Consider the following 72,089-nt stretch of genomic DNA (forward strand, 5'->3'; position numbering starts at 1 on the left):
TGCTAAGATGAATTCCCTAACCATGGTATAACTAGTTGTTTTGTATGAAATACTTTGCCATGGCCAACTCGTTGTTAATTATCGTTGTTAATTAGGAATTGACCATTCTCTTTAAGAATGCTACCTTACATCTAAGTAGGTGTAATTTGTGTATTAGTTCGCTAAATGTCCTCTCATTATGGGTTAATGTCTATCATGATTTAATGTCAATTTGTGTTCACTACATAACTCGTGAGATCAAAGTTATGTAAAGTTAATACGAGCTTTGAAAGTTTCTATGATTAAAGTTATGTTATTTGAAAGTTATTATGATTAAACTTATGTTAAAGTGAAAGTTTTTGAAAAAAGACTTTGCAAACAAAAGGTTAGCTAATGTTCAAAGAAAGTTGACTTAGGTGCAACTACAAAAACCATATTTTACTGTCCCTCGTCATTGTCTGGTAAACTTTACGAAATAAACATAAAAAGAAACTTCTTTTTTTCAGAAATGTCATTTTAAATTTATTCTTTTCCCAGATATTTTATTGAGTTTTGACCTCAAAACATTTTTTCCACCTTGTTCATATACTCATTAACATTCATATACTCATTTAGCATTAACGATGTATGCTACATACTAATTTTGTTTCCACCTTGTATTTTATACTATTTAACCAGCATGCTACTATTTCCACCGTGTTTTATATACTCATTTTTCATTTCACCAAGGCGTAACGTATGCTACACATGCATTTTATTTCCACCTTGTTTTATATACGCATTTAATCATGGCACAGCTTAATGGAGGTACGCCCACTCGGCCTAATATATAGTGTAAATTTACCCGATAAGGTTTCTACTGATTTGCTCATATAGATTAAAAATCTTTGTATAAGTTTTGTTTATTTTATTCATCAAAATAGAACTCAAAGAGGATATTTTATTCAAATAAAGGAAAAAAAAAATATCAACATAAAAAAAAACTAAAACCAGTACACAGTACTCCCCATTTAAACGGGCAACAACTAGTAGTGGGAAAAAGGTTAAAAAGCTGACTTAGGTGCTTAAATTGTAATTTGCGAAAAGACTTGATTTGACACACACGGGTCTCTCTATCGCTGTCCACGCCCAACTCAGCTCATTTGCCGAGTTGACTCACTCGATCCCACGAGGTTGCCACGCCGATGTCGCAATCAACGGCCTGGTGTGCCATCCCAGCATCAAGCACCCGTCGTTTTCTTCGACCCTGTACCCATCACCACCCGCAAACAGAGCCAGCAGCATGCTCGCTTGCTTAAACGCGTTTGATCCTATATGCACCGGGTCAAACCCGGCCGAGTTGAACCGAGTTCGCCACTGAGTCAGTGTCTCGTGCCGCTCAACTCGGTCAGTACCTTCACATGCCACCACGTTGCATATCTGCCGCCCTAAGTACACCTCGGACATAACCAAATCTTGACTACTGGGTTGACTCATTGCTGAGCTTTCCAACGAGTCAAACATGGTGGAATAATAATGTAACGCCTCGTTGAACCGGTCTAGAAAAACGGCTCCGTTATGATTCGATTCCTGTTCCACCACCGTCACTATCTTCGGTTTCATTTCTTTGATCGAATTCAATACTTTTTCGATCGCACCTGGCCGAGCGAGGAGGCGGTGGAGTTCGAACACCGAGTTCACCGCCATCACCTCCTCCTCGGCCGAGCGGATATCAAGCATCCCAGAATCGATATCCGCTAACGAATTAGCAACAAATCCCCGAAATTCGAATTCGACCCCGATCGTCTCCGCCAATTGAGCTAATTTCCATCCAACTTGCTGCAACGCATCCGTGTTATCTGGTTGAGGCGGTCCAATACCCGTTAATCGAAAAGCAGGCGGACCACCGTTGCGTAATGCTAGTGCTTGCATAAGTGCCGGCCATTGCATCCCTTGATTCAAACTGAAATCCACCACATGGACACGCGTAGCACCCCCGAACGCCTCGAGAATCGCTTGATTTGCCGTAAAGTGAGCGAATTTGAGGTACGGACAGCTCTCGTAAAAATGCATCTGCAAAATCTCCCAAGACGTTTCTAAACCGTCTTGCGGGTAGATGTTGTAAATCCTTTGAGCCAGAGCTCCAGCGAAGTACGTGGCGACTTTCGCCATCGCACCCGTTTGGGATGCCACGAGCATCCCAACGTGCTTCAGTAGCGCGTCAGCGAGTTTCATCTCATTTTGCTGTACGGCCTCCGCACACGCCATCAGCGTGTGCACCAGTCGAATCCCAGCCTCCTGGGAATCGACTAGCACCACGGGGCGCGTCGGAGAATCAGGCGGCGCGTCAGGTCCACTCGATACTGATTTCATTCTCTTAATCTTAATCCCGTTTCTACTTTGATTGGCATCAAAAAAATCATCGGCTCCGTAAATAGCCTCACCGGCTATTGCCCGTAAATCATACGGATCACCGTGTCCACCGATATCGGTATTGTTAGAGAAATCAATCATGATGGTGGAGGAATCGAAATTGGTTGAAGCCGGAACATCAGAAATAGTAGTAGTGTTATTATTGAGTTCAGAAAGCATGCTTTGAACCCATCCGGAAAGATCTGAAGGATTGTAATGAACAGTATCCGAAAGATGTAAGTTACCATCTTCGCTCATGACCATTTCAAGCTGCTCAAGCTTCTGGGCAACGTCCGCCATGTCCGTTGACTTGACCTTGTAGCCCAACACCTCCAGCAGCTCGTCCATCCCACCGGAGTCCGGCACGTCTTTGGTCATTGAAGATGAGGGTGTGGCTTCCTTTTTACGGTCACGGCTTCTTTTCATGATTAAATTAAGTAGTAATTGGTGAAAGAAGAAAGAGAGAAGTGGAGATTGGGTGTGGGAGAAAGAGATGAATCTTGCTTTTGTATTAGAAAGAAAAGAAAAGGTGTGGGGCTCTGGGTTCAAGAGAGGAAGACAGGGTGAGGAGCCGGAGAAGGAGATAAGGAAGAGAAATTGGCCTACTGCTGCTACTGCCACACCGCTTGCTGCTTAATAATTATTATTTTTATTATAAAAATTAAAAAACTACTATTTCTCTATCCTTTTTGGTAGCCATGTTATTACTCCAATTTTGGTTATTTAATTACGAGGGATGACCCTGGCTTGCTAAGGTTTGAGTACCGATCTTACTCGGTTTTACTGGCTTCTTGCTATCGTGTCATTTGGCAGGCGTGAGAATCGGGTTTTATCCGGAGAATCCCTCAATAGTTGAACCGTTAGGGGCTCCGTCCGTCTAAACTCGTGAACAGCTCGGGCTACCTTTAGCCATTGAAGGCCGCGTACGAAGTACCTGGCGTTACTTAGTTGGTCGTTTCAAAAAAAATTATACTGCTAAATTCTAGTTCAATACTTAGCAACAATTAAATCAATGTATCAATGATTAAACGAATACTAAATTCCAAAATGATGAGAGTTCAAGCATAACTTAGTCTTGGGACGGCAGGTTTTATTCGAAATAAAAAATGATGGGCTTAAGTCATATAATGTTGTTTGCGATCGTGAACGTATGAAGCCGTTTTTACTATTGGATTATCACGGATAGTTTGGATTATCACGGATAGTTTGGGTTATATTCATTAGTCGTTAAAACAAAGTATAATCGTGGACGAAGTAGCATAATTTTAGAAGATGTTTAAGGTGTGTAAGTTTGCCATTTATTAAGAAAAAAAATTACCGAATGATATTTTAAACTTTTATTTTCTTTGTTTAGTGCAATCTTATTTACGAAATCATTATAGATTTATTTTGCTTTATACTTAATTTCATTTATAAAAAAGGTATGTTTTCATTTCGCTCATAATAATAAGCCTATGAGTGAAATAGAGTAGAAATCAAGTGTCATGAAAGTGAAAGTTTTTAAGTGTTATTGATTAAACATCAATGTGAAGTTTATTATTCGTGAATATAAAGTAGTTTAGACTTTAGAATATGAAGAGGTAGGTCCCAGCAGAGCCCAGTTAGACCCGCAAGACTCACCTTGAAGAGGGACGTCTGCGCAAAGACCAACTGAATCCGCAGGACCCACCATGCTCAGAGAGATGAAGACCTTACGCATAGTACGCCAGCTGTTCCCGCAGGAAAAGCCTCCCAGTGGTAAAGTACCCCGCCTGTTCCCGCAGCTGCGGATACAAGCCATGAGGGAAGGCTACCCGCACTAATAGTAAAGGTACACGCACAAGGCACTAACTCTTAATAATTCAGTAATGTCACCTGAAGAAGGAATGAGCAGGGCGGGAATACTTCCGCCCAAATGAGCCAGTCCGTATGCTTCTGGAAGATCTTTTGTACTATACCTGCCAAGGTATGGACAAAATAGACAAGATCTGACCAAAGCAGCCCATGAACCAATCACAGGGTGACAGCTCACCGACAATAGTACCAGGAGGAGCATGCTCCAGTACAAAATGTCACTATCAGCCGCTGCCTACCCACCAACCCTCATCGTGGCACGTACATAGCCTGTAGTTGGTGGAAAAGGAATAGTACACAGCCGGCCATGTCACTATCAGCCGCTGCCTACCCACCAACCACCAGCATGGCACGTACGTAGCCCACAGCTGGTGGAAAAGGAATATTATACAGCTGGCTATACCTGCTTGGAAACCTACCTTCGGCTATAAATACTCCAACACCTTGGAACTGTATCATCATCATATATTATATGAGATCATCTCATATAATCTTATCTTTAGCTATTTCTCTCTATATACACTTATATTCAGAGCAATCTAGTCTGATTCTCACGCCGGATGGTGGTCACAAGGAGGAACCCCCCCTTCTCAGTGACGAGCTCACGGTGTCTGTTTTGCAGGTCAAGAAGAATAACCATCTTTGCCGGACCTAACCCTCGTGCGAAACATCTACTTAACCCTAAGATTATCCGTAATCTGCCGGGGTCACTTAGTGTTTCTTCAGATTATTAGGATTCGAAATCCGTATATCAAACGCAAGTATGTTTAACAACTTATTTGTATGCTATGAAAGTGTACAATATTGTGATTATCAAAATGTTAAAACTAAGTGCACACTATATCCCTACTTTTTCTAATAATTGTTTTATGTTACATGATACCTAAGATAAGATACAAAATGTTCCTTTATTATGATGTTTGTCATTTCCTTCAATGAATTTAAAAAAGTTCTCTCCTATTCATCCTCGATAAGTAACATGCTATGGGAAGAATATGAATAAGACTTTTTAGGTATTACCACTAATGCCCTAGTATATTAGTATTTCAACATCTTCAAAAGTGGTCCTTTGAAGGCAATTATAAAAGCCGAGGGGAGTCAAATGAAAACTGAGGGATTGGGTGGCATATAAAAGATGCGTGGCTGCACCGCAATGCATATGTAGACTGACCGATGCTGATGCCCTTCTCTCCCTCCCTACATGCACTTTCGAGCCCATAATAACCGTACACCATTTTATAAAGGCTTTAACGTGGTAGGCCATATTCTTTCTTTACAAATGAGATATATGTTTTCCTGTATTTTCACGCGCCTCTTCATATCACCTTTTATCCACGCGGTTTTCCACCTAAAACTAAAACTAAAACAAAAACTACAAGGAATGGCTGAATGCACACATATTAAACTACTAGGCCAAATGCCTTTTGATTTAAGTCGTGTAGACTAATAACAAGACTCTTGTATCCCATGGTTTGTCACAACTGCTTGGAACCAATGCACATTAACATTACAAAGGTGTACTTGATCACAACGCCCAAAGGCCCCGTCATCGCATGGTGAATGCTATTAGAAGTGGCATATTTTGTTAAGGGGCGGACCAACATAGAAAGGATCAGAATCCGGGGACCCCGGTGTTTATTAATTTTTTAGAAGCGGTATATTAAACACCATATAAAAATTAGTAGATATAACCCATACTACTTATGCTAATGTGATGTGGTGAAAACTCATTGGTTTTATCATGGATTCAAGCCTTACAAGACCAGATATTTTTTTTTGTTATTTCCCTCATTTATCACTTGGCCGGCTTGCCGTTCGAATGACATCGTATTTGGTGTGTTTTGTAATGAGTAATAATCGTATTTATTTCTATTATGATATTGTTTTTTATTATGTTTCTCACCTTGAGTCGACCCGAACAACGACCTGCCCAAAAAATGTGAACATCAAAAAAATAGGAACCCGATAAAAATTCTTGATTCACCACTGATTGTGTTGCTACACGTTGTGTGTGTAAGAAATTTGACATTGTAGATAAAGATGCATTAAAAATCTCATAACTAATTTGTTGCATTACCGGAGGCCGGTATGTTTGAAGTGTCAACAGTATGGTTGGGGCAGAAGTTATTAAATATGTTGTAAGGTATTACATTGCATGGTTGACATGTGATCGTGCTTCTTAATTGAATAAGATATAGTACGTGCTTTGAAGAGTTTGGATGGAAGTCTAGAGATTTTTTTTCTCTTTGGTAGCGTTTGGTATACAAAAATGAAAAGCGGAATGGAATGACTCATTGTGAGGGAATGAAGAAAAGTGTGTTTGGTTGATCAAAGGAACAGAATGACCCATTACCTAGTATATTCCATTCCCTCTAAAATACCCCATATTTTTTTTTCCATTTCATTCCCTCTTTCACTCAACACCACCTTCACCACTCTCCCACCACCACCACCCACCACCAACAACACCCACCACCACCGCTGCCACCTACCACCAACATTACCGTCCACCGCCGTCATTACCGCCACCACCGCCACCAACCATCCCCATTAGTGCCAGCCACCCACCATAGCTACTTGCTCGGCGCCACCATCAACCATCGCCCTCCGCCCCTCACCACCACCACCCGCCGCCCACTTCTCACTATCTCCGCTACCCACCACCGCCACTGCCATAACCCCCTGGCACCTCCATTGTTACCCGCCCCCACCCACCCCCAACACCGCCACCACCCACCTCCGCCCACCATTATCTTCCATCACTCACCACCACCCGCCACCACCAACCACCATCATCGCCCACCAATGCCACGACTGCCACCTACCTCCCACCACCACAGCCAATCACTACCACTTTATTTATTTTTTCTTTTTTTCCTACGTACCTACCAAACAAAGCAAAGTAGTAATCATTCATTTCATTTCATTTCCATGTGGTAACCAAACAGAAATGGTAACTCATTCTATTCCTCTGTTCATTCCATTACCACGTTCATTTCATTCCGTCGTCTATTCCATTACCTAATACCAAACAAACCCTTTATGTTTCTTTTTTGGGAGAAGTCTATACAAGCATCACTAGTTGCCGACATATTAAAAGTATAAAAATTAAATATATTGAAAGGAGAAAACGATGTGAACTTTTTCCACAACTATAAGAAAACCTATGGTTTTTATCGTGTATTTAGTTTATTAGATAGCTTTCTTAATCTGTATATAATTCATTGAAAGATAAAAATACTAGTTTATAGGAAATCTACATGAGATAAGACAGAGACTTTCTTTTTGCTACGAACTAGGATGTCCTTTCATATAAAAAAACGAAATTGTAGTTGTCTAAATAGCAAACCAAATGAATCATCTATATAATGGTTGAAACTTCACAACGTTTTGAGTAAAACATTGCAACTATTCACAAAATTAAGAGTATGACACTTGTCTAAAAGATCAAGGATTTAATCGCAACAGGTAAGTTCGTTCATTAAACAAGATTTAATTTTAATAATAAATTTGTATCTGATAAGGGGATAAGGATTAGAGTGTTCACATACTTCTTAAACACGCATTTAAGGGATAAGGATTAGAGTATTATTAAGGCTAAAGAGGCATTACATATTTATGACTGATTTTCCCTTATTCGCTCATAAGAGAATAAATGTCAATACATTAATCTTTCCCTCCTCCCTTTGGAGGAATCATTTTGTGCAAGAGTATGAAATCTTAAGCAATCATTTTATCTATGAGTAGTGAAATCCTACTCAAGCTTCACAACTGTTTTCTACGTCCATTGTTACAATGTTGAGGCACAAACATAGAAATGTATTATATATTTGGATATAATATTTGACTTGTTGCTTCGTTTTAAAACATCTTTGAACCTAGTTTAACAGTTGAATGATTTGGTGTTAACGGATAGATAGTTTCCATTAACCTTCTCATTTGGGCATGTCTTGGCATACCTCACCCATGATCAGGCACAACTTGTACCTGAAGACCTTCAAGTCTTGATACCATGTATGGGGGAAAAGATGCTTTGGTTTCGATGGTCAATAATATCTAACGATCCCATCTCTACGACTCTACACAATTTTGTTGCGAAAATTTGACTACAACTCATTCAAATCGCTTCATTTCTAAGTCTTGATTTATCATGTATAATTGAATATAAGTTGTAATAATTGCTTTCATCTTTAACATGTACTGGTGACATGTGCTTTATTATCATGAACAATATAGTTAGGTTTTTGTCCCTCTTTGACATGTCAACTCCAACCATACTAATTTTTGGTATTTGCTTGCTGAATGATACATATCTAAAAGAAGCTCAAAATCCATTTTACAAAATCTTTTGGGTTAAATAAAAGAGAGTTTGAAAACCACTGCAAATCTATTTCATGTCATGTATATTCTGAGCACAAAATTGTTATAAATATTTATCTGTAATACGTGGTAGACACGTGTTATTTCATGACAATAAAACCCCTCCCTATTGCATTTATGAGCTCCCGACTACTGGTTCGTTTTCACACTTGCTTTTAAAATGTTGTTATATTGAAGAGGTATGTACCCGCCTCAACACCGAGCGAGGCGGGTCAACCCACAAGATATAGACAAGAGTCTTGAAATCAAGACATTATGAAGGCACAAAGCCAAAACCTATGCGCATGGCGCATATAACATATGCTCACGCATATCACATATGCTCATGCATCACATGCTCATGCATCACATGCTCAGGCATCACAGATGCTCACGCATCACATCTGCGCGTGGCGCATCCGCGCGTGGCGCATATCACATGCTTGTGCATATCACATTTGCGCATGAAACATCTGCGCGTGAGAATAAAGAGAAGACCTCGCGCATCCTCAGGATAGGCGCATATCACACATGCACATAATCAACCTTGTCCTTATCCAAATCAGGATTAGGGCAACCTTGATTGTGCACGTCAGACAACCTTCCAGAAGGTATCTTTTTAAGGAATAAGAATATGCTGATGTTGACAGCTGCCAATGAAAGGTGGACAACTCAGCATAACCCATGTGCTACCACGTGATTATAACCAATGAAAAAGCACCAGGTGTCCCCAAGGACACGTGGCGCAAATCAATTGGAGGAGGCCAACAAGGCTGAGCCCAATCAGTGGAAACCCTAGCACTATAAATACCACATCAACTCCACAAGGAAGGGACACTCAGTTACACACAATCACAGACAATCACAGAGTATTCAGCTATTAAGCAATACACCCCATTTTCCTTACTCTGATATTATTATCTTCTCCTACAAATACTTATTCTCACACCGGAGGGTTACCCCAAAGAGGACCCCTCTGTCTCTTTCTGAGGGGTAAGTTTACGGTGCTGTTCATTTTGTAGGTGGAAGAACCCAGATTCCAGAGATCCATCGGTGAAAGAGCATAATCACACCCGAGGAAAGTAGATCGACTACCAGTGAGTCGATCCACGTTTCTTCATTGGCGCCATCCTCTGTTACAACGGCAACAAGATCTCGTCAGATCTATAAAAAAAAACAAATTTTCACCATGGTTTCTGGTGCTCGTAACGTCGATCAAGTTCTGGAGGATATTGAACGTGAGGATGTTAATGAGGGACAGCAGTTTCTGAGGGGGCCGCGTGATTCTACGCGCACCACCAGTAACCATCCCTTCATCACAACTCCTCACGGCCAGACTGAAACTCTTCCAGACGATCTCACGTTACAAAATCTTGCCGGCGCGAAACAAAAAGGACCAATGGGTCCAGAAGATGAAACAAATGACCCTAAAGAATGGCTCATAAACGAGCAACGGCGTCTAATGGACAAGTACAATGAGATGGTCAAACAAAAAAAGTTAGCCGACTTAACACAAAGGCTAGCGTTTGACAAGCAAGCCATTCAAGGAACGAAAAGGGCGCGCGCGCCGGAAGAGGGTCACTCTGTTCACACTGAACACGCTGAGTTTAGTGATGAAGAAGTGCACAGCGTCAGGAGGACGCGAGATACTCATGCAGGAGGCTCACAGCCCCGCGCGCAAATGAACATGGCGCCTGGAGCCAGAGCCGATCTGGATCTGCACGCACCGTACAGCCCACCAGTCAGAGGGCAAGTGGACGTAACCACACCGTACAGGCCAGCCATCTTGGTGAAACATTCAAAATTCACTGAGCGCATCGCGAAGGCCCCTATCCAGCACAAGACCAAGATGCCAAGTGGTTTGGGCAAATATGACGGCACAACAGATCCAGACGATTTCTTACAAGGTTTTTACAACACTGGAAACCTAGAAAGCTGGACGATGCCAACATGGTGTCACATGTTTGCTCGCTGCCTCACGGGCGCGGCTCGTGTCTGGTTCGAGAGCTTGCCTACTGGGCAAATCGATGGGTTCGAGGAACTATTGGAAAAGTTCCAAGCTCACTTCGTGCAACAGCGCAGACACACGCGTGACCCTGATGACATCATGCACTGCGTGCGCAGGAATGATGAAACGATTGAAGACTACATCACTCATTTCAATCAGGAGTCTCTGGCAATCGGAGGTATCACCGAGCAACTATTGCGCGTGGCCTTTATACAAGGCGCGCGCAGTGATCAACTCCGCCGAGCTCTCGTGAGCAGAGATGGCATGCCCACCACTTGGGCCAAGCTAATGGAAGCATCGCGAGTCTTCGCGAGAAATGAAAAACAGATTGCCCAAGATAGAGCGAGAGAAATAGGGCATCAAGCAGAGGCCCCGCGCGGCAACGAAAGAAGGGGCAAACAGAACACTGTATGGTCCAGGTTGCAATCAACCAGTTTTTCTTCCGCAGAAAAGCAGGCGCAACCAAGCTCACCCCAGCCCCAAAAAGACGTTCGTAATCGCGGGGAGGGTGACAAGAGGGAAGGCGGCAGAGATCCTAGCAGACCTCTGCCAAGAATATGGACTCCCCTCACTAAAACACCTTCACAAGTGTTGAGCACTGAGAATGTCCAGTTCAAAACCCCCAAGCCACTACACTACAAGGGACCATCAAACAGTGGCAAGTACTGTGAGTTTCACAAGTCCACAGGACACAACACTGATGCATGCCATCACTTGAAGGATGCAATTGAAAAAGATGTGAAATCAGGCAAGCTGGCTCACCTGGTAAAAAACCAAAGACCAGAAAGTGAACAACCAGAAGGAGCCTCTGCCAGCAAAAAGTACAAAAGAATCTGTGTAGCCGAGGGAGGAAGGCAAGGGCAAACATCAAGAAATAGAAGCGCGCAAATCCAAGGAGATTGGCGCGAGCAACAAGTAATTTTCACAAGAATCAGGGGAGGCCCTTCTATCAGCAGTCCTCTTGTTATCACTACACACATTGCTCATTACGAAGTGTCAAAAGTCCTGGTGGACACTGGCAGCGAATCAGACATCATGTATGAGCAATGTTTCAGAAAACTGGATCCGGCAGACCAAGCAAGGTTTGAAATTGTGAATGCACCAATCTCTGGTGTTTCAAATGAAATCATTCATCCCCTAGGTCAAATACAATTTGACCTAACTATGGGGGATGAGAAACACAAGCGAGCCGAAGTTGTCAACTTCTTGGTCCTGCCCACCACTTCTTGCCACAATATGATCTTGGGTAGAGGAACGATTGCCCAATTTAACGCCATACCGTTGCCAGCGCACGGCGCGTTGGGGTTCCCAACACCAACAGGTGTAACTTTTGTATACCGGGATCATTTGTGTGCAGTGACAAGTACTCCGCGGGAGGGGAGAATGAAACTTCCAATGGCAGACAACGCGCCAGAGGAATGGATTCTCAACCCAAAATTCCCGGAGCAGAAAATCACAATTGGCGCAACGATATCAGACGACACGAGGTTGAGAATTAAAAGGTTGCTCACAGCATACATGTCGGTCTTCGCGTGGCAACACTCTGATATGACTGGGGTTCCGCGAGACCTGGCGCAACATTCTCTCAACACGTTCAAGTCTGTAGAGCCAATTGCTCAAAAGAAGAGAGTCATGGGGGATGAGAAGGCGAGGGCCATGAATGAGCAAGTTGAGGATCTATTGCGCGCAAACATCATCCGCCCGATACGATACCAGACATGGGTAGCCAATCCTGTGATGGTAAAGAAAAGTAACGGGTCGTGGAGGATGTGCATAGACTTCAAAGACCTCAACAAAGCATGCCCAAAAGATTGTTACCCCCTCCCAAACATCGACGCAAAGGTGGACTCCGTGGCGCCATTCAAGCTCAAATGTTTCATGGATGCCTACAAGGGCTATCACCAGATTCAAATGGCACCACAAGACGAGGACAAGACTGCCTTCAGAACCGACAAGGGTGTTTTTTGTTACACAAAAATGCCCTTTGGTTTGAAGAATGCGGGCGCCACCTACCAAAGACTTATGGATGCCGTTTTCAGCGAGCAAATTGGAAGAAACCTAGAAGTCTATGTGGATGATTTGGTGATCAAAAGCAGGGAGGAAAAACAAATACTCAAAGACATCGAGGAAACCCTTGGGCGCCTAAAGGAAGTTAACATGAAGCTCAATCCGAGCAAATGTACTTTCGGCGTACAAGAGGGAAAATTTCTAGGTGTAATGGTCACCAAGGATGGTTTCAAGGTGAACCCAGAAAAGGTGGAGGCCATCCTTGACATGCCCTCGCCATCCACCATGAAAGAAGTTCAGAAGCTGAATGGTAGATTGGTATCAATCAACAGGTTCCTAGCGAACCATGCAAGCAAATTTACCCCATTTGTCAATACATTGAGAAACTGCTTAAAGAAAAGCCAGTTCAAATGGACTCCTGAGGCCGAGCAAGCTTTCAGTGAGATTAAAGAATGTTTGATAAATCTGCCCGCGCTCACAGCTCCACTTCCTGGTGAAAACTTTGACATTGTATCTATCAGCAGGAGAGCACGCCATCGGCGCAGTATTATTGGTGGATCGCAAGGGAATCCAAACGCCAATATACTATGTGAGTCGGGTGCTGACAGATCCTGAGACGCGCTACTCCATCATGGAAAAGTTAGTTTTGTCACTAACACACGCGTCGCGCAAGCTTCACAGATATTTCAATGGTCATCCCATTGAAGTTCTGACTGGTTACAACATCCAGCAAGTCTTGCGGCGCCCCGCGCTCTCGGGAAGGCTGACAAAATGGGCCCTGGAATTAGGTGAACACACGATCGCCTATAAGCCCCGTCCAGCAATAAAGGGGCAAGTTTTAGCTGATTTCATCGCAGAAATCCCCGAAGGAAGAGTTGAAGAGGCTCAGCGCGAGGTAGACCCTCCGCGAGCTAATGATGAAGAAAATGTTTGGAGATTGTTCACTGACGGAGCTTTAAACAACGAAGGGTCCGGTGCAGGTCTCAAACTGGTGGATCCAGAGAATCATGAATATACTTATGCCATCAGGTTGGACTTCAAGAGCACCAACAATGAGGCTGAGTATGAAGTCCTGCTGGCTGGGCTGCGCATCGCGCACAAATTCGGAGTTAAAAAGCTAGAGGCCCATGTTGATTCATACTTGGTAGCAGCACAGGTCAATGGCCTTTATGATGCCAAGGAGAACACCATGCCTCTATATCTAGAGCAGGCGAAAAAGCTCATCGAGCAATTTGACTGCTTCAGAATCATTCATATTCCGCGCATTGAAAACAAATCTGCAGACGCGCTGAGTAAGATGGCATCAACCAGTTTTGATCACTTTGGCAAAGATGTCAGGGTAGAAGTAATGAGCAACCCGTCGGTGGTAGCGAAGTCTGTCCTTGTAACTCATACAACCCCTTCATCATGGATAACTCCAATAATGGAATTCTTGAAGGAGGGAAAGGTACCAGATGATCGCGCACAGGCGAGGAAGATAAGACACAAGTCGCAGAACTATGAACTCCTTGATGGCACATTATATCGACGCTCTTATCTTGGGCCGCTCATGAAATGCCTAGATGCTGAGGAAGCAAGTTATGTGATCAGAGAGATACACGAAGGAATCTGTGGAATACATGCTGGCCCGCGCATGGTGGTTGCCAAGGCAATGAGCGCAGGTTACTATTGGCCAGGCATGTACTTGGACGCTCTAAAAGAGATCCAAAAATGCAAAGCATGTCAGAGCTATGCGCCAAACACCATGCGGCCAAAGAACAACTTGATTCCAGTGACCTCTGCATGGCCTTTCCACAAATGGGCAATCGACATTGTGGGTCCCCTTCCGCAAGCGCAAGGGCGAGTAAAATTTTTGGTAGTGGCAGTAGACTATTTCACAAAATGGGTTGAAGCCAAGCCACTAGCAAAAATCACAGCCGAAGCGATGAAGTAGTTTATATGGAGCCACATCATATGCCGTTTTGGCTTGCCCATGGAAATTGTGAGCGATAATGGCAAGCAATTCACTGACAAGAAGATATCCAGCTGGCTCAAGGAATTGCGCATCAACCAAATTTTCACTTCGGTTTATCACCCTCAGGGGAATGGCCAAGTGGAACGCGCTAACCAAAGCTTGCTGAATGGGCTGAAGAAAAGGTTAGAGGGAGAATCCCATTCTTGGGTCGAAGAGCTACCCAATGTCCTGTGGGCACACAGGACATTAAGCAAAACCAGCAATGGCGAATCCCCGTTCAGCCTAACCTATGGAACAGAGGCAATGATTCCAGCAGAAATTGGATGCCCATCCCATAGAGTGCTCATGATGAGCAAGATTGATAACGAGCGCGAAAGAAGGTTGGATCTCAACTTACTTGAAGGGCGCAGAGAGGCGGCTATCATCAGTGAAGCCAAATACAAGAAAAAACTGGAAAAATATTACAACCGGCGCGTGAAAGAATGCCACTTCAAGAAAAATGATTTTGTCCTTCGAAACAATGAAGCTAGCCGCGCGATACCCCCGGGAAAAATGTCCCCCAATTGGGAGGGACCTTATCAAGTCTTGGAAGAATTGGGAAAAGGCGCATACGCCTTAAAAGATTTGAATGGAAAGAAGATCCCGCGCGCATGGAACGCAGCACAGCTTAGAAAATGTTTCATGTAAAAAATGTCAAGTTTGTAATCAAGGCTTTTTAAGCCATTATGAATAATGATACGCGCTATCTTCTCTTAATGTGGATTCTATTACCTTTTGCATACATGTTTCACACTTCCCTTTATTAATTTTGAGCAATATGACAACATTGTATTGACATCAAAACAAAATAAAACGAAGTAAAACATACATGCGTAAACACGTTAACGAGTCTTAACTCTAAAACGTCAGGGCCTTAGCCCAAAATTATGAGCCTTAGCTCAGGGCCTTAGCCCAATAATGTGAGCCTTAGCACAAATCACTCACAACATCCATCCTACATGCTGCGCAGCCTGACCATAAAAATACCTAAACACAACTAAGGCAAAGCAATTGCCAAAACATAGTTGTTAAGGTCTCAGGTCGAGGTCGCGCATAAAATTGTAATGGATATCTGAGTAACACATTGACACGTAAAGGCTAAAAAAAAAAAAAAAAACCCATAATGCGCGATAACGTCGCGCAAAAGAGGAATAATGAAAGCGCCAAGGCACGTGTCAACATAATCAAGATATGGCAAAATCACTTACAATATGACAAGGATTAAGTATAATAATTTCCTTGCAACCTTGTTCTTATTTCAACGTGCAAGCATATCTTATATTCAACAAGTAAGCATTCAATATAAAGAGATGAATGGGGAATACGCAAGATGCGAAGAAGGGAAAAACAACATTTCATTCCAAAGCATTGAAATTTACAAGTTTACAAGATGAGATACAAACTACAAATAAAAATAAAAAACATGAAGGGCTTCTCAAGTCTCCACGTTGACATCAGCCTCTTCATCATCCTCATCACCGCCCTCAGCATCTGGCGCAGCCTGCTCCTCGTCATCTCCAAACTGACCATAGTCAAGTTGTTCATCTTGAATGGAGTCTTCTATCACAGTAGTGTCAGGAGCGGATCCTTTGGCCACGCCAGAGCCGCTTGCAGGAGCAGTATTCCCCGCGCCATCATCGCCGCCACCAGTCCCTTCGCACTCGTCAAGTAATTTCTTTAGCGCGCCGAGGTCGGGCTGGTCAGCAAGCGCGGATATCTGCAAATCATAAGCAAAAATATGAGTACAAAAATACTTGGAAAATAAATCAAAGTAATCTCATTAAAGTTAAAGTACCTGCCCAAGGATGGGAATGGGAGTATTCAAATACTTCTCCCCCGTCGCGGCCATGTCCGCGCAGGCAACGTCGCTCTGATAAGGGTATTCGGATGGGTTCTTCTTCAGCATCCCATATTCATAGCCATCCTTAAACCCTTCAGCTCGACCCACCAAGCGCGCGGCAGCGTTGCAATCCATCACAAGGGCCTGGAACTCGTCTGAGTATTTCATCGCATAAGCGCAACTAGTCATGCCCTGTGAGACTAGCCATTGGCGATCCTGCGCGAGAGAAGAAACAGTCTTCTCGAGGGCAGGAATCTGAGAGTTTAACAACTCAACAGTTTCCTTAGTCTGTTTTAGCTCCTCTTTGTCGGACGCTGCTGCCGCCAAGGCTTCTTCCTTTTCCGCCCGCGCAGAATCAAGTGCTTCCTGGCTAGACGCTGCCATCGCCAAGGCTTCATCCTTCTCGGCCTGCGCGGCCGCCAGCTCCTTCTTCAGGCGCGCAACCTCACTCTCCAGTGATGATTTTTCAGTTATAGACTGGACAAGAGCTTGGTCACGCGCCTCCGCCTCCAGCTCCAAGTCGCGCGCTCTGCGCGCGTACTTGGCCGCGTCCGCCTCCGCCGCTTGTAGCTTCTCCCGCGCAGCCTGAAGCTCATGCCCGCGCTTCACGAAGGCGCTGTTGGCACTTGCTCTGTTCTCACTGAGCTCTGCTTGGAGCTTCTCAGCTCTCTCTCGAGCATCAGAAAGATGCCAAGCAGACACCTTAGCCTCTTGCTTGGCTTCCGCAAGAGCATCACGTACTTTTACGTAATCATAGCGAAGCTCTTGGGAGGCAGCAAAGAAGGCCGACCCAGCAAACATATGATCGTTGAGCAAGTCGTCGCGAGCGCGGTCCTCCTGGAACCTCCTTTCAGATGGAGGCACAGCATGAGCCCAGAATTCCGCACACACACCCATGGACCGAAATGTGCTGTCTTCAGTAATATTCCATCTCGGGCGGTAAATGTGATCGGCTTCCTGCAAAAACAAAGTAATTATCTAAGTCATCAAAACATTAAGATGGAAGTCCGCGCAGCGGAGCAAAAAAGAACCTATACCTGCGGGGATAAAGCAGAAAAGTCAGCGCCAGCCCCACGAGAAGGCTCCGCCGCGAAGCCTCGTGGCGCTGCCGGACTGGCGCGACCGCGGTCGGAGTCTTCAACTTCAAACTCCTCATCCTCCTCGGAAACAGGCCTTTTCTCCTGCGACCTAGAGCCAAAATCGGTCTCGCGAGGAGGGCTGTGCGCAGGAGGAGGTGAGGGAGGTCTCGACGCCGCCAGGTCGGCGCGCAAAACGGCCTCCTGCTCCTTAGTAATCCCAATGAGGGGAGATTCAGCACTAGCAGGAGCAGGAGCAGAACCAGCGGCGCTGGCACCGGCGCCAGGAGTGCCGCCAGCAGCTTGTACGCCAGCAACGACCTCTATGAAAAAATCAACAAAAAGAAATGGTTCATGACTTGATCTAAAAGAAATAAGACAGAAAATAAAAGCGCAATACATACCTTGGCGCAACTCCGTTCGCGAGGCAAACATCGCCATGAAGTCCATTCTACCCTTTTTTGAGGGTAAAACGGGGGACTTCGAAGGGACCTCTGGCGCAGCCTCGACATCTTGTGGCGCTTGAGGTTGATCCACCAAGGTCGCCGGCTCTACACACATTTGAGTGAGCAAAGATTCGTTAGTAATTCTATCAGAATCGCGCTCATAGAACCATAAAAGATAGGCAAAGGATAAGCAAAGTATACCTCTCGAAGGCGCAACACCGCTTCCCTTTCCCGCCGCGCGAAGGGAGGAGGTAGCGCCGCCATACCTCAGGTGGACAGGATGTCTGCCCACTTTTTGAGGCAGGGAAGACAAGGAAAACTTGGTGGTAAACACCTGGGTTTTCTCAGGTCCCTTCGCCTGAGTAGGAGGATCCTGAACAACAGGGGCATCATCTTTCTTCTGTTTCTTACTGGCCCCTGCGCCAGTTTTCCCCTTAGCTTTACGCTTTAGTTGGGGCGCCTCCTCTTCCTCCTCCTCTTCCGCGAGCTCCAGCTCGTAGTTTTCGAGCGCATCTACAAAACGTGCAATGGAAGTGTTAGCCAAAATTGGTATTATAAAGGCATAAGCATAAATACAAGGACTTACCAGGCGCGTCGCTGTCAAAGACAAATCCCAGATCAACAGGGATGAACATGTCATCAAAGCGATCGGGGAAGCCAACCTCCCCAGCGCCGAGCGCGACGGAGCCATCCTCCATATGCTCATCATAGGCGGCGTGGATATACTCCTTGGTGACTGCACAAAACAAGTCAAATTATATCAGCAAAACGAATTATATTCGCGCAGAAGTAACGCAATGAGATTAACTTACACAAGCCGTCAACTTGGATAACGGGCTCAGTCGCGCTGTCCGCCCACCGCCTGCTCATACCAACCCCCACCAGCGCCTCCTCACAAATGTTCTTGGCGGGGGATGGTTCAGCGGTCAACTTATTAACCCAGGCGCCAGTTGGGTTCTTGAGGACACCCACATCCGCAGGCGCAGAAGAGATCTCGCGCATGGTCATGCGGATGGGGATCACACCAGCCCTTATATAGAAAAATCTCTCAGACCAGTCATGAAGGCTCTTGAATGAAACAGTGCAGCACTTCACCTTCTGACTGCGAGGAATAAAGGAGAACCAAGAATCTTGGATCTTGGGCTTATAAAAAAAACTGAAAGCGCTGAGGGGTGGGCTCCTCGCGCTGAGATTTGCACATGAACTCAAAATGAGTCATGCGCACAAGTCCAAACGGATGGACTTGGGATATATGAATCCCATAAAACCTAAGCACCGCACCTACAAACCTTGTCATCGGGAGACGAAGGTTGCAGTGGGTGAAAAAATGGCAGTAGAGGGATATATAGCCGGTAGGCGGGTCCGCCGCCGTTTGCCCGGCCGCCGGCAGCATGCAGCCATACTCAGGGAGAAAACCCTGAGAGGCGATAAGGCTGTCGAAATCGGCCTGCCTCAGTTTGCAGGGGATTTCATTCCACCTCTTCACAACCTTAGTCCTCCCTACCTCCTCCGATGAGGCCTCATCAGCCTTCTTCCCCTTGCCGGTCTTCTTCAAAGTTGACATTACTAGCGATTTAACACGGCGATTGTTGGGGGAGATTGTGTTGTCTGAACTATCAGACATACAACTGTAAGAACGAACGGAGGATGCCTCTAAAAGAACAGAGATCTAGAAGCAGAAGACGGTAATCGGAATAGAATGAAAGAAAGAAAAAGCTCTGAATAAACAAGAAGATGAAGGATAAAAAACTCAAAGGGGCTGGCTTTTATAGGCCCAGGAGATAGAAAAAGTGGTACCGATCGGACTCCACGCGCTACCACTCGCAGGTGTAAGCCAACGCGAGCGCGACACGTGTCCCAGACACTGTGTGAGGGGACACGAAAAGAAACGATACAGCTGCCACCAGAGTTCACGCGCCACCACTCGCAGGTACGGACCAACGCGAGCGCGACACGTGTTCCTGACACTATGTGAGGGGACATGAAAGGCAACTGTAGCACCTCGAGCACACGAAAGGTCTGACACGTCTCCATCACGTACATAGACGATTCGTTTCAACCAAAAGGATAGAATTTCGCGCAACGACGAGTAATAAGAAGAAAAAGACAAAACCATATTAAAAGAGAACTATTAAGTCTAATATCTATCTTACCTCGCTCGCGCGAGACAAGACACACATTAGACTGGGGGGCTTGAAGAGGTATGTACCCGCCTCAACACCGAGCGAGGCGGGTCAACCCACAAGATATAGACAAGAGTCTTGAAATCAAGACATTATGAAGGCACAAAGCCAAAACCTATGCGCATGGCGCATATAACATATGCTCACGCATATCACATATGCTCATGCATCACATGCTCAGGCATCACAGATGCTCACGCATCACATATGCTCACGCATCACATATGCTCAGGCATCACAGATGCTCACGCATCACATATGCTCACGCATCACATATGCTCACGCATATCACATCTGCGCGTGGCGCATCCGCGCGTGGCGCATATCACATGCTTGTGCATATCACATTTGCGCATGAAACATCTGCGCGTGAGAATAAAGAGAAGACCTCGCGCATCCTCAGGATAGGCGCATATCACACATGCACATAATCAACCTTGTCCTTATCCAAATCAGGATTAGGGCAACCTTGATTGTGCACGTCAGACAACCTTCCAGAAGGTATCTTTTTAAGGAATAAGAATATGCTGATGTTGACAGCTGCCAATGAAAGGTGGACAACTCAGCATAACCCATGTGCTACCACGTGATTATAACCAATGAAAAAGCACCAGGTGTCCCCAAGGACACGTGGCGCAAATCAATTGGAGGAGGCCAATAAGGCTGAGCCCAATCAGTGGAAACCCTAGCATTATAAATACCACATCAACTCCACAAGGAAGGGACACTCAGTTACACACAATCACAGACAATCACAGAGTATTCAGCTATTAAGCAATACACCCCATTTTCCTTACTCTGATATTATTATCTTCTCCTACAAATACTTATTCTCACACCGGAGGGTTACCCCAAAGAGGACCCCTCTGTCCCTTTCTGAGGGGTAAGTTTACGGTGCTGTTCATTTTGTAGGTGAAAGAACCCAGATTCCAGAGATCCATCGGTGAAAGAGCATAATCACACCCGAGGAAAGTAGATCGACTACCAGTGAGTCGATCCACGTTTCTTCATATATAAAATTGAAAAAATGTATTATATTATGTAACCCAAACTGAAAAAGCATTTGTTTAGTGTTAAATATTAGAGTAGCTTTTTCTAAGATGAATATACTTTAGAAAAAAGAGTTAGTTTATATTATTTTAATCCAAAATTTTATTTTAGTAATAATTTAATATAAGAATGTATAAATGGCGAGTTGACCTCGGTAAATATAGAACACGCGCTTCAACGGTGAGTCAGCATGCGAATAATTTACCAATATTAAGCAAAATTATAGGATATGAAAAACTGGGTAGAGATGTAGTGCCCACATGAACAGCACGAGGGCAGTCAACTTGTGATTCACGCTCCATCCACGCGCGTGGCCTGTTGCGCTAGATAAGGTGGGGATTAAGGATAGGGGTTATTGAGACACGCGCTTGAGAGGGAATTGGACATTTTATCCATTGGGACCCACATGATGGGATCAACGGATTCAGACGTCAACATCGTTTTGGGACCATCATGTCGGGACCCACCACTTAATAATCATCGCGCTTGCCCGTCAATCGTTAACGGAGATCTTAACGCCTTCCGTTAAATCTTGAATATTGTCTGAGAAGAAAAACCTAAAATAAAGTATGTATTGATCTAAATTAAAGAGGTGTGATTTCACACTTAATTAAAACTATTTTGGTTTATGATACTAAGGTTATGGGTCTAACCCATCTTAATTTCATACAAGCTTCAAATCACTTATTTTATACCCTTTCACTTTATCTGATTTAAAGAGAATGATTTAATCCATTTAACTTTGTCTCACTCATATTAATATTTAACAAATCAATTAGTAACTAATACATAATTAATACATATTGTTCATTTTAACCCGTGAAAAGCATAATCCATGGGCATTTTTAACAAACTTAATACTAGTGTGGAGTGGTTTAATGTATGTTTAAATTTTAAAGTGTCATGTCATCTTAACTTATGTTGGACGTTAGAGTATACCTCATGGCCTAATACTTTCGGATAGTCTAAGTGAGCGAAGCTCACTAACCGATATGGTTCACGTGCAGCAGCCTAGTACGGGGATTCCATGGTCTGCCCCTTGGTGTAGTGCAAGGGGCGCAAAAAGGTTGCTTGACTTTATGAGTTAAAATTTTATCGCCCGCGATCCAACATCATTTTTCATTTCGACTATCCATAGGAAAGTTTTGGTAATGCCTTCTAGTTGATCCGCCAATTGCGAAGGAGCTCTAAGAAGGGAAATAGTAGTTAGGCAATATAGCTAAAGTCGATTAAATTACAGTAAGCTTTCCTTCGTAATATATCGAGGAAGCCTTCAAATTTGATGATCTTGCCTCCATTTGTCCACCACTATTTTCCAATTTTTAACCAAATTCATATTGGCTCCCACCGTATCTCAACCCTTTTAGCAAGATTTGTAAAATTAGCAAAGCTCTTCCGTTGGAATATAAAAGATGAGATACCACCAGTCTGGACTTTGGAAGTCTAATACCACGTAAAATCCCTTTATTGAAAATCACATACAAAGATTGCATACCCAAAATAAACAAATACGGGGACAATAGATCGCATTGTCTCACCCCTCTTTTTAGCAAAACCTATTAGAGTTGAAATCCAGGTTTCATTGATAACGTAATCTTTATGTATTTAAAAATTTGTTGGAATTTGAATCCGAATTTTATTTTAGGTGTGCTTGATTGTAAAAAAAAACCGATGAGATTTCTAATTGAAAATAATTCACTCAAATTACTTTAAAAAAAATATGAAAGAGTTTAAACAAAGTAAATGGAATCTTTGACCGTCTGTCATTGTCGTATCCGCCACCACGGCACCCGCCGCACCCGCCACCGTAGAAGCTAGTGGTGCCATTGTTGGTGGCAGAGACGACGAAGCTTCATGGTGGCCCCAAATGGGCCCCTTTTTGCTCAGTAGCTTAGATTTATACGTTTTCAGCGAAAACTTTGAGCCTGCCCCCTACCTATAAAAATTTTATGTGTATTGAGTCTGACCCTTCTTGAATTCTCGTTCAAGCTTCATTACTAAAGATTATGGTTTTACTAAATAAGATAAACTCGCAAAATTAAGTTACTCGGGTTCATGTGAATTATTCACTCCTTACATCAAATAAGCATTACTAGATAAGGCAAACTCACACAAAGTTTAAGATAAACACAATTTAGAAAGTGTTGAAGAAGAAAGAATTCATCCGTTACGCAAATAAAAATTTGGTTATACTCTTGACCATGTTCCTTGACTATTCGTTAAGTTTTTAAGCTAACTTAATCCATAGACGTTTTACCTTTTATTTTAACAACCAACAAAGCTCGGCCACTCGAGACAAATTGTCATTCACGCGCACGATCACAAACAACGTTGGTGACCCTCCTGCCATCAATGCCAGAATAAACTCGTCGTCGAAAGCTCATTGTGTTAAAAACCCCTGACTCGTGCAAGACATATTTGTCATGAAGGAGATTCAAACCGACGATCTCTAAAAAAGAATGTCATCAGGATACCTCTGTGTCATTATTCTTTTCGTATAAACATTTTACAACAGAAAATTAAAAGATATCATTTAGCTTCACATAAAAATTTCATCTTTGCCCATATCATTTAATTTCTAAAATATCTAGCATTAACTAGAAATTTATATACTTTTGGGTCGATCTTGTCTTTATTATTGTCTTGTAGTTAATTAGCGGTTAAACTCTTATTATAATTAATTCTTCTTATTAACTTTTTTGTTGGTGATATTAGGAAGTGGTGGGATCAAGAAACTTTTTTAAACTTTGGCTCATCAACCAACTTTATCTTTTAAAATTATCTTTTAGTTTTCTGTTAAGAGCAACACCAAAAAGTATATATTTGCCAAGAGCAACACCAAGAAGTAGCATCCTCTAATTAGTTGATGTAACATCCATCAACTATTTAGTGGTTGTCCGGCAACCTTGTGCTAAGTCATTAAAAAGTTCGACCGATTAAGAGTTAACATTTGAATCGGTCAACATATTTCTAAAACTTAGTTATCAAGAAGCTTCATAAACCATTATGAGTTGTTTTTTAAGTGAATCAAACACAATTTACCTTTAAAAGATTTAGAGGTAGTCTCTTAATGAAATCATTAAGAGATCATCAAATAACTCGTTAATGTAGGTGGGTTGTGTTCCTTGATGTTTGTATTCCCACATAAATTTTTAATGTGTTTTCTAAATTGTTTATGGCTAGTGATAATGTATGATAATTAATAAGAAATTAAGGACTACCATTGTTGATTCATGTGACTCCATAGTGATGGTTTCAAACTTTCAATGGCCAAAGCACATGAACAAACAATGGCATTAAATCCCCTCCTTTTTATGTTGTCAAAAAGTGATATTTTAGAAAGGAATAATTAATGAATACATTTTTGTGTTGTGTATTTATGTTGACATGTGCACAAGGTTGTGTTGTACATTTGGGGCCCTTCGATATTGTTTTTTATTATTTTTTTATTTTTATCCTGGGCCGGGTTGTATGGGTGAATATGTGTGGGCTAATAACGTATGGGCTTTTTAACTGTGGGTTACTTTATTCAAAGGTAAAATAATTTCTTACTTCTTTCTTTATTTTTTATTTTATTTTTTTATATAGTTGTAATTTACTTTTCCTAAACTTGGACTAATGTATATTTGAGAAATTTTGCAAAATGTCCATTTCGACCACAATAGTCTACAAACTATCAACCAAAATCTGAAATTTTCTACATGTTCACTCTAAACGGGGCGGACCTAATCATATATTCATGTCAGCCAATGATTTTTCTAATCTTATAAAAGCGTGTCACGTTTTGCAAAATTTTGGTTGAACCAATCAATTTTGAATGTGATCTTACCAAATAACTTTTTTTTTGAGTTTTGAGTAAATTATTTGTAAGGGCAGACGGAATTTGTTCGAATCACACTCAAATTTGGTCGGTTCGACTAAAGTTTTGCAACCTGACGTGCTAATATAGGATTAGAAAAATCGTCAGCAAACATGACTAAATAGCTAGGTCTAACCAATTTGAAGTCCACATTTAGGAATTTTAGCTTTCCACGGACATTCTTTGGACTTTAATGGTCAAAATAGTTTCTTGTTTATTCTCAAGAAGTCTAATTCATAAAGTTTCAGTAATTATTAAAAGAAAATCGAGTCAAAAAAATTTTAAGTTGAGTCAAGACTAGAGAACATACAAACCACAACAAATTACCAACGGTCATGAATGATATTAATAGAAATAGATATAGAAATAATATTAAATATTGATAGTATATAATCGTGATATGTTACAATAGAAATAGATGATTCTAAAAGGTTATGAATACAATCCTAACCAAAAATACTTTGTACCTATTTATATTTGATTCATTGGAATGAACAATGCAAGGATTATGAATACTTCTAACATGGTATCACGAGTCCAGTTTTCTTAAATATATATAAACGAAACATTTAAAAGCTCTCTAGTTGTTTCTTACATTCTCTCAAGCCACCAGATTGTCTTATTTGTAAATGTAGGTTTCTCATGCATTTGACCTGAATTCACGGGTATGGGTCTCACTAAACCCTGATAGCCCTTAAACGAGTTATAACATCTCATTAAATTAAAAATTAATCTTACCAGATATTTGACATGAAAATCCTATAAAATAGGGATATAATAAAAATTAATATCCGATTTTTTTAAAATATATTATTTATAATTAAGAAACAATTTTATAGTAAAAAAATAAGCGGGTTATAACATCTCATTTATTAATAAGACCTGTTCATCATCAAACCTTAAGTATATTATTAACTTCCTTACAATAAATAAAATTAAAATGCAAAAAAATATATAAATATTATAAACGAAAAATATAAAAAAAAACCCTGTAATAAGGGGGATAAACCTAGTTAGATAATATATATGCATACGTATTTTTTGTTGTTATGCTATAAAATATAGATATTTAGAAAAGTTAAGATATTAAGAAAAAAGATTTAATTTGTAAATGAAAATGTAATATAAGAAATCGTATATTATTATTTATTATTTTTATTATTATTATTATTATTATTGGTACATTCTTTTTTATATTATTATACATATACATAAACATGACATGATTATATATTATAAATTAAAATTGGTTAAAATATTTCAATTCTTCTAAACAACCGCCTTCTTCCTTGGTTATCCCATCTCATGGATCCTCTATCTCAATCCCATAACTCATCCACCATTTTTTCACATGGATCAAAAACTCCACCTCGCTGTCACCGTGTCAAACATCAAGAATTTCATCCCGGTAACACTGGAGATGGAGTCTACTCAATATTCTACTTGGTCAGAGCCTATTAAAATACTTTGTAAGGCATATCAGGTCTTCGATCATCTTTCCCCAAGCCCACCACCGACCACTTCTTCCACCACTGCCAAAACATCTAAAGCTCACCCAAAACAACCTAAACTTACACCAAAACAAGTGAAGATTGGGAACAGATTGACTCCATTGTCCTACAATGGATATATGTAACAATCTTTACTGATCTCCATAATACCATAATGAAGAAAAACACAACCACCACCACTTTGTGGTATGCTCTCGAAGACCTCTTTCAAGACAACAAAATAGTGCGGCCCATTAATCTCAACAACAAACTCTCAAACACCCGAATTGACAATTTCCCCAATGCCTCGGCTTATTGCCAAGAGTTAAAGGTACTTTCCGACCAACTTACAAACGTTGATGCTTCGGTGGATGATAGGGGTGTGCGTGGTGCAGTTTGGTGCGGTTTTAGGCTAAAACCAAAACTTTGGCTTTTGGATATTTTGAAACCGTTTGGTTTCGCTTTCGGTTTTCTCTTTGGTTTCAATTCGGTTTTTTCAATTTTTCCCACTTGAGCTTGAAAATTTTAGGTTGAAAAAAAGTTAACAAAAAACAATGAATTTAGGTATAAATAATTTTGTTAATTGTTAACTAATAGACTATTACACATTTGACCAAAACTATTTGAGTTGCATATTTATTAAATTTTTATAAATTAGTAAAATAAAAAATAAAAAAAATAAAATACAAGAATTCGGTTCGGTTATTATAAAAATATAAAACCAAACCGTCGGTTTTTGTTTGGGTTTGGTTTTTTCGGTTTCGAATCGGTTTTTCGATTTCGTGCACACCCCTAGTGGACGACACGAAACTGGTAATGCAATTAATCATAAGACTCAATGAACAATTCGAGTCATTCGCAACCCATTTAACCAATACCTAATTTTTAAGAAGCTTGTTCCAAGTTGATCTATGAAGCATACACAAGCGCTCAATACACGGCGGCAGCCACCTTAGCAAATATGGCCTTCCATGCCTCCACCACCAAGTCGACATCCTCTAATGGCCAAAATAGTGAATATCGTGGAGAAAATTCATTTGATCGGAATCATGGTGATAATCGAAATGAGTATCGGGGCGTGGAAGGTGTCCACCCAACCGAGGAAGGGGGCGAAGAAGATCAACTCGTGGTAGGGGTTACAACAACTCAACCAGTGGGTTCCCTTTTCACCAATCTAATGGGTATAATGGTTATTACTACAACTCACCATAGGCCGTCCCACAAAACTAATGGCTAATTTCACTACTCATATCCAACTACTTACAAGCCCAACAACAAAAGTTCTATGGGTAATGGAAATTTGGGTCCACGGTCTACTGTTCCGGGTCCAACCCATCTTGCTGCTACTTATACTCCAACCGACATCAAAAAAGCACTATATACGATTCCCCTCCACCCCCGAGACATCCTACTACACAGACACCATAGAAACCTCTCACATGACAAATAACTCGGGTAACATCCATGTAACGCCCGTTAATTCCGGTTTCAAGAATTAAAGCTTGTAGAGTATGTATAATTCTCGGGATTTATCCGACGTTTCTCGAAAGCCTTTACGTCATCCTGGTACGTTAAAGAACCTAACTTTTCCTTCCATTTTGCCTTACACTTCAATATGGAGGGACTAGAGTGTAATATATTATGTTATAACATAAACTAACCCTAGCCCCCCCCCCCTTGTTGCTATCGGCAGGAAGCAAGGACCCAAGACCCACGAATTTTTCTTTTTGTAGCCAATTCTAAGCCTTAGAACTTCAATTCAAGGTGTGTACTACGATTCCCCAAGTCTTTTACACCATAATTGATCGTTATAACGCGCGTATTGATTGATTTATGGCTTGTTGTAGGCTAGCCGGGTGGCTGTCCAATTGAGCGTTTCCGGGGCTATTTTGAGTGAGGTTTTTGCACCAAAATCCTCCTAGGTATGTGTGGTACATCATACTTAAAAACCGTATTCATTGAAGGTGTTTAGGTCGGTCAATCGATTTAGTTCGAAAACTAGGGTTTACCGGGTGTAGAATTGGCAATTGTTGAGTTTGATGCGTTAATCAATCGAATGACCAACTGAATCAGTTTGTACAGCCCTAAGGAGGTTTAAGGGCTGTGGAAAAATTAAATTTTTGGAACTCGGGGCTGTTTAGGTTGGTGATTAGCTAATCGAGTCGGTTGTGCGCAAATTGTCGTTTAAACGTTAAAGTGAGTGTTGTAAAAAGGAACCGCCACCCATATCGACTCGTGTGGCATGTTTATGATAAATGAGCAGGTTATGATGGGGATTCGGTCCATTTGGGGCTGATTTTCTTGACAAATGATTTAAGAACTTATTTCGCGCGTATTCGACTCGATTGGCTTGCAAGCGGGTAAATTGTACATCATGGTTAACCCCGATCATGATAGTAGGGTGGGTTTGGTTAATTGAAAGGTTTTAGGGGCTGAGGTAAAGTAATTGGGTATGGGTTGGGCCTCGGGCCAAGTTGTTGGGCCTCGGGCCAAAGTGTTGGGCTTGAACGGCCCATTAGGCAAGTGTGTTCTTATGGTCTAGTTTAGTGACGCGTTGTGTACAATTTACAGGCCCTTACTTGTGAGTGTGCACTTAGGGACTTCCTAGCCCGTTGCAGGTGTTCGGTTGATTTCAGGTGAGTTCTTGATGCCTCGTTTAACTTTTTTTAAGTTTTGGGCTAGCATGCACACCTAAGCGATTTTGCTTGATGAAATGTTTTAAACGATTTTACATAGGCTTGCTAGTATTGGTAGGCCTTGGAATGTTAAAGAATGTGTGTATGTATATATATATATATTATAGAATGGCCAATATTTGGCGAATGTTGTAGTCGTCTCGACTACTGAATGTTGCGTATGCCTACTTTGTGTTTGCATGCGCTGAATGTTACGTGTTTGGGTTGTACGTTTGCTCGACTCTGAATGCTATTATTGAATGTTATATATATATATATATATATATATATATATATATATATATATATATATAGGAATGTACGTATAGAGATGTTTATGCGTAAGGATGATTATTTATTAAATGTGATTACCTAACTGATGTAATTCCGTTTACAGTTTTAAAACCGTTGGAATGATTATTAAGACTTTCATTACTTATTTAAAACTTGAACTCACTCAGCTTAAGCTGACTTTGTGTGCATGTTAGTGTGAGTTTCAGGTTAAGAAGAGGATGCCTTATCGCTTGGACGTGCACGAAGCTACTTGGACGGTGAAGGGCATACGAGATTTGAAGACTTTATTATTAAACATTTCCTTTTAAAAATTTTTATTAAAGATAATTTAGTTGGTTTTGGGCAAAATTCCCGGGTTTTGGGAACTTTTTATATTATTTATGTTTTTCGCCGAATTATACTATGTGATGCTTATTTTAATGAAAGAATTGTTTTTAAGTTTAATTATTTTTACTAGTATTTTGAATGATTACCAACTGTGGGGTTCCCGAGGTTCGAGGCCTTACAATCTAGTCTTTTTGAATAACAGCATACCTCATAATATTATTGTTGGTATGGCACGGCAATTCTGGTAACTAGTTATGACCATCAAATCCTAGCCTCACCAACGGTTCCCAAACCATGTGTGCTCCCTTAAGAAGTCCCACTACAGCCTCAAACAGGCCCCTCAGGCATGGTATCAACGGTTTACCAACTACGTTCTTACCTTGGGATTTAAACAAAGTCGGGGTGACACGCCTCTGTACACTTTTCATAGCGGCGATCTAACTGCTTATCCTTCGTTATATGTCGACGATATACTCTTGGTAGCCTCATCCTCAAAATTTTGGCAAAGTCTCATGAAATGCCTTGCTAATGAATTAGCCACGAAAGACGTTGGACGTTTAACCTACTTTTTGGGTATCTCCGTCAACAGAACCGACAACACCATGTTTCTCTCATAGAAAATACATGCTAATGATATTCTAAAGCGTGTGGGTATGAAGTCTTGTAAATCGGTTGCCACCCCGATTGATACTAATCGTAAACTCAGTGCTACCTCGGGTACTGAATTCACTGATCCAACCTTGTATCGTAGTCTCGCCAATGCACTACAATATTTGACATTTACAAGACCCGATATCACCTACACCGTACAACAAGTGTGCATGTATATGCACGCCCTGCTGTCCGGTCATTGGATGCATTGAAACGCATACTTAGGTATATTCAGGGAACCTCTGAATACAGCCTTACACTAAGACCGACATTGTTGCCGTCTTTGCTCGCTTATATGGATGCTGATTAGGCAGGTTGTCCGGACACCCGTCGCTTAACGTCAGGATATGCAAAACCCACAAAATTTTGGTTCAAATTGACAAGTTTATAAAGATAAAGGACCAAAAAAATTTATGGGATAAGTAATGGGAAAAGTAAGATAAAGAAAAGAAAGAATTTTTATGTCAATGAAATAAGTAAGGAAACTTCATCCCACATGGAAAGTGAGAAAGAAGTGGAAACACTTTATAAGGAATGAGTTTTCCATGATAATGTTCTTGTATGGCTAACCACTCTCACTAGTCCTAGCGGAGGGTGCGAAGCACCCGACGTGCACGCTCACGGACACGGACTCGGGCGATGGGCGTACTGTGGCGTTTTGATGACGCACTTGGCATTTCGCGCTTTAGTATTTTTGAACTGTGGGAGATAGACCAAGACGTGACAAGTTAACAAAGTCCAAGGGCTGAAAATAAAATTTTGGTTTTCTAGACCCATCGCGCTACGCGACGGGTAGAACATATTGATCCTCGCGCTACGCGATGGTGTTTCCCAGGAATTTAGAAAAAGGGGCGCCGCGCTACGCGATGGTCCAGAAGGAAGGGGGTATCGTGCTACACGATGACCCGGTTAAGTTACCGAATCAACCACATGTCAACACGTGGCAAGATCTTGTGAATTGCGGTGTCGCGCTACGCGATGGCCTATGGAGAGGCCTATCGCGCTACGCGACGGTAGGCAAAACTTTGCCTATAAAAGGGGCTACGGGTTTGATGCATTTTCATCCCAAATTCACACTCACTTTCACACACATAACCTTGGGAGGCGTGCCCGACCATTGTGAGATTACGAGGCTCCGATTTCTTGTAATTCGTGCAAGAACTAGAGTTTTAACAATTTGTAGATGTGTTAAGCGAGCTGGAAGCGAGGTCCTGATGATTTAAGTTTCAATAAGTGATAAGGGAGTGAAAGTGCTGCCCGTGCAAAGCTTAGGCAATTAAAATACCCGCATGAGGTAGGGGTTCTGCTTAAGTTATTATTTTATTATTATTATAATGACTTAGACTATAGTTGGGAGTATAGCCCGAACCTTGATTACTAATAAGCATAACATACCTTTTCATAAGTAAAGGTCATAGTAAAGTATTGTTTCTTAGTGATTAATAAAAGTAAGGAATAAAATAATATTTCTTTGTGATTAAGAAATGTATGCAAAGGTTATAATTAGATTAAAGTTTCTTCCTGAAGAAGAAACATAGTATATGATTAAAGAATAGACAAATGGACTAAAGATCCAAATGTTTTATAGAAAGAAATGAATTGTCAAGGTTAAGCTATACAAAACAGACTATAGGTCTGAAGCTAGACTGTTGATCTAGATATTTATACAAAGGTTGCTCTCGTAGTATAGGTCCGAGATAGAACGAATGCATAAATCAGAAAGATACACTGATCAAGAATAAAGGTGAATACGTCCAACCTTTTTATATGTTTTAGGACGTGAATACGTCTATGTACTGTTTTAAAGATTTACTATGGAGGGTTATCCATAGATAAAGAGTCAGAAAAGATTTATATGAGGATTGGTACGAATCCTCTATGTTTATGAAATGTTTACTCTTATAAACTATGGACTGTTATCCATATGTAAAGAGTTATGAAAGTATTTGCATGAGGGTTGGATCAAATCCTTTAGAAACGTTTTGATACAAGGTAGAACTAAACACTCAGGCTAAAATACATGTGTCTGGATCCTTACATATCTTTAGTGGGTACACTACAGACATGACCATGAGGCAAGTGACTGTCTCTAGGGCGAGTGAAGTCTAATTATGTGGTCTGTGGGTATTTTTCGTTCCGATGATATGGGATTGAGACCCACTGAGTCGTTGAACGCTATTGGTGTTGTATCATAACGAAGATGATTTGTATATGATTATGTATGATGAATTATGAAAACGTTTTTGTTGAGTCAGTGTTATTCACCATCACATAGCTGGCGTATTTTCCCCACGTTTCAGGGAAACAGTAAAGATTAGAAGAGACAAGCAAGACAGATAAGAAGATTGAGGACATAGTCATTAGAGGTGATCTGATGGTTCAGATATTTTATTTAAAATACTGTAAAGAATCATATTTTAAAATGACAGGTATTTTAAAACGGGTATTGTAACACCCCGACCAAAGGCGGATTATACATCGGGGCGCCACATATTGTTTCATTACTCGTGACACTATTGGGTGTCAATATTTAATAAATACATTCATTCGCGCACGCGCAAAGTAAACAAGATAACATAAATCATCATAAATCAATATATTATAAATCATAATATTCGAACAGCAAAAACTTGTCTTGATACATTTTAATCTAGGTCCAAAATAAAGAAAACTTCCTACGTGTCCACAAGCTCCAAAACAGCTACTGCAAACCTGAACATGTGTTAAAATAAACGTCAAACACTTGCGTGTTGGTGAGAAATCAAGTTTAATACAATACATAGATAACAATAAATCTGCGCGCAACACGTGTATGTCTGGTGTTTAACAAGGGTGCAATCAGATTGTGATCAAGCCTAAATAGATCATAGCTCATAGTTCATAGTTCAATCCGTGCTCCCAAATGAGCACAAAAACGAGAAAACATCTGTGCAAGTGTAAACAAAGAAAACCGTAAACGATAGGTCTCCCGTGTTCATCTAATGGATCCATGAAAACTTCGGAATATGCCGAACAAAGCGGTTAATGATACACACATACAAATAAACAGCCAAGTAAACGTCCTCAACACATGGGATACTGCGCGACTAAAGTTCATAAACAAGTTTAAGACTCAAGTTTGTACGAACACATGAACATCCCAAAAGATTAAAAATAAAAAGGGATTAGGTACGAGATTACTCACTTGATAAACGATGCGGTGTAAGATAAAGCAAGAACCAACTTTAAACAAGTACAAGTTAACCTATAAATAAGATTATTGTTTTAATGATTTGTTTTAAGTCTTGATTACAAGTTAGCATAATTAATAAGTAAATTATTATATATAATATATATTACCGGAAAAGCAGGGCAGAACAGGGAGGAAGACGGAGGCAGAGAGGAAGACGGAGGCAGAGGAAGAACAACAGCAAGGAGCAAGAGAGAACAGGAGAGTTTAAGTGTTTGTGTGTGATGTGTTAGGAAAAATAACATTATTATTTATAGAGAAACCCTAGGGAACACAATCCCTAGAAAAAGGGAAGAGATCTCAAAAAGCAAAAGATTCCAAAAGCAAAAGATATCAAAAGATATGGCAGCTGCAAGGGGTAAGATAAAGCTGACAGGGAACAGTAAAAAGGCATGGGCGGTTCAGATAAAGGTACTGGTCAGGCATGAAAAAAGCAGATCTCCAAAGATAATGTCAGTCACTTTTTCTGTCAACCAATGGGGTTGGTGCGCATGCTGCGCCAAAAGTGGCTTTTCAGACATAAAGCAGATTAGGTCAACAGCACAAAAGATAAGACATCACAAAAGCAAACGGCTAGATTAAACAGAAGAAAACTCAAAGGGTTAGCGCGAGAAAGCTAAGGCGCGCCGCGGGAAGAATCACATTTCTTAGCGCGCCGCGGGAGGAACTATAATTCCTAGCGCGCCGCGGGAAGAACTATAATTCTTCGCGCGTCGAGGGATGAACTACGATGCGCTGCGAGAAGAACTACAAATCCTTAGCGCGTCGCGGGAAGAACTACCGTTCTTCGCGCGCTGCGAGAAGAATTACAATTCTTAGCGCGCTGCGAGAAGAGTTCGTCTCGCGTATCGCTAGAACAGATGGTCTTCACGCAGGCTTCCTTGTAAGGAGTCTGGCGCGTGGAGCTGCGCAGACAACCTTAGGCGGGAAGAAACAAAGGACAAGGAGAGGAGAAAAAAGAAGGAAACAAGGCTTAAGGGCGGGACGGCGACAAGAGGGAAAAGAAGGCGGAAAGAGAGGAGGGACGGGACGGCGGAAAGAAAGAGAGAGAAAGAGGCGGGAAGGAAAATATATTATTATTATTAAAAGTAAAATATAAGTATAAATAAATATTAAATCACAAAAGAAAGAGATCGGATCAGAGAAACGGGTACCTGGGTCGGGTCGGATCGGGGCAGATGTCACAGTCTCCCCTACTTTAAGAAATTTCGTCCCGAAATTTATCTCGAAGTAGGTTGCGCAGAGAACAGGTGCAGGTACTTGATCTTCATTTGATCTTCCCTTTCCCATGTAAACTCGGCTCCGCGCTTGGACTCCCAGCGAACTTTCACGATAGGGATGCGACTGCGCTTGGTTTGCTTAACCTCGCGATCCATAATCTCAACAGGCTTCTCAACGAAATGCATAGATTCATCAACTTGAACTTCATCAAGTGGAATGTGAAGGTTCTCGTCAGCTAAACACTTCTTGAGATTGGATACATGGAACGTTGGATGCACATTACTGAGCGCGGGCGGCAGGTCAAGTCTGTAGGCAACTTTTCCTACACGCGCGAGAATCTTAAATGGTCCAACATATCGAGGAGCAAGCTTACCTTTCTTCCCAAAGCGGACAACACCCTTCCATGGCGACACTTTGAGGAGAACAAGATCACCAACTTGAAATTCGAGAGGCTTCCGCCTACGATCTGCGTAACTCTTCTGTCGGCTTCTGGCAGTCAGCAGATGATCACGGATCTTGGCGATTTTATCGGTTGTCTGTTGAACAAGTTCGGGTCCTGTGATTTGAGCTTCTCCCACTTCGCTCCAACAAATCGGGGAGCGGCATTTACGACCGTAAAGTGCTTCAAATGGGGCCATACCAATACTGGAATGATAGCTGTTATTATAAGAGAACTCAATCAAAGGCAGGTGTGAATCCCAATTACCTCCAAAATCAAGAACACAAGATCGGAGCATATCCTCAAGAGTTTGAATAGTTCGCTCAGACTGACCGTCAGTCTGAGGATGATATGCCGTACTCATGTCCAAGCGAGTTCCTAGCGCAGATTGGAGAGATTTCCAAAAGCGAGATATAAAACGGCCATCGCGATCGGATATGATGCTCAAAGGAGTACCATGGCGGCAGACAATTTCCTTGACATAAAGCTGCGCGAGTTGCTCAACACGGTAGTTTTCACGAATGGGCAGAAAGTGAGCAGACTTAGTCAATCGATCCACTATTACCCAAATGCTATCATGTTTGCTTGCTGTCAAAGGTAACTTGGTAATAAAGTCCATCGCTATACCTTCCCATTTCCACGTAGGAATTTCTGGTTGTTCGAGCAAACCAGATGGGCGTTGGTGTTCAGCTTTTACCTTAGAACAAGTCAGGCATCTAGCTACGAACACAGCAATATCCTTTTTCATACCGGGCCACCAATAAGTAATGCGCAAATCCTTGTACATCTTATCAGCGCCAGGATGAACGGAATATCGAGATTTGTGCGCTTCACTCAGGATATCAGCGCGAAGATTCTCATCAAAGGGAATCCAGATGCGATTGAGATAGCAGAGAATTCCACTCAGATTAGGGACAAAGTGCGCTTCCGCGCCACACGCTAACTCGGCGCGAAGGTTACCATTACTGATGGATGCGCGCTGCGCGTCACGAATACGCGATTCAAGGTTGCTTTGAATCGGCGCGAAGTGAAGCTGCGTGCGCGGCAAGATACAGTTAAGCTGGCAGGGTTTTCGGCTGAGCGCATCAGCTACCACATTAGCCTTACCAGGATGATACCGGATCTCACAATCGTAATCGCTGATGAGTTCGTTCCATCGGCGTTGCCTCATGTTAAGTTCCTTTTGATCAAAGATATGCTGAAGGCTTTTATGGTCAGTGTAAAGGATACACTTAGTACCATAAAGGTAGTGTCTCCAGATCTTCAAGGCAAAAACAACTGCGCCTAGTTCGAGGTCGTGAGTTGTATAATTCTTTTCATGAACCTTGAGTTGCCTCGATGTGTAAGCAATAACCTTGCCTCGTTGCATAAGAACACAACCGAGACCTTGGTTGGATGCATCGCAATACACGACAAAATCTTCATTACCCTCAGGTAACGCAAGGACAGGAGCTTCACACAACAAACGCTTGAGCGTCAGAAAGGCTTCTTCTTGCTTCGAGCCCCAAATATACGGTTTACCTTTGTGCGTTAGAGTTGTTAAAGGCAAAGCGATCTTCGAGAAGTTCGAAATGAATCGCCGGTAATAACCAGCTAAGCCCAGAAAGGAACGGATCTCGGTAGGAGTGGATGGCGTAAACCAGTTCTTGATTGCTTCAATCTTGGATGGGTCGACATGAATACCCATATTGTTCACAACATGGCCAAGAAACTGTACTTCATCAGACCAAAATTCACACTTGGAAAGCTTAGCATAGAGTTGCTCAGTTCTAAGCTTTTGCAACACCAACCGAAGATGTTGCTCATGCTCGGCCTTGGTTTTAGAATACACCAGAACATCATCGATAAACACAATCACGAATTTATCCAAGAAAGGCCTACACACCCGATTCATTAGATCCATGAAAACGGCGGGTGCGTTGGTCAAACCGAAGGACATGACCAAGAATTCAAAGTGGCCATAACGAGTTCGAAAAGCAGTCTTCGGAACATCTTCATCGCGGATGCGCAACTGGTGATAGCCAGAGCGGAGATCGATCTTCGAGAAACAAGAGGCACCTTGGAGTTGATCAAAGAGGTCGTCAATACGCGGTAAGGGATACCGGTTCTTAATGGTGAGTTTGTTCAACTCGCGGTAATCAATACACATGCGAAACGAACCATCTTTCTTTTTAACGAACAACACCGGAGCACCCCAGGGCGAAGAGCTAGGGCGGATGAATCCTTTAGCAGTCAACTCTTGAAGTTGGCTTGCCAATTCTTGCATCTCAGCGGGCGCAAGACGGTAAGGAGATTTAGCTACGGGGGAAGCACCAGGGACAAGATCAATACGGAACTCGACTTCACGAGCGGGAGGGATACCAGGAAGATCATCAGGAAAAACTTCAGGAAAATCACGCACAACAGGGATATCGCGAAGCTTCTTTTCTTCAGCAGGTTTAACCACATGGGCTAAGAATGCAATACACCTTTTCCGAATGAGCCTTCGGGCTTCGGCGCAAGACATAAGTTTAAGACCACTGGAGGGTTTTTCGCCGTAGATATGAAGATCACCATTTTCTCGAGGTATGCGAATCATCTTCTTGGCGCAAATAACTTCGGCGCGATTATGCGAAAGCCAGTCCATACCAATAATAACATCAAAGCTTCCAAGGGGCATGGGGATGAGGTCGATCAGAAAATCGTTTTCGTTAAGGTTAAGCGTGCAATCTTTAATCACAGAGTTAATTAAAACAGTTTCGCCATTAGCCAATTCAACTGAAAAATCCTCTTTTAAGTCGTTGCGCGGTCGCGCAAGCTTCTGCTCAAACGCGCGAGAAATAAAGCTTCGATCGGCGCCAGTATCAAAAAGTACAGAAGCATAAAATCCGTTAAGCAAAAATGTACCATTAACTACGTCATTATTCGCTTGCGCTTGGTGCGCGGTTATGTTAAAAGCTCGTCCGCGTGTCACTTGGTTCGAAATCTGGTTCACCGGATTCGCTTGCGTGATCTGAACTTGTAGTCTCGGGCACGCGTTCCGGAAATGACTGGGATCACCGCAGTTGAAACACGATCTGGGTCGTGGGTTTTGGTAGGTTGGTTGTGGGTTCTGCGGGTAGACTGGTGGTGTCGGCGCAATTGGATTGGCGGGAGGGACTCTACAGTATTCGGCAGAGTGACCAACACGGCCACATCGGTTACATTGTCGACACGGGGTTTGGGTTGGGTGGTGAAGTCTACAGGTTGGGCAAAAGGGTTGATTTCCTGTATAAGGTTTCTTAGGTGGCGGGGCAGGGAGTGCGGGATTGGTTAAGGCATAGTTATGGACTACAGGTGTTGGGTAGGTTGACAGTGGGTTAGGCGCGTAAACTGGAGGTTGGTAGATGGGTTGCTGGACAATGGGCGGGTTGGTAAGCGCATAGGCTTTGCGCCTGCGCTTGAGGTTGTTACGGTTTGAGGGTTCTGGTTTGGTTTCTGTTGGTTCAGGGGCAGTCTTGGTGAGTTTGGTCTTTTCAGTTCCCCGCAGGAACAGGGTTCCTGCTCTGACATGGTTGTCGCTGAGCACAGCGGCCAATTCGATGGCGTCAGAGAGGGTAACTGGGTTTCTGGCCCATACAGAATCTTGAATTTCCATGGGGAGACCCCCAAGGAATTTCTCTATGGCTCGGCGGGAAGGGGTAACAAGGTGAGGGACAAGCAGGCTTAGTTCATGGAAGCGCGTCGCGTACTCGCGCGCTTCACCGCTGTATTGCTTAAGATTCCAAAATTCTTCCTCCAGGCGCTTAACTTCGTTGGGAGGGCAGAATTCTCGCGCCAGAATTTCTTTGAATTCCTCCCATGTCATGCTGGAAGCAGCTTCTGCGCCACGCGCATGAGCTACTCCATTCCACCATGTAAGCGCTCTAGATTCCAGGACACTGGAAGCATATAGGGTTCGTCTGTCAGGAGGGCATTGGGTGTGGAGGAAAGTGTTTTCTATTTTCTCAAGCCACTGGAGCATCACGGTGGCTCCTTCAAGACCTGTGAACTTTGGAGGGTTACCCGCGTTAAAGGACTTAATGTTGTAACCAGAGGTGTTAGCATTGTTTTGGTTTAAGGCTTGGGCTATTGCGGCGGCCATTTCCTGGGAACGTTGCAGCGAACGTCTGCGAGCGGCTTCTTTCTTCTTGAGATGGCGAGCTGATAGCGGAGGCATTCTATAAAAGTTTTAATTTCTGTTAATATCTTGGTTTTTAGCGCAAAGTATAACCTCGAAAAGCTTGGTTTCACGGAGTCAGTTACTGTCAAAAGTTAAAGTAAAATAAATGACCCTAAATGCAGACTTAATAAAGGTAACAAATTCGAATCAAGAATCGACAATTCATGTATCACCATGACTTTCCGAATTCCCAATTTAATATATACGAGTAAACGAGTATTGGAGATTGACGATTCATGTATCACCATGACTTTTCAATCCTCAATATAAAATATACAAGAAAATGAGTATTGGAGGTTGACAATTCATGTATCACCATGACTTTTCAAGTCTCCAACCTCAGAACATAATCGTAAATGGAAATTGAAAATCAACTATTCATGTATCACCATGACTTTTCGGATTTTCAAATCCAACAAGCGAGTATGTAAGTAAAATCAATAAAAATCGAAATTCGACAAAAATCGAAATATCGCGGAATAGAACATAAAATCATATACTGCGCAAGCGCGAGCATATTCATAAATAACGAGTAATTAACAATAAGCGTGCAAACATGAGATTTCTCTCATGCGCGAGAAGGGACTCTTAGGTATTCTAGGCCGTTACGTCTAACCACCTATCCTAAAGTCAACGAGCTCTGATACCAATCTGTAACACCCCGACCAAAGGCGGATTATACATCGGGGCGCCACATATTGTTTCATTACTCGTGACACTATTGGGTGTCAATATTTAATAAATACATTCATTCGCACACGCGCAAAGTAAACAAGATAACATAAATCATCATAAATCAATATATTATAAATCATAATATTCGAACAGCAAAAACTTGTCTTGATACATTTTAATCTAGGTCCAAAATAAAGAAAACTTCCTACGTGTCCACAAGCTCCAAAACAGCTACTGCAAACTTGAACATGTGTTAAAATAAACGTCAAACACTTGCGTGTTGGTGAGAGATCAAGTTTAATACAATACATAGATAACAATAAATCTGCGCGCAACACGTGTATGTCTGGTGTTTAACAAGGGTGCAATCAGATTGTGATCAAGCCTAAATAGATCATAGCTCATAGTTCATAGTTCAATCCGTGCTCCCAAATGAGCACAAAAACGAGAAAACATCTGTGCAAGTGTAAACAAAGAAAACCGTAAACGATAGGTCTCCCGTGTTCATCTAATGGATCCATGAAAACTTCGGAATAGGCCGAACAAAGCGGTTAATGATACACACATACAAATAAACAGCCAAGTAAACGTCCTCAACACATGGGATACTGCGCGACTAAAGTTCATAAACAAGTTTAAGACTCAAGTTTGTACGAACACATGAACATCCCAAAACATTAAAAATAAAAAGGGATTAGGTACGAGATTACTCACTTGATAAACGATGCGGTGTAAGATAAAGCAAGAACCAACTTTAAACAAGTACAAGTTAACCTATAAATAAGATTATTGTTTTAATGATTTGTTTTAAGTCTTGATTACAAGTTAGCATAATTAATAAGTAAATTATTATATATAATATATATTACCGGAAAAGCAGGGCAGAACAGGGAGGAAGACGGAGGCAGAGGAAGAACAACAGCAAGGAGCAAGAGAGAACAGGAGAGTTTAAGTGTTTGTGTGTGATGTGTTAGGAAAAATAACATTATTATTTATAGAGAAACCCTAGGGAACACAATCCCTAGAAAAGGGGAAGAGATCTCAAAAAGCAAAAGATTCCAAAAGCAAAAGATATCAAAAGATATGGCAGCTGCAAGGGGTAAGATAAAGCTGACAGGGAACAGTAAAAAGGCATGGGCGGTTCAGATAAAGGTACTGGTCAGGCATGAAAAAAGCAGATCTCCAAAGATAATGTCAGTCACTTTTTCTGTCAACCAATGGGGTTGGTGCGCATGCTGCGCCAAAAGTGGCTTTTCAGACATAAAGCAGATTAGGTCAACAGCACAAAAGATAAGACATCACAAAAGCAAACGGCTAGATTAAACAGAAGAAAACTCAAAGGGTTAGCGCGAGAAAGCTAAGGCGCGCCGCGGGAAGAATCACATTTCTTAGCGCGCCGCGGGAGGAACTATAATTCCTAGCGCGCCGCGGGAAGAACTATAATTCTTCGCGCGTCGAGGGATGAACTACGATGCGCTGCGAGAAGAACTACAAATCCTTAGCGCGTCGCGGGAAGAACTACCGTTCTTCGCGCGCTGCGAGAAGAATTACAATTCTTAGCGCGCTGCGAGAAGAGTTCGTCTCGCGTATCGCTGGAACAGATGGTCTTCACGCAGGCTTCCTTGTAAGGAGTCTGGCGCGTGGAGCTGCGCAGACAACCTTAGGCGGGAAGAAACAAAGGACAAGGAGAGGAGAAAAAAGAAGGAAACAAGGCTTAAGGGCGGGACGGCGACAAGAGGGAAAAGAAGGCGGAAAGAGAGGAGGGACGGGACGGCGGAAAGAAAGAGAGAGAAAGAGGCGGGAAGGAAAATATATTATTATTATTAAAAGTAAAATATAAGTATAAATAAATATTAAATCACAAAAGAAAGAGATCGGATCAGAGAAACGGGTACCTGGGTCGGGTCGGATCGGGGCAGATGTCACAGGTATTAAATTCCCGAGATTTCAATATAATGATATCTTATTCAAAAGACTTCCGCTTAAAGAACATAACTATGGTATATTTACAAAACAGGTACCAACTATTGGTCATACGCCTAGGCCCTAGGACGGAGTGTGACAGGATACTGTGTTTATTTCAGCAATAACCTCATCTTGTGGTCTTCCAAGCGGCATGCCATAATCTAACATTCGATCGCCGAAGCTGAATATCGTGGTGTTGCGAACGTAGTGGTCGAAATATGTTGGCTCCGTAATCTACACCTCGAACTCCATCCTCCTCTCTCACGTGCCACTCTGGTGTATTGTGATAACTTGAGTGCTTTTTACCTCTCTGGGAACCTAGTTCAACACCAACGAACTAAGCGTATTGAATTTGACATTCGTTTCATTCGCGAGCAGGTCCAACGGGGTCAAGTGTGTGTTATGCATGTACCATCCAGGTATCAAGTGGCAAACATTTTTACAAAGGACTACCGCGTCCTCTCTTTGAAGACTTTCGGGCCAGTCTAAGCATTCATTCCCCTTCCACTTTGACTGCAATATAACTTTGACTGCAATATAATAGATATAGAAACAATATCAATATTGATATTATACAATTATGATATATTGTAATAAACATAGATAGTTCTAAGAGGTTATGGATACAATCCTAACCAAAAATACTTTGGACCTATTTATATTGATTCATTGGAATGAACAAGACATGGATCGTGAATACTTCTGACCAATACGCTAATTTCATGTGTCAACTACATAATCAATAACGGAATTAACACTTAATCGTTTATAATTTCACACCTCCTAACTCGTGTCAATATTTATTATAATTTATTTTTATGTTTACAAATAAATTCTAATTATCCATAATAGTTTGATCAAACTAAAATCACCAAAATATTTTCGTCCCTTGCCATTGAGTTTAAGGCTTTAAGCCTGTGCATCTAAGTTAAATGACTAATTCTCTTATACTAATGTTATAATACTTTGATTCCAACATGTTACACCTTAAGGGTATGTTTGGTTGGAGATAATGAAATAAAGGGAGAATGGAATGAGAGAAGGAATGGAATGGAATGGACAAAGGAATGAAATTGATTATTACCATTCCTTTGTCTTGTTTAGTTAACCTATATGAATGAAATTAATTATTAGTTTTTTGTTTGGTATCCAAAAAAATTGTAGTAATGAAATAGAAATAATAAAAACACTCATATCTCAAAGTACTTTTTAACCCTGAAAAAAAAACCTATAATGGTGATGGTGGTAGCTCTGGCGACGAAAATGGTGGTGTCAGTGGCGATGGTGGCGGCAGCGGTGGTGTTGGCGGAGTTGATGGTGGTGCCGATGGTAGTGGTGGTGGTGGCTGTTAAGTGGTGGTGTTGTTGAGAAAGTAAGGTGAAAGAGGAATGAAATGAAAAAAAAGGGGGGGGGGGAGGTGGGAAGGAATGGTTTTGATGGAATGAGATTCCATGTGTAATGGATGATTCCATTCCATTGACCAACCAAACACCACTTTTTCATTCCCACGTAATGAATCATTCCATTCCTACTATCATTCATGCATACCAAACGCTACCTAATTCTGTTTATATATATATACACACACATAAAAATATACTCAAATAAAACAAAACTTCAATATCAAGGTAAACATAGTGACACTATGACTTTGCACAGACTGTAAATGAAGTGAATATATAATATATATAAGACGGCAACCGGCCTCTTATAGTATTATCCCTTTGGTCTTGACACCAAACACCACCAAATGTCCCTCATTATTTTTTATGCACAATTAAATTTCAAATACATGTCCCCTAAATGAATACGATAGCACTGAAACTGCCGCCCATGCATATTCATGAATATGATCACACGGTTGGTTATAAAACGAACAACATAGTTTTCAACAACATTTTATCTCTTTCCATATACGAGGATCATGAGTTTCTTCATCGTCATATTGTTCCTTGTGATCCACGTCAATTCGATGTCATTCAACTTCACAAGCTTCCAACCGAACACTCAGATGATTACGTACCAAGGTGATGCTTTTGCATCAAACGGAATTCAGGTTACTAGGAATCAACGAGACAAATCGCTCACGAACAGCGTCGGGCGAGCGTTGTACTCGGAGCCTGTCCAAATCTGGGACCCGAAAACCCGAAAGTTAACCGATTTCACGACCCATTTCACGTTCTCAATAAACGCACTCAATGCTACTAACTATGGGGATGGCTTGTCTTTCTTTCTTATGGCATTTGAACCCGAGATTCCTCCGGGCTCGTTTGGGGGTTATCTTGGTTTATTCAGTCCCGCTTCAGCTTTCAATACCACCAACAATACTGTCGTGGCAGTCGAGTTTGATTCGTTTAAGAACAAATGGGATCCCAGCGACAATCATGTCGGGATCAACGTTAATTCGATCATATCGGTGGCTAATGTTTCGTGGAATAGAAGTATTAAAGATGGAAGTATAGCAAATGCATGGGTTAGTTATGATTCTAGTACGTGCAACCTAAGTGTCTTTTTGTCGTACGAGGAAAACCCAATTTTTTCTGGGTATTCTAGTCTGTGGTACGTTGTTGATTTGAGGGATGTTTTACCCGAATCGGTCCGGATTGGGTTTTCGGCTGGAACGGGGGATTGGATCGAGACACATACCGTGTTTTCATGGACTTTTAACTCCAGTTTGTGTGAAACTAAAGCTCGGGTGAAAAAGAAACGATTGACAACTGGTTTAGCCACGGGTTTAGCAACGGGTTCCGGAGCTTTAAGTCTCATGGTTGGGTTCTTGTGGTTTATTATATGGAAGAAACGAGTTTCTTTGAGAAAAAGATCAGAAGACATGGCTATGGATTATGATTTCGGGAGCAACATGGGGCCTAAACGATATTCGTTTAACGAGCTCTGTAAAGCAACTGATGGGTTCTCTGAGGACCGAAAGCTCGGTGAAGGTGGGTTTGGGGGTGTGTATAAAGGCGTGTTGAGTGGTGTGAACTCAACGGTTGCGGTCAAGCGGGTGGCAAGTGGATCAAAACAAGGGAAGAAAGAGTATGTTTCGGAAGTAAAGATCATAAGTCGGTTAAGGCACAAAAACTTGGTGCAACTATTAGGATGGTGTCATGAACAAGGTGATTTCCTTCTCGTATACGAGTTCATGCCTAATGGAAGCCTTGATTCACACTTGTTTGGTTCAAAATCGACACTATGTTCATCGGTTAGGTACAAAATAGCCATGGGAATCGCTTCGGCCTTGCTTTACCTCCATGAAGAATGGGAACAATGTGTGGTGCATAGAGATATTAAGTCAAGTAATATAATGCTAGATTCAAATTACAATGCCAAGTTAGGTGATTTTGGACTCGCTCGGTTAGTGGACCACGATCTAGGATCTCAGACCACTGTCCTAGCCGGGACCATGGGCTACCTGGCCCCTGAATGTGTGATGACTGGCAAGGCAAGTAGAGAATCTGATGTTTATAGTTTTGGGGTTGTTGCGTTAGAAATTGCGTGTGGACGAAAGCCAATTGATACAAAGGCGGAACCGAGTAAACAAAGGTTGGTAGAATGGGTTTGGAGTCTTTATGGTGAGGGTAAACTATTTGAAGCCATAGACGAGAGTTTAAATGGCGATTTTGATGAACGGGAGATAGAGTGTTTGATGGTGGTTGGTTTGTGGTGTTGTAATCCCGACAGTGGCGAGAGGCCGTCAATAAAACAAGCTAGAAGTGTGCTGAATTTTGAAGGTCCATTGCCTAAACTCCCCGCTAAACAACCGGTGCCCATATGTTTTGCACCGCCAATGGCTATGTGCAGGTTCACACATACATCATCGGTAATTGGTGATACTGAGTTGTTTGGGACAAAAGGGTCCGTGACTAGTAGTGGTGGATCATATTCATCGGCAGGGTCCTCGAGAGCGCTCTTGGAAATGCACAAGGATGGCTTGTAGAATGTGTTGTTGACTTGCAAAGGTCAGATTAAGAGACAAGATTCATGAACACTATTTTTTCCCTTCCTGATTGATACTTTGTTTCAATTTGAAGTCAGTGTTGTGGATTTTAATTGATAACATTCAATTGAAAAGCATTAATATGTAAGTTGTAAAGATTGATATTCTTCAACTAATTCAAAAACTCAATTAACTCGAATAGCTATGGCAGGTAAAGTATTGTATACATAAGAAGCGTGTGATTAATATTACAAAGTTTATGTGATTAAAAAAATAACTCAAAAGATTTGATTGATGTTGCATTAAACTAGCGTTATACTAACTTACAGTTAAACTAAATAACAAAAACACAAGACATATGGAAACATAAGAAAAGAACCAAGTGATCACAGTCAGATTTATAGTTTTAGGCCTTTTTAATAAACCATTTCATTCCAAAACCATAAGCAAATGCACACATACTTAATCTCAGACTCACATTCTCATAAGTCATAACAACATGACCACAAATATATAATAAAACTAAGAGAAACAGAACATTCGTCAAGAACTACAAGAATCAACTTATTCAGCCTTGATGGAGTTTGCCACATCGATCACAAACCGATACCTCACATCAGATTTCAGCAACCTCTCCATAGCTGTGTTCACATAGTTTATCGGTATAATCTCTATATCTGCCGTTATCCCATGCTCTGCTGCAAAATCAAGCATCTCTTGAGTCTCTTTTATTCCACCAATATTACTACCCGCAACAAGCTTCCTGCCTGTTAAAACCAAATATAAATTATTCCACCATTTTACCTAACTTCATCAGCTTGCTAAAGCATAATTTAATTGACAAAATTGTTACCTCCGATCAAAGAAAATGCTGCTATTTCGAGCGGTTTATCAGGTATTCCAACAAGAACAAGCTTTCCATGTGGTTTAAGTGTACTAAGCAACGGTGCAATTGGATGATTTGCAGACACCGTATTGATGATACCATCGAGTGTACCCCTAGCAGCCTATCAACATAATCAAACCAAACCCAAACACAAACACAAATCAAAACCCAAAACTTAGTTAACAAATCAAGAATCATTAACCGGTTACCTGCATCTGTTGTTCGTCTTTGCTGATTATAAAATGGTCAGCTTTAAGTCCTTCAATTGCTTCTTTCTCCTTAGCAGCAGTAGTACTGAAAACAGTAACCTCAGCGCCAAAAGCCTTAGCCATCTTGACAGCAACATGGCCAAGCCCACCGAGCCCAACCACGCCCACTTTGGTACCAGGTTTGTCTAGCTCAAAGTACTTGAGCGGACTATAGGTTGTGATCCCGGCGCACAGCAAAGGCGCGCCGGAATCAAGTGGCAAATTCTCCGGCCAATGGAGGACAAAATGCTCATCTGTAACCATGTGATCAGAGTACCCACCGTATGTCCGAGTACCATCGAAGTTAACGGCACCGTAAGTACCAACCTGTTTAGGGCAGTATTGTTCATAGTTATCAGTACAGTTTTGGCATGATTTGCATGATCCCACCAAGCATCCAACCCCAACTTTATCCCCAATTTTGAATTTCTCCACTTTGCTGCCTACTTCTGTCACCACACCAACAACTTCATGCCTGTATTTTAAAATTATCATACAAATTTAACACACAAATCATTATGCTTCAAATAATCAAATTCAATTTCTAAAGGTAACCGAATCTCTTAATCGGTTCAAACAGTTTGTTTGGTTAACTAAAAGCCAAACTTAATACAACCCGAGCTGAATTATTATCTAAGGCTTCTGTTTTGGTTCTCAGTTTCAGTTTAGTTCAATTTGATTTACAGTTAAACCAGTATGAAACTGAACAACCAAATTCAATCCCAAAAACAAGTTATTCAGCTACGGTTACAACCCAAAACTCAACTCCCAAATTGATTAACCGAAACTCTTAATTGGTTATTTGGTTAACCAAATTCATCATTTTATAAAATCGTAAAGAGAGAATCAAACCAAAAAGCAAACAGTAACAAATAAAAGTTTAGTATATTTAGATTTTAGACCCCACATGGAATAATTTCATAGGAATTCAGTTTGGTTTTTCTTGCTTTCGGTTTGGTTTGGTTTTCGATATAACCGAATAATCAACACCCCTCATTGATGCATGATAACAAAACTATAAAAGGAAAATCATACCCTGGAGTAACTGGGTACTTAGTGATCCCCCATTCATTCTTGATAAAGTGAAGATCAGAGTGACAGATTCCACAATAAAGAACTTTGAACCTCACATCTTTCTCTCCAATAGCCCTGTAAATAGTTATCAACACTATGAATTATAATATACTGAGCAGCAAAAGAAAGAAGAATATATATATATCCACCTACCTTCTGGAGAAGGTGAGAGGGGACAGTGATCCGCTGGTGTCACGAGCAGCATAACCGTAGGCCTTGATCGGATGCTCGGATTCCGGTGAGGTAGTCATTGTATTGTAGAGAGTTTTGGTTTGAAATGATTGTACTATGAGAGGATATAAATAGGCCAGCGTGCAGTCCAACTACGTAAGCAATGGCTTAAGAGTGATGCCACTTATTTCCGTGCATTCATATTGGAATCATCGAGCCCTTTTGAGTTTTGTGCATAATTAATACGTTATTGTTGGACGGTCAACCGACATTGATTACGTGATTGGTTCATACACTTCTTCTTAAACTGGTATGTTTTTTTAAAGATTCTTGGGATTTATTTTACTTATTTATTTCCTTTGTTATTTTACTTTTAATATCAGTGTAACATTTGTAAATCGCAGATTGCGTTGTTTGGAAGGAATGAAGGATGGAATACAAGACAGATGTTTGTTTGTTTGTTTGTTTGTCAGAAAGCAATACAAGACAGATGACTTTGCTTATTATTTAGTAATTAGTATTCACTATATTTTGATAAAGTGTAAAAGGTTTTTGTTGATATGTGTTTCATTGCACCTTTATTCATGGCTGACTATTTTGGTAAGCTTCAATATACATTTGTGTTTCCACGTGATATCCCTTTCTAGAAAGGGTCAAGCAAAGGCAAATTAAATGAAAAATATGGTGAAATTTTTGAATAATAAAATGCTCTAGAGTTTTTGATAGAATGTAATGTTTGCTTCCTTTTCCCGTTATCGCTCAATACTTTTAATACATATTACAATTTTCTATTTTGAAAGATAATACAGAAATATCACCTACAGATACGGAGAGATTTCAACCTTAATATACATATGATTTCTACCTTAATATGCATATCCTATTAGTTTTAATGGCATTTTCACGACAAGGGCAAAGCGCAAGATCAAATAAATTCCTTAAGTGTGAGCAGAATCGAAAGTCTCTCAGGAAGCATGCTCTAAAAGAAACCTCATATTGTAACAAGTACTAGTTATGAGTTTCACGACAAATAGTTAGATTTACTATAAAATCAACCTATTGAAGACCTATAAATGCATTTCATAATATCTTATTCTCAGTTAAAGTGTATATACACGTTTGCGTTTGTTACATATTAAACCAAGTGGTTATCAAATGTGTGGCAGGACATATTAAGATGTAACGCTCTCTTAGCGTGATACATAGTTTCTTTGAAGAACAACTTGTCACAATCGTAGGTTGATAAAATGTCCACAAAAATTAAAAGGGTAGTTTCTATGATGGTGTTCGGAAACACTTTGTTAACAAAGGATGTGTTTATAACACTAATCGTACCTATCAACCCCTTGAGATCAATGCATCATACTAAGTTCTCACTTGATGAGAAATATGTTTATTTTGATAATATATATATGATTGGGGTTTTATGAATCTTGAAAGTAAGGAAGCCTAAACCATATGCTTGAGGCGACCCATCAGACCATCGGGTGTCCCCCCCCCCCCCTCCCGCTTTCACTGGTCCTACGTGGATAATCCATCACTCAAGGGTGGGCGAGGAACACTTTGTCCCCATCCTCCCCTCATGCATGACAGGGTCCAAATGGCCACGTCATGCGGGTCATTCCCCCGTGCACCTAATTATTTTTTTCCTTTCCTTTTTTATTTCTCTTTCTTATATAATAATATAATGGTGAAGAGTGATGGAGAACGAGGTATAGCATGAGTTAAATGATGGAGGAAAAGTTGAGGTGACACCTATACAGTCAATAGCGGTGGATAGCGGTTAGCGAACCTTTGCAAAATAGCGGTGCCAATAGCGGTCCAGAATAGCGGAACCGCTATTAGCGGCGCTATTGGCCACTATTTGACCGATTTTTTATTTCTAGACAGCGGTCATAGCACCGATTTTCAAGGTTGGTATATTTAGGCTAAATTAAGAAAAGACCAAAATAGCTCAAACTTCAATTTTGATCTTTTATTTGTTTATAACCAGTTTTTTATCCAAACCCTAGAAAAGTCATGTTCTCGCTCTTTCGTCTATCAACGATTCCTTGGTTGATATGAACTCGAAGGAAGATTTCATTGCTTATGATTGAATCATGTTTCAATTATTGATACTTTTGTGTTTTTTTACTTTTGATATTACTATTAATAAATATATGATGCATGATATTAAAATTACTGCTTTCTCACCGCTATCCCACTGCGATAACCTAAATCTCAAATAGCGGCCCTTGACCGCTATCCGATTTTTTTACCGCATTAACTGCATAGGGTGACACTAATGTGGCGCAAACGTGACTAAAGAGAAAAGTTAATAGCTTCGAGGCATGGGGCGGCTCTAAGAGTGGATGATGTGGGACGTTTTTCTCGGGGCATCAAAATTTTAAAAATTCCCGATGTTATATATATAGAATTAGCTTTAGAGCCCGTGTAACACACGAGATGATCCAATAATAAAGTAATAAATAATGCAAATAATTACATAATGTATATGAAAAATGTATTGCATCTAAGCTTGTATCCATATTATGTGTTTATAAATTGATTTTATTTATATCAAAAAATGATTTTTCTAAAAAAAAATGAACTTATAAAAAAAGTCACGTGAAAAAACATACTCGAGAACACTCCATCTATTGGAACTCTTGTAACATCCTAAAATTTATAATGTTGAATAAAGAAAGTTACGTTTAGTGATTTCGCGTTATTAATTAATATCGAGTAAAGAACGGATCATGGACTTAGATTAATTGAGATGGGTTAAATGAGAATGGGCCTTAGGTCCATGGGCTTTAAGGGATATAAATATCCCCTAAACCAAGCTAAAACCCTAAACCCTCATTTCATTTCCATCTTATTCTCTAACACACTCCAAACACACACACACCATAAACGAGCAAGACCCGAGAGAGAGTAAACGTTAGTTGGTATTAGATCTTATTACACGAGATCTAGAGTGCATAAACAAGCTAACCAAGATCGAACGAGCGCTAAAGGTATGTTCTTGACCTTTAAAGTTTACGTAGTATTGAACGTTTTTACTTAAAGATCCAAGCTTTATAGTATATACGGGATATATATACGACCGAAAATGGTTAGGGAACGTAGTGGGTGATGTCGAACCATAACAAGGGTATTAAAATCGCCAAAATGCTTGATAAAAACCAAACCCGTAGCTGAGCTGGGCAACTTCGCCTGCGAACTGGGCAACTTCGCCTTCAAAGCTTAACTTCGCCTTCAAAGCTTAACTTCGCCTAAGGCCAAGTTCGCCTAACTGGTAACTTCGCCTAAGGCCAAGTTCGCCTAACTGGTAACTTCGCCTAAGGCCAAGTTCGCCTAACTGGTAACTTCGCCTAAGGCCAAGTTCGCCTAACTGGTAACTTCGCCTACGGCCAAGTTCGCCTAAAGCTAAGTTCGCTTAAGGTTTAACTTCGCCTAAAGTTAAGTTCGCTTAGAAAATAAATTAAAAACCTAATGGAAAATGTGTTAAGACAGCTCGACCCCAGCCAGGGGCTCTGCCCCTTGGACCCTGCTAGGGGCTGCCGCCCCTAGACCCTGCTGCCAGGGCGCTGCCCCCGGACCCCCGTTCGTTGTGGGTAGTAGTTAAGACTAGAAAGATGATATGAGTGGTGATAGTTAATTGATACGTATACTTGTTATACAGTCAGCCGTGCACAACTGAAGAAAGGGATTACGATTAACGGTGAACGTAACCGTGTTCAGGTGAGTTTCTAGCCCCATTTATGTGTTATGTTTTCGGGGCTGTGTGCATACTCAATATGTTTGTTAATACGCTTATCCTAAGAGATAAGTGTATGCCTTATGTGAATAATGTGAAATGTATGAATGATTGCTTGATGGTACGTGAACGATCTCCGGATATTGCACGTACTGTCAGGTTGTAACGCTAAGTATAAGGTAAGTATGATATGTATGCTTATGTGTATAAATGTGATAAAGTTAATAAAAGAAGGCAAGGATGGTTGTATGGTTACGAAGAGGGTACCGGGCCCTAATAATACTCGAGGTATGATGTATGATTGTATGGTAACGAAGAGGGAATCGAACCCTACTAATATTCGAGAACTAGGGAACCGAACCCTACTAATATTCGAGGAAAGAGGGTACCGAGCCCTAATAATACTCGAGGAAAGAGGGTACCGAGCCCTAATAATACTCGAGAAAGGAGGGTACCGAGCCCTAATAATACTCGAGGAATGAGGGTACCGAGCCCTAATAATACTCGAGGAATGTAGGGCGTAATGCTCTTTATAACGTAAGATATGAAAGTAAGTTAATACAAAAGAAAGTATGAAAGTATGAAAGTATAAATGAAAGAATATAAGTTTATGTGTATTGTATAGTGTATGATTAACTAGAACTCACTCAGCGTAGCTGACTTTTAGTATGCACGCAGGTGAGTAGGATGAGGCAGCTCGCTTGAGGAGACACGTGGCACTGAATAAGAGGCTGGCATCGGAAGACTCAAGACGTTTAAGTTTAATGTTTCGTTTATTTTGAAAGACAAAATGATGTTTTAAGACAAGACGTGTTTTGTTATGAAATGTTTTATGAAAGTTTTTATATTCCGCGAATGTTTTAATTAACTCTGATATTTAGAACTGCGTTTATGAGTAAATCCAACACGAAAGTAGGGCTACCGGTAACGGGGCCTTACAACTCTGTATCATATATGTATAATTGACATAATTTTGATTATGAACCGATTTCAGAAAAGACTTCTCATACAATAATATTTCTGAGCTACACCATGAAAAAATTTTTGATAAATTTGATGGGGCTTCTCAACTTTGTCATAATGACAACATAAACTAGCATGTTAACCCGTTCAGTTTTGTAAATGTTTTGCTTCACTTGAGCATAATTTTGTATGACATGTTTCTTATACATAATTCTGATCACCATTGAAGGACAAGTGAATTATGAAACAAATGTTTCAAATTTGATAAAAGCTAAAAGTATTGATAGGCATCGAGGTGGCATGTCGAAAGTATTCACCATTTTTTCTTGAAGTTTAATGGTCATGAGAAAGATACTCAATTTGCCAAATCCAATCTTTCGACTATTTCCAAAACTTTAAACCCGTCAAAACTTTAAACCAATGTTTTCAGACCCGGCCCGGACGCCTTGCACCCCCACTCCACCGTCACCACCTCCGCCTCTGCCGCTTCACCATCCACTAACTCATCCATCCCCTCAAAAAGAAACCACATTCAATAGCGATGGGCACGATATCACGAAGTCTATGTTTCAGATGAGGTAGATATGATTCTTCGGAAGTACAAATCGAACCAGAAACCGTTGATTTAGAGGATATAAGATATATTATTATAATAATATATTAATATTCATCAAAATTAAAACCTTAGTGAGAGCATTTGTTAAAGCTGGCCAGAACAAGGTAGATAAATCAAAAAGCATGCATATATATTCAAGCAGATTTTGGATTTGGTGGATTCATCTCATTCCTGTGGAGAAACTTTGCAAGCCTTAAGCCCATCATGCCTGTGATCAAAATGTCTTCATTAAATTGTTAAATAAATATTGTTTGATTATGATTATAATTTCCTGTATCTATTAGCAAAAATTATCCATCATGTCCAGAATATTAGCAAAATTTTAGGGATCACATTAATAATTCTAATTTAATCCATAATTAAAAGATTTGGTTGATTACAATCTTGCTCCTGTGTGTTATATTGCATCTAACGGTTCAGATTCCTTCTTACACTTCTTAGAAAAAATCTACTTCTTATTCTCACATTGCTCTATTGGACAAACAAGAACATAATCAATAACCTATATCAAATTGATTTTGATATATGGCGTATTCCCAATTCAACCGATGGAATCAAACTCTCAAATCATACACATACATATTAACCAAAAATTTAAATAAATAAATAAGTAAGCTAAGTTAATATAAATTAATATGTAACTCTTCATGAATTATTACATGCCATATATTAAACAAACCATTTTTACTAGTATACCCCTATCTATATATAAAAACAAAACAAATAATAAAAGAAAATTTTTGTTTGCTTCAATTGACTTCTCGCACTTCTTGCAATAAGAAACAATTCTGAAATGAACCAAATCCTATATATATTTATATAATTCATATACATATAAAAATATAATAACCAAAAATAATAATAATAACAAACTTTAATGTTTATTTATGTTTTATACATTGTTTTTTAAATATATATAATTTATGTTTGATCAATAAAGACATTAATAAAGATTGGTAGGTTGGCTCAAGTGATAATTAAAGCTTCTATTTCGGAAAAGACCCAAGTTCGAATCCCGGCATTCACATTTCATTTTGGATTTAATGAAAAATGGGTTTTATAGGTTCACCTACCGGGTCACCAGGTTTTAGAAAACAGCCAAATACTCTGACTCGGCCCGGTATAGGGATCGGGTCCTAGTTGGACCGGGTCGAGTTTCAAAACACTTCTTTAAACCCGAACAAGTTTGACGATAAATCTATTTGCATTCTCAAACTTTTAAAAATATTCATATTACCCATTTTTAACCCGTAACAAATTTTGAGCCAAATATGGTTAATTTGTACCAAACAATATATTTACCAACTTTTGACCCGTAACAATCAAATTTAAGTTCCACAAAAAACTTAGAACAATCCCTGATTAAAAAAGCCAAGAAACTAAACATGATAAACTTTATTATATATGAAAATGATTGTTATATACTATCCCTACATTTTAACATATATATATATATATATAGTTTGCTAACTTAAATGAAATAAATAAATGGATAGATTTAAAGCATATATTTATAATTTATAAATTTATATGACAATTTATAAAAAAATCAATAGATAAATCGATGGATTTTAAAAAGATTGATTAACTTTTAAGAATATATTTATAGTTTAATAATTAAAAATTACTTCGTAAAATGAAAGCATATTCGAGTTTTTTTTTTCTATTTTTTATTTTTATTTATAGTTCTAACATCCCATTTTACATATATAAATAAAGTATTAGTTTGTGTCTAGAGCACATTAAATGGGTATATATTCAAGTAAACGAACCACTTGTGTTGTGGGACGAAAAAACATTTGATTATAGGGTTGAGTTAATCTGCAAAGACCAACAAAAATGAGAAGTGTGAGAAGCCATAATTGATTGACATGTGTCAAATGAAAACCAAAGGTAAAAGGGTGTAAAAGTAATATTATATATTTTCTCTCTTCACATACAAGTCACATGTCAATTCCCCCATCATTTTAAAACGTCTATACCTTTTTCATATGATATTAGTTTTTTAAAACAAAAATCATCATAATAACAAGCGTTTTTTTTATCTTTAATATGAGTATGACTTTGTTATATAAAATTAAAAAATTAATTACGTCATTTTGTCCTTGTGTTTGCCATTGTGTCTTTTCGTCATTGTGTCTTTCTGTTTGTTATTGTGTTTTTTATCTTTAATATGAGAAAAAGTGGTGAGTGTATTGAGATAAAATACACAAGAACGAGATATGTCATCTAATGTAGAGAGCACCAACATGGAAATGCACAATTGTGTGTTTTCGATAATTATAACATATGAAAGAAATATATGTTATTATTGTAAATGAGTTTATTAATCTTGTGAGATCTATTATATGAGACTTACAATAGCTAGCGATGGACTTGCAGATGATTATATTGCTATAAATGTTGTTGGAACTATTTGGAGGATTTATCTTCAATTTTGGAAAAATGTCCAATAAATAGTTGCATTGAAATAACAAGAGAAATGTTTACATCACCTTAGGCAATTAAGAATGCTACATTGTTGAAAGTCAATCTAATTGACTAAATCTCCAAATGTTAGTGATTTATAATGTTATTATTCATCATGTTTGTGATGAATGTGCTCATCAAAGCGACTTGGATTAAAGACTTACGTTGAAGCCTTGGAGGTTACGGGGTCCAGGTGCCCGTTGGCCTATTAATATCCACTCAACCCACCATTCCAATCCACAACTCTCCATAACAATGACCACCTCACCGGAATCTGAGCATCCGATCAAGTCCTTCGGTTATGCTGCCCGCGACACCAGCGGATCACTGTCCCCTCTCACCTTCTCCAGAAGGTATATATATATATATATATATATATATTCTTCATTCTTTTGTTGCTCAGTATATTATAATTCATGGTGTTCATAACTATTATTGAATTCTTACAGGATTACCGGCGAGAAAGATGTGAGGCTCAAAGTTCTTTACTGCGGAATCTGTCATTCAGATCTTCACTTTGTCAAGATTGACTGGGGAATCACCAAGTATCCGGTCGTCCCAGGGTACGATTTCCTCATTCCAGTTTTGTTTCCATGCAATCCTATCTTAAATGAAAAGGGCTGACGGCGCAGCTTGTTACCCTTTAAACGTTTGACATTTTAAATGATTACTAAATACAATTGTATGGTCATGAAACATATGACTTTTTTAACACTAGTGGTTTTGATAATTTATTCATTTACTTAAACCTTATCTTAAATTAATATGCTTAGATTGTATAACACAGGCATGAAATCGTTGGTGTGGTGACAGAAGTAGGTAGCAAAGTAGAGAAATTCAAAGTTGGGGATAACGTTGGGGTCGGATATTTGGTGGGATCATGCAGATCATGCGAAAGCTGTGCTATCGACTACGAACAATATTGCCCGAAGCAGATTACTACTTACGGATCCACCAATTTCGATGGTACACAGACACAAGGTGGGTACTCTGATCACATAGTTGCAGATGAGCATTTTGTTCTCCGTTGGCCAGAGAATTTGCAACTTGATTCCGGCGCACCTTTGCTGTGTGCCGGAATCACAACCTACAGCCCACTTAGGTACTTTGGGCTAGACAAGCCTGGTACCAAAGTGGGCGTGGTTGGGCTTGGTGGGCTTGGTCATGTTGCGGTCAAGATGGCTAAGGCTTTCGGTGCTGAAGTTACTGTATTCAGCACTAGTGCTGCTAAGAAGAAAGAAGCAATTGAAGGACTTAAAGCTGATCATTTTATAATCAGCAAAGACGAACAACAGATGCAGGTAACTGGTTAATGATTCTTGGTTTGCTAGACAAGTTTTGGGTTTTTTTTTTATTGTGTTAATAGGCTGCTAGGGGTACACTTGATGGCATCATCGACTCGGTGTCTGCACATCATCCGATTGCACCGCTGCTTAGTGCGCTTAAACCACATGGAAAGCTTGTTGTTCTTGGAATACCTGATAAGCCGTTCGAAGTAGCAGCATTTTCTTTGATCGGGGGTAACAATTTTGACGATTAAATACTGTTTTTGCAAGCTGATGAATTAGGTAACATGATGGAATAATTTATATTTGGTTTTAACAGGGAGGAAGCTTGTTGCGGGTAGTAATATTGGTGGACTGAAAGAAACTCAAGAGATGCTTGATTTTGCAGCAGAGCATGGGGTAACTGCGGACATAGAGAAAATACCGATAGACTATGTGAACACAGCAATGGAGAGGTTGTTGAAATCTGATGTAAGGTACCGGTTCGTGATTGATGTAGCGAACTCGATCAAGGCTGAATAGGTTGGTTCTTGAAGCAATTGGTGAATGCTGGATTTATATAATTTATAGTGTTATATATTTGTGACCATGTTATATGTGAGATTATGAGGTTATGGTTGTACACTTGTATGCCCTTGTTTTATGGTTTTGGAATGATATTGTTTGTTAAAATGGCTTAAAATATAAAATGTAATGTAAAACTAACAGGAGAAAGAGTTTTCAGATGTGAATGTCTAACGGAATACTATATAAAAATATATTTAGTTTTTGATGTTTAGTGGCGGGCACTATTAACCAAGACAAGCCTAGTTCCCGCCAATAGGCGATGGTAGCTTGCTTCCATTCCAAACCTTGCCTTATAGGATTGTTGTAGCCATGGCCCGAATGAACGTTCAGCCCTTGTACAATGCTTCAAGGCTCCCATTGCCTTGAGCCTTGACTTTCATGTCTTCTGTCAAATGTGTGTTAGCACACTACAATTAACTACTACCCTTTTTTTTCCTGATAGGTTCGCTTCTTCAAGCTTCGCCTGTTCTTGATAAAAAAAAAAGAAAATAAAGGGAAAAGAGCTAAGGTATGTATTTTAAACTAATAAACTAGTCTTTTAATATATTATAAAGTTTTCAATTATTGCACTAATACCACTTCCATAACAAGCCAGATGGGACACGGCTGCATCGACAGATTAATTTAGATCTACCGCCTATATTTGTTCACCTGTACTCAATCACAATGTCCTTGTTAATGTCCTTGTTGCTTTTTGCTAGTTGCTTTTCTATCAAAAACAATATAGATATTTTTATTGTATGATTAAAAGCATAAAAAACAATTGCAGATATAAAAAAAGTGAAAGAGTGAACTGTGGTTTCCTCTATGTGGTTTGTTTAAATGTGGGTTAGTTCGATAGTTTTAAATTTGCAATTTACGTTCCTATGGTTTCATATCACTTGCAATTAAACCCGACTTCACTAACCCCGTTAAGTTTGGTCATTAAACCTATCAACGTGCCCCTCACATGAGGGACAGTTTTGCCCTTTTTCTCCCCAAATAAGCACAACCCTAATTCGCAAGCCCTCCTCACATGAGGAGTTGGGGTGTATTTGGGAAAAAGGACAAAATTGCCCCTCACGTGAGGGGCACACTGATGGGTTTAACGACCAGACTTAACGGCGTTAGTGGGGTTGGGTTTAATTGCAAGTGAAATGAAACCACAAGGACGAAAATCGATAATTTGAAACTATATGACTAAAACCGTAGATGTGGACAAACCATAGAGACGAAAACCGAGGTTTACTCAAAAGTGAATTATTGCATGTTTTGTTTCAGAAGTAGTAGCCATCCAAAGGAGACGCGGAAATGGAGGAGATCAATCATCCATACAGAGGTGATTTCCAAAGTCACGCTTTGGCATCCCGTGACTGCAAGGGCGATTAATGCAAAACATTTTTTTAACAAACGTTTAGAACCACCCCATACCCGGGGTGAGCCTTTCTGAGACGAGATGTTAATCGTCCATACTGATTTTGACACTCCTTTATCCAAGAACACCATTAAAGAGGAAACCCAATAATGGGAGAAACCCCATCGAAGGTTTCAAACTTGAGACTTTAAGATCCCAAGCCATTGGACCAGAAGGCCACCCCAACTACCTTAGTGCTAAACATGATGGCGGCTTCTAGAAGCACGGAGATTGAAAAACGACGGAGATGAAGGTCACCAAGCTGCCTTGGGGTCGTGAACTCTAGGAATAAACTTGAAGTGGGATTGAATGGAGAAGGACTTGATAGCCCATTGAATAATTGAATCACATAAAAGCCCGAAGCAAGAAATATGAAAAACAAACATAAGCATGGAATTAGATTTGTAGGACGTTTGGAATTATATTGAAAACGAGACTATAGGTATGTTTGGCAAGAAGCTTTTAGGGGCTTCAAGCTGCAAGCTTTAAAAAAAAAACTCATACTCAATTAAAAGCCTTGTTTGGTTGAAGGAGCTTGAAGCTTTTAGGTCATGAGAAAAAGCTTAAAGCTTGAAGCTCCAACTAGTAGCGTTTAGAAAGAGCTACAAGCTTTTAGTATTTTAATTACTTAAATAACCTTCCAAAATAAGTATATTTAATATTATTTTTTTAGCTATGCCTATTTTGGTCATTTTATACATTTTATTAAAAGCTCCAGCTATTTTGCCAAACATCTAAATATATCTAAAAAGCTACAGCTACCGGCTACCAGTTACAGCTACCACATACCAGCTTCAAGCCACCAGCTACCAGCTTCCAGCTACAGCTACCAGTTAGTTTTGCCAAACATACCCTATATTTAACATTTCGTCTTTTAATAAAGATGGCATTATAGAAAAAAAAAAGAAAAGAAGAAGAAGAAAAAGAAGGTAAATTTGGCCATATCTTTGGTGATGGCCAATGGTGTGTAACCGGTCCAATATTAACCCCGAGTTCAACCGCAAGACAAAACCAAATCTTTGTTGCACTCACTAGTTCGTCCGGGTTAATCTATCTTTCGTACAAGAGATTTTTTAACGATCCTACACACGTTGCTTCATTGTATATTGGGAGGCAATTTGTCAAGATCCGTGACACGCAAGTCAAATGATCGAAGAGGGCAAAATTGAATAGAGATCACACACCTTGAAGCAATGAGTAAATAACACAAATCAGAAGCCAGAATCCAACAAATTATTATCCCGGTCTTTGTAATGTCTACCAATATGACTAACCTTGTTTTTCTTATATGCTTGTAGAGATGGTGTAAAATCCAAGAAATTGAAAAACCTTATATAACAAATGCCAGAACATTAACGAACTTATGCATTGGAACTAAGACGTTTTTGATCTTCCAAAAGTTGATTAAATAATTAATGAGCTAGGTCTCACAGCCGCTAGGTCTCGATTTCCTTTTTTCCCCCCGTTTATTTGAACGACCAACAAAATTTTAAGTGCAGGCAAATTACTAGACACCCCAAAACAACAAACAGCAACCCCTAAGAACTAAGATACAACAACAAAAAAAAACAAACAAAACCCCTACACCCACTCAAATACACCCATTACACCCGAAAACCATACCAATCCTCCCAATGTAACCCAACACTTAGTGACTTATTATTAACCCAAAGAAAAACCAACACCTTCATTTTCTCCACCAAACTACGTAAATAAATGGAACGGAACCCCCACCCTTTCCTTTTACTTATTTATTTACTTTTATGAGTTTATGAATTATCCGGCCTTCTGGATTTGGGCCATTAGTCCAGCCAAGCCCAAAGCCTCTCGTAAGAAAAAGTGAAAAACACGTGTAAAGTTACCTCTCACACGGATGACGGATTCCTGCATAAAAGTTAAAACCCATAACGCCATAACCCGATAGTATTAATGGGACAACATGACGTGCTCAAATTCAGGTTTGGCACGAGTTAGTGTAGTTATACACTCCTAGTCCTCTAGATATAAAGGTATATAACATTATCAATGTAAGATGATTTAAAAATGACAAATACCCACACATAGAGATCACTGAAACTTGAACTTTTAAATAAAAGAAGCCGAAAATATTATAAATTAATATTAAGTGCTTACACATAAAAAACCAATATTGTTAACAAAACAAAGATAAAAAATTCTAAAAGAGAAAATCATATATTATCACTTCCGAGCCCAAAAATATTATTGAAAATAGGGATGAGCTCGGTACCGTACCGGTACTGAAAATACCGATCCCGAAAATCACAAAATCTTGATAACGGTACCGGTACCGAAATATTCGGTTCGGTACCGGTACGGTACCAGTACCGGGACGGTATCGGTATTGAAGGCAAAAAGTCGAGAAATACCGGTACCATACCGTACCATACCGGCACTGTACCGATACCGAAACTCAAAACTTTGGTACCGCTACTGATTTTGGTACCGGTACCGTACCAATCGATACCAATACCGAATTTGCTCATCTCTAATTGAAAATATATGAGCTATATTCAGAAATTAGAAATTCTAAGCCCAAAAAACAGGGGGCAAAACCTCTCCTCACCCCTTTAAAGTTCCGTCCCATATAAAGATAAAGGACTTACTAGAGGTTTGTATTGAAGTGACCTTTCTTAACATAAATGGTTTGCGCTGTTAAGAAAAGATAGTTTATTTAGTATTGGACCTCCATAGGTTAGGTTAGGTTAGGTTAGGTTAATGTTTGTACAAACTTTGCTCACATGATTTTTGGGAAGAATTCTTAAATGATTGAAATACATTCACCGAAAATCCATCTCAAATATTCTAGTTAATAACTTTTCAAACAAAATCAACACACACAAACTAAAACAAAATAATATAATCTTATTGGTTAATTGAATTTAAGCATAATTTAATTTTGAGTAAACTGATAATAAAATCGTTTATCAGGTTTTGGTCTTTTATTTAGTTTTTTTTTTTTTTTTTTTGGGATGGGGTTAGCGATTTGGATGGGATTATTGTCGAAGCACGAGATGAATCTGACCTAATCCATGACGATGTTTCCACGGATTTCAAGATGAACGAACCACGTCTTGATCTTCTTCTCCGGCTGGTTGGGATCTGCAATGACTTTTTGGGGGTGTGGAGGTGACCGCTAAGAAATCTCCAGGATCTCTTGTTCACAGACACAAAAATATGGTGGTGGCTCTTATTGAGAATGACCAACCCCTAATAAGGAGGTGGAGACCTCCTTATATAGGGAGCCTCATGGCCACCATCATGGTACCCTAATGGGCCTAGCCCAGTTAGGGTTACCTCCACAAAACCCCCTCAGCCCAATAACATTGTATTAGTCCATATAATAAAATAAGCCAAACATAATAAATTTAGGGTCGTAAAACCGGGTTTAGTACCATACCCCTACAAGCCCCCCCAAGTCCAGCGTTGCTCCTGGGCGCGCAAGCGTTTAGGTGGAGCGCTGGACTTTATGAGGTGTGTTAGGGCGTGAGGCGGTTTTTTCCCTTTTCTTCGGCCTTATCTTTATTGTCTTTGAGTTTTGGGAGGTTTTCTTCATGATGGTGACGTGTTGTGGTTTTTATGATAATGATGGTGCACTAGCATTAATAAGATATAGCACGCCGAATAATAAAAGCCTGCGCGCGATGCGACTTACGAGCTATGAGAATAATAAAGCTTGCGCGCGAGGCGACTTATGAGCTTATGAGAATAATAAAAGCTTGCGCGCGAGGCGACTTACGAGCTATAAGAATAATAAAGCTTGCGCGCGTGAGGCGACTTACGAGCTGTAAAAATAATGAAGCCTGCGTGCGAGGCGACTTATGAATCTATGAGAATAATGAAGCCTGCGCACGTGGCGTCTTACGAGCTATAAGAATAATGAAAGCTTGCACGCGAGGCGTCTTACGAGCTATAAGAATAATAAAAGCTTGCGCGCGAGGCGTCTTACGAGCTATATGAATAATAAAGCTTGCGCGCGTGAGGCGACTTACGAGCTGTAAAAATGATGAAGCCTGCGCGCGAGGCGACTTACGGATCTATGAGAATGATGAAGCCTGCGCGCGTGGCGTCTTACGAGCTATAAGAATAATAAAAGCTTGCGCGCGAGGCGTCTTACGAGCTATAAGAATAATAAAAGCTTGCGCGCGAGGCGTCTTACGAGCTATATGAATAATAAAGCTTGCGCGCGTGAGGCGACTTACGAGCTTTAAAAATAATGAAGCCTGCGCGCGAGGCGATTTACGGATCTATGAGAATAATGAAGCCTGCGCGCGTGGCGTCTTACGAGCTATAAGAATAATAAAAGCTTGCGCGCGAGGCGACTTACGGATCTATGAGAATAATGAAGCCTGCGCGCGTGGCGTCTTACGAGCTATAAGAATAATAAAAGCTTACGCGCGAGGCGTCTTACGAGCTATATGAATAATAAAGCTTGCGCGCGAGAGGCGACTTACGAGCTGTAAAAATAATGAAGCCTGCGCGCGAGGCGACTTACGGATCTATGAGAATAATGAAGCCTGCGCGCGTGGCGTCTTACGAGCTATAAGAATAATAAAAGCTTGCGCGTTAGGCGTCTTACGAGCTATAAGAATAATAAAAGCTTGCGCGCGAGGCGTCTTACGAGCTATATGAATAATAAAGCTTGCGCGCGAGAGGCGACTTACGAGCTGTAAAAATGATGATAATGACTGGCCCACAAGGGCCTCCTCCGCGCAGGATGAATATCCCGGCCTGTTTTCAAAATAATAATGGAGGCACAAATGGCCAGATAATAATAATGATGTCATAGGTGTTTGTGCGGCTCGTAGCCGAACCTGCAAAAACATGTCAACTAAAAGTGGATGTATTGCATGGTTCTCATCCTCGGGCAAATTATGAGGTGTGCCCAACCTTTAAGCTTGGCGCGTGGCCTATGGGTTTATGAGGATTCCCAACCTTTAAGTTTGGCGCGTAGCCGTATGGGATATTATGAGGATTCCCAACCTTTAAGTATGGCGCGTAGCCGTATGGGATATTATGAGGATTCCCAACCTTTAAGTATGGCGCGTAGCCATATGGGATATTATGAGGATTCCCAACCTTTAAGTATGGCGCGTAGCCATATGGGATATTATGAGGATTCCCAACCTTTAAGTATGGCGCGTAGCCATATGGGATATTATGAGGATCCCAACCTTTAAATATGGCGCGTAGCCATATGGGATATTATGAGGATCCCAACCTTTAAGTATGGCGCGTAGCCATATGGGATATTATGAGGATTCCCAACCTTTAAGTATGGCGCGTAGCCATATGAGTACAATCATGGTTGTTCTTATCCTGATTTGGATTAGACTGTTCATTTGTTATGTCGCTTACGCGCGGCCTGCGCAGTGTCTCCCTTATTCTCACGCGCAGATGTGGTGCGTGAGCGTGAATGATGCGTGAGCATGTGATATGCGTGAGCATACGTGATGCGTGAGCATACGTGATGCGTGAGCATATGTGGTATGCGTGAGCATACGTGATACGCGTGAGCATGCGTGATGCGTGAGCATGTGTGATGCGTGAGCATATGTGGTATGCGTGAGCATACGTGATACGCGTGAGTATGCGCGATGCGTGAGCATATGTGGTATGCGTGAGCATACGTGATACGCGTGAGCATGCGCGATGCGTGAGCATGTGATATGCGCCACGAGCATAGGTTTTGGCTGTCTTCGTGAGCATGTGATATGCGTGAGCTGTGGCGTAGAGTAATCGCCGGGAGCGCGCATGTGACCCGCTGTGGCGTAGAGTGATCGCCGGGAGCGCGCATGCGACCCGCTGTGGCGTAGAGTGATCGCCGGGAGCGCGCATGCGGCCCGCTGTGGCGTGTAGTGATCGCCGGGAGCGGGCATGCGGAATCCGGAGTAGATCCACAGGGAGCGATTTTGATCCGCGGTGGCGCGCACGATCTAGAGATTTTGAATATCCACATCAGGTAGGTTTTATGTAAAACCAACAGATCTAATAGGATTTATAGATCTATGAATATGAAGTGTGACTGTTGCTCAAACGAACCCAGATCTGAAAAAATCATAACTAGGTTTGGTATATTTCACTTAGAAAAAACACAGATCTAAGGGTTTTCCCCAAAAGTTCGGTGGTATTTCTTCCTGTGTACTTCCAAATCTAGAAGTATTTTTTAGATCTACGAATTTTTGGATTTCCATAGAACATATCTGAAAGAAGAAACCATAGACCCGAGATATTGATGAACAGATCGGAGGGCCGAGACGAGAAGCGAAGCGTGGTTCATTGCCGTCCCACGGATGGCGCCAATGTCGAAGCACGAGATGAATCTGACCTGATCCATGACGATGTTTCCACGTATTTCGAGATGAACGAACCACGTCTTGATCTTCTTCTCCGGCTGGTTGGGATCTGCAATGACTTTTTGGGGGTGTGGAGGTGACCGCTAAGAAATCTCCAGGATCTCTTGTTCACAGACACAAAAATATGGTGGTGGCTCTTATTGAGAATGACCAACCCCTAATAAGGAGGTGGAGACCTCCTTATATAGGGAGCCTCATGGCCACCATAATGGTACCCTAATGGGCCTAGCCCAGTTAGGGTTACCTCAACAAAACCCCCTCAGCCCAATAACATTGTATTAGTCCATATAATAAAATAAGCCAAACATAATAAATTTAGGGTCGTAAAACCGGGTTTAGTACCATACCCCTACAATTATCAAAATTGTAAAACCTCAAGGTTTCAGATAGATAAAGAAAAAAAAATCTTTTGAACATAAATGACAAAAATAATTAAACTTTATAAACGATTTTAGCAGTTTATCTGATCTCACAATATTTGTCACAACCTCATATGTAAATGACATTTTTGTTTTGAAATAAATCAATATTGTATTGTCTTTACTTTAGTTGGAACCAACATCAAGTAAATCTTGGCCGTACAAATTATCATGATGCATCATTTTAAAAAATGACAAAATCACATAATGTATACCAACAAATATCATAAACAATTGTATCAAGAACGAATACCCTAGCTCTTTGATCAAGGAAATGAGGATAAGAATGTTATTGTTGGTGGTTTTTGGAAGGCCACAAACAAAGTGAGATGGGAGTCAAAAGGGACATGACAATGGAAGCAAGGGACAACACTCTTTCGCCTGCCACACCTAAATATGTTGGTGCTTTTCCTTGTACTGCTCTTTATTTTTCTTGTACTATATTTTCAGTTTCTATTACATTTTTCACACTATTAACCCCCCCCCCCCCCCACCCTTCCCAAAAAAATAATAATAATATTAATAATTTTATTTTATTTTTTGTTTATTAAAAGGGATTTTCTAATATATGCCCTAAGAACAGATGTAAGAGACATTTATTATGTGAAATATTCTTATTTAAACTACCATTTCACATTAATTACATTAATCTAGTAATAACTAGTATATTTAACCATATATTATTTCCTTCTAAATCTTTTTTCCATTCATTACTACTAATTAAATTTTTTTAATTCCCTCTAATGTTACTCTTTAATCACTTCTAATTTTCTATTTTTTCTATAAGCATTTACTATTAAACAACTACTTTCATACCCTTCTGTCTATTTATTTTTAAATTAAATGATATAAAACATTACTATTATTTTGTTAATGGATGGACATATTCTTTTGGATCTGAATGAGCTTTCTGTTAAAGAAGATGCTATTAAAAACCAAAGTGAAAGCAAGAAAACAATTTATAAGAAACATTCATTGGTCAATGTTTTTTAAATGAAGAAAAGACTCTTGTTTTATCATCAAAATTATGCACTAAAATTGGTAGGAAATTAGAAATGATGAAAAAGTAATTTAGATGGAATTAAAAAAAATTTAATTAGTAGTTATTGTAGGGGTATGGTACTAAACTCGGTTTTACGACCCTAATTTTATTATGTTTGGCTTACTTTATTATATGGACTAATACAATGTTATTGGGCTGAGGGGGTTTTGTGGAGGTAACCCTAACTGGGCTAGGCCCATTAGGGTACCATGATGGTGGCCATGAGGCTCTCTATATAAGGAGGTCTCCACCTTCTTATGAAGGGGTCATGCTCAATAAGAGCCACCACCACTTTTTTGTGTCTGTAAACAAGAGATCTTTTTGATTTCTTAGCAGTCACCTCCACACCCCCGAAAAACCATTGCAGGTCTCAAGCAACCGGAGAAGAAGATCATGACGTGGTTCGTTCATCTCGAAAATCCGTGAAAACATCGTCATGGATCAGGTCAGATTCATTTCATGCTTCGACAGTTATGAATGAGAAAAGATTTAAGAAGGAATAGTAGAAGATTAAATATGATAGATATTATAGAGTTTTTTTTACCAAATTGGGGAGTCTAGGGTTTTCAAAACTATTTACCAAAATAGAGATAAATCTTTTTTTTTCTTTTTCTTTTATATGAAAGTTAAAAATTAATGACGTAAATAATTTCATTCAACTACCCACACACCCAGCTCTCCGCATAAACTCCGACGAATTTTCCTGCACCGGTGACAGTTATCAACAACGTCGAAGCCGGAATCGAGGCTATCTATGTGTTCATTTTCTTAAGTATGTGCCTAAGGTTTTTGGGTTCGCTATGTTCATCCTCGTTGCCTCTCCACCGTCGTAGTTTATGTTTTCGTTCCTCACGCTACTGCTGTGATCTGTGGGTTCGCCGTCACGGTGCCTTTCTCCCAGTCAGGATAATTTTGCCCCCAATTTAAGTATGTCATTCACGAAAAGTGTGAAATTCATGTTGTTTTCCTAAAACTATTGTACTTTACTAATTGATTTCAAAACAACTCAAAGCAGATCTGGGAGCATATTTGGTGCATCAAAGTAGATTATGCACTGAAGAACATTGGGACACATATCGGAAATTCCACATGGGAGATGGGGGTTGAGTAATGTGAACGAACACCCGGAGAAAATCTATTATTAAAACATAAAGATCGAGCTTATATTTAGGCCTGAGTTCGTTTAAACCTTCGAGCTTACCGATCTTGAGTAACTCATTAGCAATTTAACTTGTTTACACACCTACGTAATACCGTGATTTATTATTGTCTTAAATGTGTATGCTTCACAGTTATGGTTTCATGTTATTTCATCTGTAATTTCTTTTTATATCCATTAGCTTCACATATGCACTCTTCAACAAACAAAAATAAACATAAAAAGATTAATCATTCTTAAACTTTGAAATTAGTTTTGTTGAATTTACATACTAAAGATCACTCAGTTTGTCATTTGTCATGTTGAATTATGATCTAAAAGGCTTGATTTCGTCATATTGTTATTCAAAAAGGAAGGAGATGACAGTTTGTTGTCTGCTTGTCTTTCATATAAAATAAATAAATTTGTTTTTATCTCATTAATGAAAACAAAAAATATCGGAGATGCATAAAATGTAGCATAATCTACCTATTCTAATAAAGTAAAATAAATATAGACACTTGTCATGTTTTGGTTAATTCTCACAATTTTTTCCCTCCAAAACTAATTTACCATAATAAATCAATAATTATTCATTTTCCTTTTACACTATATTTATATAATATCTATATATTTTTATAGATATAAATATTAACATATTATTTTACTACATATTTTAAAATACTTGGGTGAATTCAAAAATCAACAAAAAAATCATGTTTTCAAATGAAAATTGTTTCGGGTTTTTTATGAAATTTAAAGTTGATATTATCGGTCAAAAGTTGATAAATAGATTATTTGGTACAAATTAACTACGTTTAGGTCAAAATTTGTTACGGGTCAAAAATAAAAAATTTTGAGAGTATTTTTAAAAATTTGAGAATGCAAAATAGATTTATCGTCAAATTTGTTATGGGTTACTTTGAAATGTCAAAAGTATGAAAGTTAGAACTTTAAAAATGATTTGGGTTTAAAATTTATTTTTAAGGGATTTTTTTTTAAAATAATCAAAAGGTTCGGGATTTGGCAAACTAACTATTTTTCCCTCAACTATTAAAATGTAAGAAAAGACTGCGAACACTTTCGACATACCACCCCCATGCCTATTAATGCTTCTAACTTTTATCAATTTTGAAATATTTATGTTAACATTAATTTTTCCTTCAATAGTGATCAGAACGTTGTATGGGAAGCATGTCATGGAAAACTATGCTCAAATGAAACAAAATATCCACAAAATTGGATGAGTTAACATGTTATTTTTTAAGTTGTCATTATGACAAAGTCGAGAAGCCCTCTGAAACTTATCAAAATTTTTTTCATGGTATAGTTCAGAAAAACATAGCTTTGTTACAATTTAGTGTTACACTTTCCTTTAATAAGTGGTAAATTGATAAATATATCAATAAAGGTAATGCTCTTTTTGTATTTAGACTGAATGGTTAGAACTACTATCGTATGAGAAGCTTTATTTCCGAAATTGGTTCATAACCAAAAGTCTTTCAATTATACATGGCACCGAGAATGAATTTTTCAATAGAAAGAAATATTCTCGGATACGTTTTTGCACGAGTATTTTTTTATTAAGTTTATTTAAAAAATAATTTTGTTATATAAATAAAATCAATTTATGTACACATTGTATAAATACAAGCATAAATGTAATACATATTTTTTTCATATACGCTATGTAATTATTTGTTTTACTTATAATTTTATAATTTAAATTATCTCGTATGTGACACGGACTCTAAAACTAGTACATAATGATATAAAGATACAAAACAAAGTACTAATTCCCTTATCATGGGATAGAGACGACCACGAATTTACCTTCCTGTGACAAATGGGAAAATGTGTGGGTTAGATTTCACTCAGCATGTGTTAAGTTTACCCGACAGGTCGAAACCACAGTTAAAGATGCTTTGAATCAAGGGCTTGTAGCCCGGTTAAAATTGTTACAAAAAGTCAAAAACAAAAAAAAAGTATAGTTTTTAATAATAATTTTCAAAACTTCTAATATTAAGAAAAAATCTTCAAAATATTCTCAGAGAAAATATACTAATAACCATAATCAAAATATATAATTGACTGATTTTATTTCGGGAAAAGTGAATACGGTGCTGTGAGACGTGAAATCTTACACGTAACACCAATCAAAACTACGTAGTTTTGATTAAAAACCCTATTTAATTAAAATTCTTTCCATATTTACAAAAATTCCATAGTTACAACTCGTCCATTTTTTGTGCTATATAAGATGAAAACATGTCAAATCTTTTTATTATAATGTTTGTTTGCCGATCATCCCAAAAATTCAATGTTAAGAAAAACAATTAATTTGGCTATTGTGTATTTAAAAAAATAAAGTTTTTGCAGGTTTTTAAAAATGGAATTTTAATATTTTTATTGATTAAATTTGATTTCCATTTATTTTTAATTGATGTATTATCTATGAAATCGTTGTGAATATGAGGTTTTTGTGCATTTATTATATAAATATGTTTTCATTGATTTATTACTGAACTATTATATATAATCTCATTGTGAATACATAAATTATATTTAAAAGAAAAATAGAATAATCCAAGAACGTCAAGCCGATATGTACAAGTTGATCCAAAAGATTGAAACTAAATTATGTTTTGTGGTAGAATTTGGAAAAAAACTTGAAAAAAATTGTTTTGAACATTCAAGATTACTATATAAAGATTAACATAAATGAGGACGGCATTTTAGTTAATTGAGGGGATTTTTAATTAAAACTACGTAGTTTTGATTGGTTTTACATCACAACACTGTATTCACTTTCCACTTTTATTTCTTATCATATGTATTTCACTTATAAAAATAATTATCTGTTTTAATGGCACTTATATATCTTCTATCTTCTATATCTAATAAATAATATATTGAGAAATACGTGTAAGCTTTGTATGGCCACTTAAAAGTTGGTTTTTTCTGTGTTTCTGCTACTTAATATTGATATATATCACGTGCTGAATTTTGACGAAGTTTAGATTTTGATTTACCGCTTCTTTCTCTTATATAACGTTAATTTGGTAAATAATATGATTACCTTACACCATAATTAATATTTTTAAAATTTTTATAAATCGCTTTTAAGAAATATATGATATTTCAGTTATAATAAATATTTTTAAAAAATAATTATTTTACCTGTGTAAAATACATAGGTTTCATATAGAGTTTAAAATATACAAGTTAAAAAAAATTATTCTACAACTTTATTGGATGTATAGAAGTCCCTATATCCTTTTTCGATCTCTTCTAAATCCATGTGATGTGTACCTTGTATTTATATTCCTTCAAATCTAACACATTCAAAGACACCATATTACCATATATAAACTCTTTAAAAGATAAAAGAATTAGAAGCCTCTTAACTCATTGATGAACTTCACAAGAACCCTTTTCCATCTATCAAAATCATGCATGAACCCATTCAATTGAGTACATCTTTGCCTCTTCCAAAGGAAACTAAAACAACCCAAATCACACTTCTCTCTTTCTCTTCCATAAATTGTTACTAGGGTTTCTCTTCCATCATATATTCACCATCAACCAATCACC

The 72,089-nt window shown here is 39.8% G+C and overlaps 3 protein-coding genes and 1 pseudogene across 3 annotated transcripts; 2 read left to right on the plus strand and 2 right to left on the minus strand.

The window, feature by feature from the left end:
• Positions 1-916: 916 nt before the first annotated feature.
• Positions 917-2,796, minus strand: LOC143582206 (DELLA protein GAI-like). The gene has a single exon (XM_077064826.1). It carries the CDS (start codon positions 2,794-2,796, stop codon positions 1,135-1,137), a length of 1,662 nt encoding a protein of 553 aa, XP_076920941.1. The 3' UTR covers positions 917-1,134.
• Positions 2,797-44,094: 41,298 nt separating this feature from the next.
• LOC143582207 (L-type lectin-domain containing receptor kinase IX.1 pseudogene) lies at positions 44,095-46,139 on the plus strand (annotated as a pseudogene).
• A 478-nt stretch (positions 46,140-46,617) lies between these two features.
• On the minus strand, positions 46,618-48,572 carry LOC143582209 (mannitol dehydrogenase-like). Its single transcript, XM_077064828.1, has 5 exons — positions 48,469-48,572; positions 48,277-48,390; positions 47,203-47,716; positions 46,961-47,114; positions 46,618-46,874 (listed from the first exon to the last, which is right to left on the minus strand). The coding sequence occupies exons 1-5, from the start codon at positions 48,564-48,566 to the stop codon at positions 46,672-46,674; spliced, it is 1,083 nt and encodes a 360-aa protein (XP_076920943.1). The 5' UTR covers positions 48,567-48,572; the 3' UTR covers positions 46,618-46,671.
• Positions 48,573-56,459: 7,887 nt separating this feature from the next.
• Positions 56,460-58,207, plus strand: LOC143582208 (mannitol dehydrogenase-like). The gene is made up of 5 exons (XM_077064827.1): positions 56,460-56,629; positions 56,726-56,839; positions 57,064-57,577; positions 57,643-57,796; positions 57,882-58,207. Exons 1-5 carry the CDS (start codon positions 56,532-56,534, stop codon positions 58,082-58,084), a joined length of 1,083 nt encoding a protein of 360 aa, XP_076920942.1. The 5' UTR covers positions 56,460-56,531; the 3' UTR covers positions 58,085-58,207.
• Positions 58,208-72,089: the final 13,882 nt, after the last annotated feature.

This window comes from Bidens hawaiensis, unplaced genomic scaffold (assembly GCF_021521415.1).
Source record: "Bidens hawaiensis isolate Kalapana, Puna unplaced genomic scaffold, B.hawaiensis_p1.1 tig00031494_1, whole genome shotgun sequence".
NCBI classification, from domain to species: domain Eukaryota; kingdom Viridiplantae; phylum Streptophyta; class Magnoliopsida; order Asterales; family Asteraceae; genus Bidens; species Bidens hawaiensis.

Bases quoted from the DNA above. Each gene is read 5' to 3' on its own strand.
- LOC143582206 (XM_077064826.1), bottom strand. From the start codon at position 2,796: ATGAAAAGAAGCCGTGACCGTAAAAAGGAAGCCACACCCTCATCTTCA.
- LOC143582209 (XM_077064828.1), bottom strand. From the start codon at position 48,566: ATGACTACCTCACCGGAATCCGAGCATCCGATCAAGGCCTACGGTTAT. The intron at 47,717-48,276 runs GTATGATTTTCC...TTTAAAATACAG, and splicing joins AAGTACCCAGTTACTCCAGG to GCATGAAGTTGTTGGTGTGG. The intron at 46,875-46,960 runs GTAACAATTTTG...TGGTTTTAACAG, and splicing joins AGCATTTTCTTTGATCGGAG to GCAGGAAGCTTGTTGCGGGT.
- LOC143582208 (XM_077064827.1), top strand. From the start codon at position 56,532: ATGACCACCTCACCGGAATCTGAGCATCCGATCAAGTCCTTCGGTTAT. The intron at 56,630-56,725 runs GTATATATATAT...GAATTCTTACAG, and splicing joins CCTCTCACCTTCTCCAGAAG to GATTACCGGCGAGAAAGATG. The intron at 57,578-57,642 runs GTAACTGGTTAA...TTGTGTTAATAG, and splicing joins AAGACGAACAACAGATGCAG to GCTGCTAGGGGTACACTTGA.